This window comes from Aythya fuligula, chromosome 3 (genome assembly GCF_009819795.1).
Source record: "Aythya fuligula isolate bAytFul2 chromosome 3, bAytFul2.pri, whole genome shotgun sequence".
NCBI lineage: Eukaryota > Metazoa > Chordata > Aves > Anseriformes > Anatidae > Aythya > Aythya fuligula.
In genome coordinates, this window is record NC_045561.1 from 22,275,477 (window position 1) to 22,346,458 (window position 70,982).

At 42.9% G+C, this 70,982-nt stretch overlaps 2 protein-coding genes across 2 annotated transcripts in view; one reads left to right on the forward strand and one right to left on the reverse strand.

Annotated features, from left to right (window-relative positions):
• Positions 1–16,302: 16,302 nt before the first annotated feature.
• On the reverse strand, positions 16,303–45,255 carry CAPN8 (calpain 8). Its single transcript, XM_032184896.1, has 21 exons — positions 45,019–45,255; positions 42,897–42,966; positions 34,828–34,946; positions 33,694–33,827; positions 33,363–33,531; positions 32,281–32,364; positions 31,586–31,671; positions 30,113–30,187; positions 28,925–29,085; positions 28,033–28,208; positions 25,921–25,932; positions 24,002–24,213; positions 23,368–23,404; positions 22,624–22,689; positions 21,657–21,714; positions 21,159–21,223; positions 19,975–20,043; positions 18,872–18,950; positions 17,849–17,965; positions 17,188–17,246; positions 16,303–16,326 (listed from the first exon to the last, which is right to left on the reverse strand). The coding sequence occupies exons 1-21, from the start codon at positions 45,253–45,255 to the stop codon at positions 16,303–16,305; spliced, it is 2,109 nt and encodes a 702-aa protein (XP_032040787.1).
• A 4,463-nt stretch (positions 45,256–49,718) lies between these two features.
• Positions 49,719–70,982, forward strand: part of LOC116487638 (calpain-2 catalytic subunit) — a 21,972-nt gene continuing 708 nt past the window's right edge. The window contains exons 1-20 of the mRNA XM_032184706.1: positions 49,719–49,970; positions 50,061–50,130; positions 55,504–55,622; positions 55,964–56,097; positions 56,334–56,502; positions 58,291–58,374; positions 59,958–60,043; positions 60,426–60,500; positions 60,683–60,843; positions 61,330–61,499; positions 62,342–62,353; positions 63,681–63,892; positions 64,520–64,556; positions 65,359–65,424; positions 65,674–65,731; positions 66,365–66,429; positions 67,595–67,663; positions 68,344–68,422; positions 68,562–68,678; positions 69,205–69,263. Coding sequence (XP_032040597.1) covers positions 49,734–49,970; positions 50,061–50,130; positions 55,504–55,622; positions 55,964–56,097; positions 56,334–56,502; positions 58,291–58,374; positions 59,958–60,043; positions 60,426–60,500; positions 60,683–60,843; positions 61,330–61,499; positions 62,342–62,353; positions 63,681–63,892; positions 64,520–64,556; positions 65,359–65,424; positions 65,674–65,731; positions 66,365–66,429; positions 67,595–67,663; positions 68,344–68,422; positions 68,562–68,678; positions 69,205–69,263 — 2,079 coding nt within the window. The 5' untranslated portion in view covers positions 49,719–49,733. The remainder of the gene's footprint in view (positions 49,971–50,060; positions 50,131–55,503; positions 55,623–55,963; positions 56,098–56,333; positions 56,503–58,290; positions 58,375–59,957; positions 60,044–60,425; positions 60,501–60,682; positions 60,844–61,329; positions 61,500–62,341; positions 62,354–63,680; positions 63,893–64,519; positions 64,557–65,358; positions 65,425–65,673; positions 65,732–66,364; positions 66,430–67,594; positions 67,664–68,343; positions 68,423–68,561; positions 68,679–69,204; positions 69,264–70,982) is intronic.

Here is a 70,982-nt window from a genome sequence, read left to right on the forward strand (position 1 = left end):
AATAAAAAAGAAAATGACCTTAAAGGCAAACTTGCCATCATAGATTTTCGTCTGTCTAGTCATGACAGATAAAGAATTTAGCAATCAGAATTCCTTTTCTTGATATTAATGTTATTTACATTTTCTTCTCTGAGATCCCTTCTTTATGCAGGACTTTTCTAAATCTAGCCCCGTGACCTCTGACTACACTATTTATAGAATCATAGAATATCCTGAGCTGGAAGGGACCCATAAGGATCATCACGTCCAACTCCTGGCACCGCACAGGTCTACCCAAAAGTTTAGACCACGTGACTAAGTGCACGGTCCAATTGCTTCTTAAATTCAGACAGGCTTGGTGCAGTGACTAGTTCCCTGGGGAGCCTGTTCCGGTGTGCGACCACCCTCCTCTCGGTGAAGAACCTCTTGCTGACGTCCAGCCTAAACCTTCCCTGCCTCAGCTTAACACCGTTCCCGTGGGTCCTATCACTGGTGATTACGGAGAATAGGTCAGCACCTGCCTCTGCACTCCCCCACGCGAGGAAGCTGTACGCTGCAATGAGGTCCCCCCTCAGCCTCCCCTTCCCCAGGCTGAAGAGGCCCAGTGACCTCAGCCGCTCCTCATCCGGCTTCCCCTCTAGGCCCTTCACCATCTTCGTCGCCCTCCTCTCGACACTCTCCAGCAGTTTAATGTCCTTCTTGTACTGTGCTGCCCAGAACTTCATGCAGTACTCGAAGTGAGGCCGCACCAGCGCAGAGTAGAGCGGGACAATCACTTCCCTCGATCGACCAGCAATGCCGTGCTTGATGCACCCCAGGATATGGTTGGCCCCCCTGGCTGCCAGGGCACACTGCTGGCTCATGTTCAACTTGCTGTCAACCACCGCCCCCGGATCCCTCTCTGCGGGGCTGCTCTCCAGCTTCTCGTCACCCAGTCGGTACGAATAGCCAGGGTTGCCCTGTCCCAGGTGCAGGACCCGGCACTTGCTCTTGTTAATCTTCATGCGGTTGGTGATCACCCAGCTCTCCAATCTGCCCAGATCTCTCTGCAAGGCCTTTCCACCCTCATCTGAGTCTACAACTCCTCCAAGTTTGGTGCCATCAGCAAATTTGCTCAAAACACCTTCTAGTCCTACATCTAATATTGAGGGAAAGGCTGTGGATGTGGTCTACCTTGACTTCAGCAAGGCTTTTGACACCGTTTCCCACAGCATTCTTTTCAAGAAACTGGCTGCTCTTGGCTTGGACTGGTGTATGCTTTGTTGGGTTAAAAACTGGCTGGATAGCCAGGCCCAAAGAGTCGTGGTAAACGGAGTCAAATCCAGCTGGAGGCCGATCACTAGTGGTGTTCCCCAGGGCTTGGTGCTGGGGCTGGTCCTCTTTAATACCTTTATCGATGGTCTGGATGAGGGCATTGAGTGCATCCTCAGTAAGTTTGCAGATGACACCAAGTTAGGTGTGTGTGTCGATCTGCTCGAGGGTAGGACGGCTCTGCAGGAGGATCTGGATAGGCTGGACCAATGGGCTGAGGTCAACTGCATGAAGTTCAACAAGGCCAAGTGCCGGGTCCTGCACCTTGGGCACAATAACCCCAAGCAGAGCTACAGACTGAGAGAGGAATGGTTGGAAAGCTGCCAGGTGGAAAAGGACCTGGGAGTGATGGTGGATAGTCGGCTGAATATGAGCCAGCAGTGTGCTCAGGTGGCCAAGAAGGCCAACAGCATCCTGGCTTGTATAAGAAGCAGTGTGGCCAGCAGGGCTAGGGAAGTGATTGTCCCCCTGTATTTGGCTCTGGTGAGACCGCACCTCGAGTACTGTGTTCAGTTTTGGGCCCCTCGCTACAAGAAGGACATCAAGGTGCTTGAGTGAGTCCAGAGAAGGGCAATGAAGCTGGTGAGGGGTCTGGAGAACAAGTCCCACGAGGAGCGGCCGAGGGAGCTGGGCTTGTTCAGCCTGGAAAAGAGAAGGCTCAGGGGCAACCTTATCGCTCTCTACAGGTACCTTAAAGGAGGCTGTAGCGAGGTGGGGGTTGGTCTATTTTTCCACGTGCCAGGTGACAGCATGAGGAGAAATGGCCTAAAGTTGTGCCAGGGGAGGTTTAGGTTGGATAATATGAAGAACTTCTTTACTGAAAGGGTTGTTAGGCATTGGAATGGGCTGCCCAGGGAAGTGGTGGAGTCACCATCCCTGGAGGTCTTTAAAAGACGTTTAGATGTAGAGCTTAGGGATATGGTTTAGTGGGGACTGTTAGTGTTAGGCCAGAGGTTGGACTCGGTGATCTTGAGGTCTCTTCCAACCTAGAAATTCTGTGATTCTGTGAATTCCACCTTGCTACAACCTACTTTGAGGTAGTTGTAAGAGTGCTAAGGTCTCCCCTGAGCCTCCTTTTATCCAGGCTAAATAACCCCAGTTCCCTCTGCCATTCCTCATAAGACTTGTTCTCTAGACCCTTCACCAGCTTCATGGTTTTTCTTTGGACATGTTTTAGCACCTCAATGTCCTTCTTGTAGTCAAGGACCCAAAACTGAACACAGTATTTGAGATGAGGCCTCACCAGAGCTGAGTACTCCTTTTAAGTATTAAAAAGCTGTGATTAGGTCTTACTGGAGTCTCCTCTTCTCAAGACTGAACAGCGCCAGCTCTCTCAGCTTTTCTTCACAGGAGAGGTGCTCCAGCCCTCCGATCATCTTCGTGGCCCTCCCCAGGACCTGCTCTAACAGTTCCACATCCTTCTTTTACTGGGGACCCCAGACTTGGATGCAGTACTCCAGTGGGACCTCACAAGGGCAGAGCAAAGCTGTACAATCACCTCCCTCAACCTGCTAGCCACTCCTCTTTTAAAGTAGTGGAAAGGATTTACAGATTTGTTTCAACACAGAGGCACTGTTGGCCGAAGGGAGAAAAAATAATAAAAATAATAATAAATAAACAAATAAATAAAACATTTTGAGGAAATGTTTCTCAAGTAGCTATTACAGAGGTAGGCTGAGAGCCTTTTACTCCAACCCTCCTATCTGGAACTTGTCAGTGCCATTTATATCACTGGAAAATTAAAATAAAGGGACTGATTTGTCAACCAGCAGACTCCAGGCTTACTGAAATAGTCAAGGGAACTGCTTCAGAGCATAACTACATAGAGGTGACATAGACTGTGTCATGATATAAACACAGTTGCAGGCACCCTTCTTTTTCTGCCCTAGAAAGACACTCAGCATCAGCTGTTGTACAAGCACACCCAGCTTTCTCTGTAAAATAAATCTATTCAATCCTGACAAAATAATTCAAGAGAAATGAGGAGTCAAACAGAGCTGGTCTTATGAGGATGTAACATAATTAATTTAAAATTACTTATTTAGTGAAACTGTAATAATCTGTGTTACGTCATCTCTCCAGATGACAGGGTTATTAGCTTCAGGATGCCTGAGGGTATGGAATAGGAAAGAACTGTGGTTAAATAGTGGGCATGTACATTCCACATGTAACACATCAATACCCTCTCCCTCTTTCCTCCCCATCACACCCCTTGGCCATACCTCCTTGGTCTTTTACCTGTTTGGCTCATGGTATGTATTAAAAAACTACCAACAATCAAAGTTCAGTACAATCACTTATTACTGTCTGTGAACAATATTAATCAGAACTTAATTTCAGCTGCCACAACACAGTGTAAAATACAAGTACTGTCTTCAAATACTTCCTGATTTTGTCTTCCAACCTCCCAGGTTTTCATTAAAATTACCCAACTGAACTGCATCTTGTGTTGTTTAGGTCAGATACACTCGATGTTTATCAAATAAGCAAAATAAATAAATAAATAAATAAATAAATAAAAACAGACTAAGAAATGAATATGTTAATGATATTAAATGTTGGCCTTGGGGCACAGCAAAGCCATAGGATTCAAAACAGCAATAAAATAAAAAAAAATATTTTGTTTATCCTTCAAAATGTAAACATTTTTCATTGTGACATTTAGCTGCTTATAAAACACAACACTATAATCCTTAGACAGTCTAATAACACTCCTCAGTACCTTGCACCTGAATTTCTAGCAGCTCATCTGCTTTCACATCCCATGCTGCTCTGCCCATAGGACCACAGGTCCTTCTGGGAAGGGGCCTGGATGACATCTCTCCAGCTCAGGTTCCTTGCCATGGAGTGCAGAACTGGAGGACTTGGCTAGGGATGCTTATGTCACCTTATCCTTGCCTGGGATCACTATTATGCTAACAGCTCCATACTGCACTGAAGAGCCTCTGTATAAAGCTCCAGCAAGCAGGCATGGGTAGAAGACACTGGCAGCATGGCTGTACTGAATCCAAAGTCAGGGGCACTCTTAGCCATGGGCAATACTTTATTCTAAACATCTTTTTAGGCATCTTTAATCCCCCTATCATTTTGCATGCTTTTTTTTTTTTTTTTTTTTTTTTTTCCTGAAGAGAAAAATAGATGCATACCTACTGTACTCAAATTCAGTTATCATAAGCTTTATGTTATTATCTGAAAAGGTACCTATAATTTCAGTAAGTTTCAAATTCTATTTTAAAACAAATTCACTGAATTATTTGCAAGAGGCTCAGAAATTAGCTCTAATTTAGCGTTCAACATCAACAAAATCAGTACCTTGTACCTTTAGCAATCTGACCATGTCAGTTTAGAGAGAGGAAGTACTGCATCCAGAATAGAAATAGACATGTATTCCACACGTATGAAAGAAACAGAGATAATTAGAATTTGAACAACAAAAACAAGAATATTTCAGCAAGGATAGATCAGACTGAATCACTCAGACGTATCTCTGGGAAAAGAAATACTTATAATGCCCCTCCATCATTCATATGTCTTTGGCTCTTTCTGGCCACATTCCTCGTATCTCAGCACAGAAACTTTAAACATAGGGGGGACGTTCCTGCAAAGGTCTCTCACATCAATTCTCCTCTGGTACTCACACCTAGTTTGTTCTGAACTCTGAGGCAGCCCATCTCTCTCCAGTGCCACCGTGCAGCTGGGTCGTCGTGCAGGCTCCCAGACAGCAGGAAGCACTCAGCAGCACGTTATAGCAGAGCCCCAGGGGAGCTGGAGCTTTCCTCTGTGAGCAACTCAGCAGGAAAGAAAACTTCCAGAAAAGAACTCTGCTGAGAAATGTCCAGTCCCTGCCAAAAGGAGCTGGCACATTACCATTTTAATAGTCCTGCCATGCACGAGTACTCACTGGATCTCTGCAATTAAACACTTCTAGCCTTGAAATTGCTTTTGAAACAAGTCATACTTACTCCTTCATCTGGGTATGAAATGGTGATATCCCCTTGACTTTATCCCATGCAGTGAGTCATGGTCCTTGTAGTTCAACTCATGTCCAAAGCTGAAATGAATCATTCTTATTGTTTCTAGAGCTACCCATGGGCACTGGCACATATGAGTAAATTCAGCAAGGATGTTTTTAGGATTAAAGCATCCTTCTAATCAGAACTGGGAAGGATGAACTTTTTTATCAGCTGATCTGGCCTTTAGAGTCAAACTTATGACTTCGGTGATAACTCACATTTTATTGCCTTTTATTCCTCTCACTCCTATAAACCCAGAAAAGTATGCTCCAGGTTTTATTGCCCTTCTATAACACCAGGGGAGTCATTTACTGAGTTTCCAAACATTTATACTTTGAAAATTCACTTAAAGCAAAGATGCCACTCATGGTCTAGGCTGAAAAATAAAACCAGTACCTCTTTTGTTTGGTGGAACCCCAATTCATCGTGGTGTCCTGAGATACCTGACCAGTTTGATGGGTGTCAATGAGAAAATTAACAACTCTTGCTTAGAAAATAGGCATATAATTTCATATGGGTATTATGGGCAACAGAAAACATGGGGATCTGCCAGTCTGCATGCACAGGAACTTTTCATTTTTAAGAGGGCTTGCAGGGTTGGCATCAGTTGCATTTCCAGTATGTCAGCCTCTGTTACAACAACAAAGTAGTTGAATGTAGTGCAGTAATGTAGACTGAGCAGCAGTTTAGGCCTAGATCAAGTAGAAGGGAGTGCCAAGCTGTAGAAGAGAGGACAGCAAATATGGAAAATAATGAATTCAGAAGAGATTAAATGACTTTTTCTCAAAATCATGCAAGTCATTTGCAATAGAACAGAGAGACGAGCCCAAGTCTCCCAAGTCCTAATTTAATAGCAACCATCCTTTTCTTTTGCAGCCTGCCTTCCTCCATTTACACTCTCAGAAAGTACAATGGTGGGAAAGCCACTGGCAATGTGATCTGAAGCGCACTGCAGAGAGCAAGACCAATCCTCAGGCTTGGGCAGACCTTGATGCTGTTTTATACTAGTGCTAATCAGGCAATGCTGAAAGGCAATTTTTGGATTTCATTGTTTGTGCAGTGTTCATGGATGCGGCACCTGGTACATGTCATATGCAATTTGAAAGCTGATCCGTCACACAGATCTTGGTTGCTGGAATGGACGACAGAAAAAACTCAGGCTGAAGCTATGTGCTAATGTGATTGTGTTAAAAAGGTTAGATGAAAAGGAAGCATTATAGCTCTTATTATTATTATCACTAAGAAACATGCTTACAGACAGAAATATTTGTCCCTTTGGGCACCCAGATGCTTCCCTTTTGGGACTGATCTCTACCAGGACACCTATTTCAAATTCTACGGGAAGGTTATTCCATCCCACAGGTAATTTTCTAGAGCTGCTGGAAAAGAGGACTTATAAAGGGATTTTTTTTCAGGTAATCTGAGAACTACAGTCACCATTATCATCACTGTAATCAGATCTGGAAATTAGAGCTGTGGCTTGTCCAAGTGCTGCACTTTGTGAGGGAGGTCTTGGGACAGAGTCAGAGACCCAGAGAGGTTTTTCATAACTGACAGAGATTGAGGCTATACAAAATATTTTTAATACATATCTTAGTGCCTTCAAGCCTCTACATTGTAAGTGATTTTAATTTTATAGAAAAGGACAATTACTCTTTTACAGGTTGTCCTCTTAGACTAGTTGTTACTGTTCAAGCATATTTTAGCCAATTCAACATCTGGCCAGAACAGGGCTTTGAAAGTACAATTTATGGTCTCTGTTGCCTTGTAAGTCCATTCATAAGGAATAAACATATTATTTACTACTCAGCTGCTTTTATTTAGCATTGTCGTGGTTTAACCTGGCCGGCAGCTAAACACCACGCAGCCATTCGCTCACCCTCCCCCTCCCTCTCTGGGACGGGGGAGAGAAATGGAAAGTGAAGCCCGTGAGTTGAGATAAAGACAGTTTAATAAGACAGGAAAATAATAATAACAAAAGTAATAATAACAATAATAATAATAATAATACAATGGTGATAATAGGAAAATAATAATAATATGTACAAACAAGCGATGCACAATGCAATTGCTCACCACCCGCTGACCGATGCCCAGCCTAACCCCGAGCAGTCCGGCCCCCTCCCCCTGGCTAGCCACCCCTATATATTGTTTAGCATGACATCAGATTGTATGGAATACCCCTTTGGCTAGTTTGGGTCACCTGTCCTGGGTCTGTCCCCTCCCAGCTCTTACTGCACCCCCAGCATGCCTGTTGGCAGGACAGAGAGAAAGGCTGAGATGTCCTTGGCTTGGTATAAGCACTGCTCTGCAACATTTAAAACATCGGGGTGTTATCAGCACTCTTCTCATCCTAAGCCAAAACAAAGCATTCCACCAGCTACTAGGAAGAAAATTAATTCTGTTCTAACTGAAACCAGGACAATCATGCAGTAAGAGCAGAAAAGGAAGGTGGAGGAGAAGTGAAATCTTTCTGAGAGGGTGCAAGTTTTTCCTGATTTATGACATGTCAACTCCTCTCCGCCCAGCAAAGCAGCAGCTTACACTGGGCTCCTAGCAATGGCAAATGGAGAACAGCAAAGCACCAGTGGTAAGTGCACAACAGGTGAGTATGAGTCCAGTTGATATGTGAAGGAGACGCCAGTCTCCTGGAATTCACCTGTGGTCCATCCAATGGACCATTCTGTCTCAGAGTATCCAAGACCAAGCGTTTCAGAGTAAGCACACTGATAGAGGGATACTTTAAACCTCACAGTAGATCTGCTCTCTATCTCTAATATTAGAAGTCAGCTCAAAGCCTGAAATCATGAGGTTTCATAATTTTCCAAAAGCTGTTTTAGCAATAATTATTAAAACACTGAATATCCTTTTTTTAACCATACATCCATATGTATATATGAGCTCTTTTTGTGTCTTGCCTGATAGTTTAGACGAACAAGATCCAGTGACAATAAGCTCCACTGTTCAGTTAGCATTCTGTAAGATAGATTTCCTTTGATTAGGTTTAAATTTATTACTGCAATATTATATTGAACATCTGCTTCTCCTTGTGTGAAGCAGATGTTTTTAGGAGAGCTCCTAATAAAGCCATTGGCTAAGAAGTCACGTCTTACAACACTTGAAAATAAAGGAGGAAAAGAGTTACAAAACTTACCGAATATTATCATGAAATTTTTAGAAGTTTTCAATAAAATTTGAGGACAGGACAAAAAGGATACAGACTTCAGCTACTTTCCAGTAGTGGTGGAAACCCAGAGGCAGCAAGGCTCTTTTAAAGCACGTTGGTTCCATTAAAAAAACAAGGAATTCATTGTGAGTGTTTAACCTCAGTCTTATGCATAGCCAGGCAAAACAAAGCACACTACTGCCCAGCCAATTTATTTGGCAGTGCTGAGGCATATGTTCCTTCAAAAAACAAAAGCAGACTCTTCACTCTGGGATTTTGGATTGCCTGTCGTTTTACTGCTTGATTGTAATTACCTTTGCATACTTATCTATACTGTTGTGTACATGTATGTCTGTCACAATAGCTGCTTAGTTGTGGAGGTGTCTGGGGACATGGAGCTGCTCGTTTCTGTCAGCACCACATGGAAATGACTAATTTTGGTACTGATTGTGCTCAGTGTTTTAGGAGCACGCCATCTGTTGATAAGAACTTTGTTACTCCCCAAATTAGACGGCACTCAAGAAGCCATAGTCTAGCTCCTGGGTATTGTAGGACCAATAAAACTGTGCTCGTGCACTGTGAATGAACAGCCTCCTCTGGCTGTTCTTTGTATGAGCTCTTCACAAAGCCCTTACATCGTGCGGTAAGTGTTTCCGCAGTAGTCTCACTGATTTCAATGGCACTTACTCAAGTAGTAACACAGTGTGAATAAGGGCATCCATCTGGTCCTTGGAGACGTAGCTGCATCAGCTGAAGGATCTGTCAAGCATTCCCCAAGCAGTTTGCTCGTAGACATAAAGGCTAGCACAAAATTAGGCCAGGGAGTATGCCGATAAAACAACAGACAGAACAATCTGAGCAATAGATAAAGACCCTGTTACAATCCAAGAGTGGTTCCCCAGTGTAATTAGGAAGTGCACTGTTATGCAATTAAGAAAATTAATTAGAAGTAAATGTTTAGGGAGTGCAGGTTGAAGACATGTTGCAGCACAGTCTTGTCTAGCTTTGTAATACTCTTAAGATCTTCTGGTGGTGTAATTGGTGTTACAGTGTCTCTGAATGGACTGTATTCCCAGACTTCTGTATTGACCACTCCAGTGGCAGGTAGCATGATTTACTACATATATCAGAATACTCTTTCTTACCAAAACCAATACTGAAACATTCAGCTCTCTTTTTGCTCAGTGCAGTAAACCCTTGTGGTCTGACAAGGTTCTGAATAGTTCAAGCTGGACACCCTCAACAAGGTCTCTATTCTAATTTATTTGCCTCCATCCATCAATGGTTTTGAGTTTAAGGATGGGAACATTTCCTCTTCAAGCATCCTCAAGCCAATTATCATTACATTGTCATATACTTTTAAATGAAATAAAGATGTCTGGGCAACAATATTCTGTGTACTTCCCCTTCTCCTCTCCCCCCCAAGGAATCCCAAAATTGAAGTGTTCATTCAGAGTAAAATAGAATTGCAACAGAAGAATAATACTCCTGGCATTTGTGAAAATTTTGTCTGTTCCATGTATATGAATTCAGAGAAGCAATGTCCCAGCTTGACACCTATCTCATTTTTCAAGATATGTTCTTGTGTATGCTGTTTACTAAATGAACCTTGTCTTCAAATATGTGCATCCCATTTGACAATAGGGCATCACAATTATGTAGCACCTTTACATCACAGAATGGTGATAGGACATCAGGTAGTGATGAGAGCAAGAGCCTTAAAACTTGAATAATATTGGCAGTCCTATGGACAAAGCTGGCTAAAGGCTTATTATGAGGATGAGCAAAATACATTATATCAGTGACTGTGTTTCTGGCATCCCCTGGGGTGCAAGACCCACAGACCTTTGCCAGTGAGTCATTTGTATTAAGCTCCTGCCCTTGGTTGGCCCTTCTTTTGGGGTCAAACCTCAGGCTACACTGCTGAGCCTCCCAGTGGGGCTCCTTCTTACTCTGGCTTTCTGGTTTTGTGGTATGTGAATATTTGCATTTGCTTAGTGCAGTGGCATTGCTTCCAGGGAAGGAATGGAGAAGAGCCTCTGCTGCAACATCACTGCTGGGCTACATGGTAGACCCCAGCCTGGAGACTGGAGATGCTGACTAGAATCATCTGCAGAGAGAAGGGCTTGAACCAAAGTTTCTCACATCCATCTTAGTCAAATGCTTAAACAACTATACCGCCATGTAGGGGAAGAGAGTGAAAGTGGCAGGGAAATAACTTCTCCATAGACAGGTTTCAGATGAAAGCAGTGCTGTCACTGTATTTTGATAGGAACTGGATTCTCCGTATGTACTTCAGGCATACTCTGATATGTCTCTCGGACTGGGTCTCTCAGGGGACGTCTTTATAGAAAAACACCTCATACTTGGAACCTGGTTGGCCTTGAGTCTGAGCTAGATGCCAGAAACTAAAAACTGTCAAAACTGATAAATTTCTGCACATGTAGAAAAACACAGCCTTCAGGGATGTCAGCAGCTCCAGCACAAAATCTGCAGCACATTCAAGCTGAGACATCTCCACGGGCAAGTGGCAGCTGAGCACAGGCAAGTCTGAACAATGCAGCTGTGGAGATAAGGTCTAAATTCAGGTGATGGGAAATTTAAGTGAGTGGAGCAAAGATACCCCCGAAGCCACTAGCGAAAAGAAGAACAGGACCTCAAACTCCTAATTCAGAAGGCTATACTTAAACTTTCTGCTAACTTGGCAGAACACAAGGAAATCCCTCGTGTGACCCAAACCATTTTTAAAGTCCTGATTTCTTTCTCATTACTGGTATCACCATATGAAGCTTCTTTATTGCTTGTGCACTTGTCAGCTCGGAAACTAAAATTTGATTAGATAATTCCTCTTTCAAGTTCTCATACACCAGACCAGCTTGTCTGAAATTCAAATGTTATCAGTCTGTGTACAAACACACAAAAAACATTCCAACCCCGAACCAAGATGAGTTCAAATTAAATTAACTTGTAGAAGGTTGGCACTCTCTGTTGGAATCAACTGCACATTCATTATTGGCAAGCTCACAACTGCTTCTTCCTATAGCTTGTTCTCTCAGGACACTAAAGGTGTGCTACAGATTGGAGGCCGGATTGGTACTTCATCATTTCCTCATTTTCCTTTAATTTCCTTTCTTCTGTTTCATTAATTCCTTCCTGATTCATTCTGAAACTGGTCATATTTTCCTCTTCTCCTGTATTGACAGTTCCATGTCCCAGACAAGGATTCCCCAGCAGAAGAGGCCACACAACACAGTGTCCTTCAGAGTCTTTGTGTGACAGGATCTGCCCACCAGAAGACCAGAGAAGTGGCCATCACAGCCACAAATGCTGTTGCTCCCTTGCACGGAGCTGCCTGGAGATGCTGCAGTGGCTCACATAGCCTGGCTCCAGCACAGAATGAGAATAACGCTTTGTTATATGAGCACTGTTTTTCTTCATCTCTAACTCACCAAAAATTAATGGACAAACCTGATGAGCTTTTAAAACACAATTTAGCTTAAACTGTGTTGATCATAGAGCCCCTTAGACTCCCAAGAGATCCTACCTGCTTTGGCATGTGTGCTGTGTAAATTTACACAGCAGTCTAAGAGTATGATTACAGCTTGTGAAAATATGCACAGCTTTACAAATACATGCAGTTTTAAGCTAGCTAGCTTAGTGAGTGTGCCAGGTATCTTGCTGATATTGATGATCAAATAAAAGGTTTTCTTTCTTGGTCAAGCCTACATGGATGGCATTAAAGATGGATGATGTTAAAACCCAGGTGTCCAGAGAGCTGTGCACACAAGCTGGCCAAGGAGTGCAGGCTTAATTAGGCAGTTATGTTGTACAGAGCCAATAAGACACAGGAGTGAAAAATCTCAGGAAATCCCAAATTCTGTTCTATCTGTAGCTAGTAGTTTTTTTTCACATTTAGAGGAGGGTAAATAGATGTAGACAGTAACGCTTGCAGAGTTTTCCAAATAAAAGAAGACCATTTGCTTTTCTGAGTCAGAGCTGTGTATAATGAAGACAGTGCATGTGCCTTCTTCCCTGTAAGAAGCAAGAGTCAAAGAACAGTTTTCTCCAGTTCCTGCCATCATTTTGCTCCTGCACTGCTGAACACCTGATTCATTCAGCTTCTTGGCTGTCCTCCCAGCACTTGCTCAGGTGCTTCTTTCATCCATCTCCCAGAACTGTTCCTACGGATTATTTTTTCTGCCACACTCTTTTGCTGGCACACCCATCCCTCCCCAGGAACCATACCAGCAAGCCCTTCTGTTCACAACAGCAGGTGATTTAGTGATATATTTTTTTTTTTGGGGGGGGGGGGGTGGAGGCTGTGTTTCAGGTGAGACCTGCAAAAAATTTTCAAAGACAGAGGAAGGAGTTAATGAGCAGCCAACAGTAACAACTGGAGTAATTTGCTCTATTAAAGAACGAGAGGATTTTTATGCTGTATGTGCCAGTTACACAGAGAGATACAGACACCATGGCAACAAGCTTGTCAGGCAGCAGCAGGGCACTACTTTAAGATTAACTATCACTAGGGACATCATTAGTGGCGGAGAAACTTCAAAAGCTTTGGAATTTTGGTTCCTTTTGCAACCACAATCTCACTTGCTTTTATGAACTTCATTTGAATTTCCAGTCTGTAAACTTAAGATGGGATAACAATATCAGCAGACTGGGATTTGGGATGCATCCTCAATAAGATGGAAAAGAAAATCATGTTCATAATATCTCAGCATTTCCAAGCCTGCCCAGTTGTTTGAACTATACAGAAAAGAAGAACCAAAACATACAGTTGAGTCAGATTCAGCAGGATTGTCTGAAGTAAAGGAATGAAAAGGAGTTTGAAGAGGACTGTACCTTCTATGTGTATTCATTAGCCATGAATCTGACCATTACCCTGTAGTGATGTGAAAGGAGAGATCCCTCTGCAGATCTCCCATTCTGGGAGTATGAGCAGATAACAAATAGCTGCCTATACAAGGTGGATTCCTTTTATACTTCTAGCTCACAGGCAGAATCCCAAATCCCAGTGAGTGTCTTGCACCTTGTACAAATATTTACAGTGGTGCAAAGCTGGTGTCAGTTGCTGATGTGGTAAGAGTTACACCAATGGAAAGTTCTTCTGTCAGGAACCACAAGATGATTAATATCGGTCTAATATAAATTATGTTTTAGAGGAGCGACGTAGAGACTTCGAGTTTTCAGTTTAGTAGGCTGCAGTGCACATGAAAACATTTCTACAGGGAAGTGGAGAGTGAAAGAAAAGCTTTGAAAAACCATCAAAGAATTTCTGTGGGGGTCTCTTTTGCCCCCACCTCATTTATAAGGTGTTGATCATGCCACTGAGCAAGGTTTTCATTGTGACAGAGAACGTGTCACAAATAGGTGAGCCTTTGTGTTTTACCTGCATTATAATTTCCCATAACTGAGCTACTCAAATCTAACAGGAGCAACCAGCGCTTCTCAGATGTGATAACGAAATATGGCCAAGCACCAAGGTACAAAAGTGCAGGGAGTCCAGACACCCACACCCTGGCTCAGCCCACCAAAACCCACTGCTTCCACAGAAGCTGCTAGAGGCACTTCAGTCAATAGGCATTACAGCCCCATCAGGACTAACTGGGAGATTTAATGAGCACAGACATTTGTTCCTCTTGCTGCACAAGCAAGGAAAATAGGGGGACTTTAATCATCTTTTTGCAGATGCATCAAGAGAAAAAGAGAAGTGCATTCAATCCCTTGAAAGGGCTTATTTTTGAGCAATTGTTGTCTGAAACCTGATACTCAAATGCTGTCCTCAAAGAATAAATGAAAGAGGAGGTGGCTCCTCTGGAGCTGCCTGCTTCCCAAAGATAAAGGAAGATGGAGTGCAGCACTCTGCCCATGCTGTACAGGAGGGTGAGAGTCATTGAGATAACTGTGAGAATTACTGTGGTGGGGGCATCTTGTTTGATGTAAGGGGAGAACTGGGATCATGCAGTGGGTTTCTGTGTATATGAGAGTTTTCCCAGTCCTGTTTAGAGAGGCTTCTCTGTGATCATAATTGGAATGAACTCATGAATAGTGCATGTGAGCAGAAAGCAAATCCGAAGCTGCAAGCTGTTAGCTCACCCTGCTGCATGGTAAGTAAGGAGACGTGTTGCATACTCAAGATATAGGGCAGAGAAGGACAAGTTCATCTTACCAAACAGGCAGAGCACTCACTAGAAAATTCTCAAGGTTTTTGAGACCTCAGCTTGCCCCAGGCTTCTCTGTTTTCCAGGCAGGTGGAGGTATGTAGTTGTCTATTGTTGCTCAGGAGGCAAATATCTACCCCAAGAAACTGGTGGCAACCCAAGACAGCTGTGTGCATGTCATGGCTGGTGATAAATGGACAGCAACAGCAGGGTAAAACCTACAGTTCCCCACTGGCTGATTTTATCCTGCATCCTGAACTAAAAGGTATTTATTTCTCTTTTACTGGGAGAGGACTTCCAAATGACAGAAGTGAATACCGTCGATTAGGAAGGTAGAGGGACACACTGCTACAGGCTGTGCTCCCCTTTTTGTCAGACAACTGTAGCCAGTACTAACAAGAAATGCTCAGAGATGCCAAACTGAGGCTTGGGGGCTGTCACAAGGCATTTCTTCCTGCTTGAAGAAAGAACTCAGGAACAAGTGGGTGTGGAGAAAGGCAACTCTTAAGCACACTCTTGGAGGAGAGGTAGACAGAGCCTTAGCCCCATGTCTGCCCTGGGGACACAACCCTTTGCCTGCATTCCTCAACTCCCAGGGAGAAGTGTCAAAGATATGTCACCTTGTCAGATCATTACTCGAAGTTACAGAAATACTTTTCTGATTGCTAAAAAGACTCCTAGATTATCTTGATTGCATTGCTGTGCTATTATCTGCTCTTCATAATACCATGAAATTAAACACAGAGAATTTTATACTTTTAAAGGTTTTACAAGATTTTCGGAAAGCATAGCACTGTTATCCAGTGACTATTAACTTCTTCTCTGAATCATGACCCACATCAGTACATCCTTCATACACTCAAACTCGACAGCTCTCTACATGCACCTGTCAGATTCCTCCCCCTATGCTTGCCTTTATGAGCTTCTGGGCTTCCATCCTCTTCTCCTAAAACTCCAGACCCCACCTCTGGACACCAAAATACAACTATGGGCAAGAATTCAAAGGAGAAAATGTCAGTTGAAGTAACTTTGGTAACTTGTGGAGGAATTGCAATATGTTTACTTAATTCCCTGCTCGGGTTTGGGGCTGTGTCCACACTCAATTTCCCTGGGCTCTCAGCAGCTCATCTGAGGCTGAGCTCTTAGCCCCTAGCTTCTGCGGGCACTTGGCATAGCCAAAGAGGACAACTGGCTAGTAAGGGAGTTAGTCAGAGCAGCAACACAAATTTTGGCCACACTCTGAGTGTGGGCTTCTCTCTGTGAAGCACATGCTAGATATTGCTGTCAGCAGAGATCCCTTCCTGGATTTTGAACTCTGCTGAATTTCTATGCATAGTTAGAAGTCAAATCGAAGCCATCTGGGTCAATCTGTGGTATCTGTGGTAAGTCAGAATTTGCGACAGTTCAGCATAAAAAAAAAAAAAAAAAAAAAAAAAAAAAAAAAAAGGAGGTTAGGATTAGGTTTGTTTTATTTATTGGTTTGGGTTTTCTTTCAAGAGTGTATTTACTTTCTAACTGACAGGAGATCACTTCATTTTTAATGGTCTTAGAAATAACTTGCCAGCAATAAAAAACAAGTTTCTGTCTCTGCTTTCCATAACAAGAAGAAGTCAAAGTAGCGATGTTGCATTCAGAGGTCTCTGCTGAATTCATTGATCGTAGTTCAAACCAAAGTGCAGCACAGCCACTGCGGGAGAAGCAGAACAAGAAGTCAGACCATCTGGAATGTCCATAGGGTGCCACCAGGGCACTCCACGATGGCTCTGGGAGAAAAAGCTTGGAAAGACCGTCACCGTGTTGTAATCTGCTTTATGTTAAGGGTCCATCTGCTCTCAAACTTCATGGAAATTCTTTGCCAGGTTTGGCTTCAGACAATGCAAGTGGGGCCTCTTTCAAGGCAGGACCTGTTCTGCAGGGCAAGCTGCATGGTCTTTGAAAAATTTGAAATTATGCAACATACACTTTCAGCTAGATTTAACTAACTGTGACTGAAGGTCATGGGGCTTCCTAGCCATCTTCTTCCCTTTCAGTCAGTCCTCATCTGGAAGGATTAATTGGATAGACCTCTTGGGGTCTCTTCCAGCTGTTTCCTGAGATATATTTGTATTCTGCAAAGGGAAGACTCAAGCTGATTGCTTTTATAAAAGCTTCAACAGGAGAAATTTGCATGAAAAATAATAGGAAAAAAAGAGACCTGGCATTTTAAAAGGCCTCTTCTAGTTCTGGCAGATTGTTCAGTTCATTCTCTGCCAGACAAGAATATTTTCTTGCTGTGTGTTTTCTGATGAGGTGACCACTGCCTTCCAAAGCAGACAGTGAAACACACTGTGTAAACACCTTCTCAAGAAACCTTAGGTATTTTGAGTATATAAGGTAAACATTCATTCTACTACTTCAGACAAGTCTTCTGAGCTGAAGAGCCTTGCAATATAAGAGATGTTTCCCTTTGAATCATTGTCATGTTTACTACTTTATGTTAAAGAAATATTCTACTCCAGTCCATTACTGTATCTTAAAAAACATGGTATTTTAATCCAACCAACCTCACCTCTGCTAAAGAGAGCTGGACAACACCATTCTTTTCTTTATCTAGGAGATGGAACAGTTCTGAAAAGGAGAAGAGAGTAAAAAAAAAAAATAAATAGATGTAAACCACAGAGTTTGGCATGTCTTACAAAATGTAGAGGACTGGCCTTTTGCCACAATCTAGACTGGTTCTGTGAGAGAATACTACAGCTGTTCTTTCCCCTTATAAGTAATTTGTATACCACTTCATAGGGTAGAACAGTTAGATTTACAGCGGCAAACTGAGAGTTTGGCAGCAGGACAAGGACAGCATCCGACGCAGTAGCATCTGATATGATACAGTAACAAACCTGTAAATCAGATCTGAATGAGGACTGTAAGTGATAAATGGTACCATCTGTAGGAGATGGGACAACTTGGTGGGCAGAGCACTGAACATAAAGTGGAGATAACTGTAAGGCAGAAGATCATGGTAGGTTATGAAAACATATCCTCACGCTCCATGATCATTCAGCCAGTAAAGCTTTTGCTACTTCTCTTCTGATTTCTCAGACAAATGCATTTTTGCTGACACTCTCCCATTTCTGTGCAATCTGTTACATTCACAGTTAAAAAAATCAAAAATTTAATGAAAACCCAAAATTGTCAGGAATCCCCCTTGACTGACAAACAGATGCACTTACTGAACAGGGTCTCTAAGCGGATCATACAGGCCACAAAACCATCAAAGTCAATGGTCAGCTTGCTGCAGGCATAGCGGATGGCAATGCTGTGCTGCACCTGACTGTTGAGCGTGAAACCTGAAGACATGAGAAGAACAAAAATCACTGCCACAGCAGATTAATATGTTGTCTTTGATGCGACTTATCCATGAACTACTGCAGCTGCGGGCAGAGCTGGGTTGAGGACTGTTCCTCCCAGAAGGTCTGCTGGACTCCATCACTCACCTCTGCTGTGGGTCCTTTCCAAAGCCCATTGTGCTGGGTGAAGAGAGTCATGAATTTCTTCCACAGCATTTTGTCAGACTGCATATTTCACGTTGTTTCACAGCATAAGCAGTCCTATGTTCCCCAGATAAACCCCTAATTAGTCAGTCTTGGTGCAGCATCTGAATAGCAGTGATTGCAGTAGAGCCAATTGCTCATATAGCACACTGGGTTGTATTCAGGCCCATGGTAGTGATATTTCTGTCTCTGGATCTTTCACATAGACTCCACTGAGCATGAAAGATCAAAAAATAGTGGTTCTGTAGATACCACTGAGTTGGCTAGCACTGCTCCAAAAAAAGAGGATCTGGCTTGGTCATGACTTTATCACACTTGCACCTTCTCTACTGTAGAGAAAGATGGTGGGAGGAAATAAAGGAAAAGGAAGGCTTGGACATAGTTCTGAAAAGGAACAATTATGTTAGGAAATAATGAGGCCAAAAATAGAACAAGCAATAATCAGATGCATAAGAAATGATCACAGCATGGACAAAAATATCAATGGTTCCAAATGCAGAACAGAGGGTGGGTTTTGATGTCTATAACAGCAAAAGGACATGGCAGTGTGTGACTGTCTGGACAAGAGAATGGCAGTTGCAGTGCTGTGATCTAGGAGATGGGAGAGAAGTAAAGCCGTGAAAAGTCTCTACTGTTCTGCTGGTGCTTGTTTTTAGTGGGGGATAGCATCAATCTGATGGTGTCCCTAAGCAGTGCACTCACCTGCCTCTCTGAGGGCATTTTGCATCTCGTGGGCATTGATGGCACCGGAGTAGTCACTGTCCACTTTCTTATAGATTGCCTGCAGCAGAGGAATGAGGGAATTTGGAAATAGGTCTTCAATTACTCGCAGATACAACCTCAGGTTCCTGATGTCTGGGGCCAGGGGCTGCCCCTACCAGTCAAAGCTCTTTGAAATGTTAATGAGCAAAGGAAACATTTTAAGTAGCTACTGGCAAGTAACGCAGACTGGGAAACACATTCCCATGGGCTGGCAGTCTGCCTGCCTCCATGTTACATGGTGGCAGGCTGTTGAGGAAAATATCCTATCATTTGGCAAACACTGCAACAGACAAAGTCCATTTTGCTTAATATTTCAGACAAGATGACAGATGCTTCCCACTGCCAGCAGGTTTATTATCCAGAATTAGAAACCACCCAGACCTACAGCTCAGATTGGAATTGGCTCTCAGGGCTCACTCTGCAAACACCAGCCCCAGGACAAAGGAGAAATGAATGTCTCTTTGTGAGCCTCCAGGACAGATGCTCTCTGCTGACCACCATCAAGCATGATAGCAGCAGACTTTTCTGAAAAGGATGTTATTAAACAAAGCAGGTCCAAATTTGATGTTCGTTTAGACTGCTTGATTCTGGGTGAACTTCTTGGGATATTATATATTTAGTCAGAAAAAAAAAAATAATTCTGCATTTGTGCAAGGTTTTAAAAATACAAAGACAAGTTTTGATAGGTCCTAAAAATATGTTTCTTGTGCATGCTAGGGCTCAGCTGGCAATGTAACATACCTCAGCAGCAGAGACATGTTCATATGAGCTTTAATACAGCAGGCAGCAGAGAGCTGTCTTTGCCAACAACAAAAGAGCATTAATCTGGTTTTCCAGAAGGTACTGTGGATTACGGAGAACCGTGAGGAAGTGAAAGAAGATCTGCTGGTGCCCTCTTAAATCAGAGATGCTTCTGAGCCCTGGAACAAACTTCAGCTATGAGAAGGAAAACTTCCATATACATATCTTAACCCTTCTCATTGTTCTGCATCTGCACTTCAGAGTTGCAAGAGAAGAGAGAAAAGTCAGAAATGTTATATTACCAAATACTTTTGAATCTTCATCCAAAGAGTCTTGAATTCTATAAGTCCCAAGGAGCCAGTCCCATTAGTCTGGGTATGTTAAGGAATGGTTCAAAAGTCAGAATTTGTCTATCCTTAGCAAAACATGAGAGCAACCAGTTCAGATAAAAGTAGATCACCCATGCCCACAGCTTTATATTTCCTTAACTACAGGTATGCCAAGAATTTCAAGGCTATATGCAGTCTCAATTAATGACATATGGATTGATAAATATACAAGCACAATTTTATATAGTTAACAGTAGGTTTAGGTCTTCTGGAAAACAAAGGACTTTGGAAAAAAAAAAAAAAAAAAAAAAAAAAAAAGGATTGGCTTTGTAGTGGACAAGTGTTAGAAACCAGAGAGAAGAAGGAACCGCAGAGAGTCAACAGTAGGCTACACAGTGCTTACCCATGTCTCTGAACTTCCCTTCCTACGGGAAACTATGCAGAAACAATGAGTTGGCCCCCATGACACTGTACTTTTTGAGCTGCTCTTTTGGTTTGGGAAACTGTGGAGTGCAGGGCAGAGGCATCAGTTCTCCTAATAGCCAGTGCTCCACAGCTGATCCCTTCTGACCTCAGCACAAACACATCACGAAAACAACACTAGTACAATCCTGGCAGCACAGCTCTTGACCCTCCTACTGCACTAACTGCCTTCCCCATGCATCAAAGTAGCACTGTTCAGACAGGCTGACCTCCCCTTTCCCTCTGGCTACTCATAGATCATTAGCTCCCATATGTCCCACAAACTTTACAGAAGGGGAAGAGCTCTCCAGCCTGTCTCTGTTGCTTTGAGCTCTGTGGTCTGTAAGCAGTACCTGATTTAGAGATGGAAGCTGGGGGTGTGCTTGAAACCTATCTCCAGCCAAGCAAGCTGTGTACATATCTGAAACTGTACCAGTGGTGCATCCAGGCAGAAGGTTCCTGCTTCTCTTCCTCTATTTTTCGGAAAAAGTTTAAGCAATGCGAGACACAGATTAGGTGAGAGAAACAGCTGAGGATTAAATGGTTCAGGTTTCTGACACCCTAAGCATACAGATGCTTGGCTCAATTTTATGTTCCCAGACAATAGAAGTATAAACTTAGCCTTATCTTGTTAAGAAGTTCTGCTAAGGAATTCCAGAAACTTTAAAGAAGATGAAATGACGTTCAAAGGATACATCTAAAAGGCTGATCATCTCCCTGCAAGTATTAATGTTGAATCCATCACTTTTAATATCCTTTCCTGTACAAAACAGAAGTCAAAGTCAGAAATACTTTTAGACAAATACTTTTCTGCAGGCCATCCAGGTGCCAGCTGCCTTAAAATCTTGATAGTAAAGCAAGTGCTCTGCCATTTCTTCAACTATTTCCTTCCAACTGATTTACATGGATTTTTAAACAAAGAAGCAGGAGATGTTCTTGGTTTTGGGAGTGGTAAAAGTCTATCACCCATATTAGAAGTTCAACAAGCCAGGAAAAGCCCAGCCGGGATGAAAACCTCATTTTTTTTTCATTGTCCTTAGCTGACAAAGCTGGGTTTTGTAAGCATAGATCCCATTTGTGTGCTAAAATACTGACATGAAGATGTTCACTCTGGAGAAAAGAACAACTTTGTCTCATCACTTCAGCCCCTGCCTTTGAGCTCCATTCAATGCAAAGTACATAACAATACTCACTCTTCGCCAAAACCTTATTTAGAATAGTTTGAAGTTCAATTGCAGTCACTTCGCAGTCCTGGACAGAAAACAAGTTTTAGGTGTTAGCATGAAAAGCATTTGAAGCAAACTAAACTCATTCACTGTCAGACATCAGCATTATTTTACTTCCATCCCTACCCGAGGGCAAAACCTTCTATTCTTTTTTTAACACCACCATTGCCAGCTGACATCACATAGATGTTCCTCAGAAGCCATGAATATTTCCTACCCTTTCAAGTGGGAAATACAAGGTTTTTTAGGTGCCATAGGGACATGACTGAGTAAATGTTAACTTTTTAGCAGGTTTGACTGAGTTGAGGATTTTTTCAGCTATAAAAGTTCAGAAGAGTATTTGAGATTTTACAGGCTTAAGGAAACTACAGTCAAAAAATAAAATTCCCCTCTCAAAACTCACAAAAGCCTTTCTAACTAATAAGGTGTTTTCCCTCTTCATTGACACTGGCCACTTGTTCATTAAGAGCAAAGTAGTAGCCACAGGTTAGCATAGCAGCCAGTGGATACTGAGGTTTATAAAACACAGTAAGGGAGCGAACATTCAGCCAACAGCTTTCTGATTCCTGGACTTCTAAGCCAAAAGGAAGAAATTGGCCAAATAGCCAATTGTCAGAATTATATGCTAGCTCCAAGAGCAATTTATTTCACTATGCAATAATATTTTCACAGTCCTCACTCCCATCACCCATATTTTCAGTCATTGCATGCCAGAATTACTATGGGAACAAATCACATTTTGCACCAATAAGAGGGAAAATGTAATAGAACTGTTCTATTGTAAAATAAATTGAACTGAAGCTGTGAGTTAATAAAAGGGGAGAATGGCCTGGTTTTTGAAGACCAGACAGTAGGAGGAATTGGCAGGCCAAATATTTGCATAATCATAACAGTGAGAGATCCCATTTTTTTAATTCCATTTTAATCCACTTACCTCTCCAGAGAGTTTTTGAAATAGAGTCTTGAACTCATCATCTATATCTTTGTTATCAACATGAGGCTACAGGAAGAAGATGACCAAGAGTCTAATTTACAACATGGTTCTAAAAAGCAAGACGGGCATGTGGTAAAGTACCTTTACAGGGAACAATCTATGACAAGGGAAAATGAGCACTTGCTTTACAGAAATAACAAGACAGAAGCAAAATCAAGAAGAGTCATGGACTGGCTTTATTTGGGAGTAAATACTTTCTAAAGTTGATGAAAATTTTTTCTTCTGTTACCAAGATAGTCTTATAAAATAGCTGCAGATAAAATGTTCCTGCACATGGCCAGGGCAATAATGTGACTGTCTTAATTCAGTACTTTCTTGGAAGTCTGCATTTGCAGTTTCTCTCAGGCTTTGGGAATACTATTTGTTTCTATGAAAAGGATCACTCAATGCCCTCCTCACCTTATTCTACCTGTACGGGATGAAAGGACAGTTTAATGTATTTCAACCAAGTCTACAAGGGTGCAGTTTCTGTGCCACGTGATCCTAGGTACATGAAAATACATGTGAAACTAAGCCATAGAGATAAGTAAAGAATCAATGGAACCAAAATATATTTTTCCTGAGCACAAACACCTACTGTGATCTCAGCTCAGGAGATAAATAAAAATCCTGAATTAATTTTTCTTTCAGATAGTGGAGCAAAGTCCATTACAAAAAAACAGTCTGCCCAGTTAAGTTGTTTACCTCATATGGTTTTGCAGCCACCATATCACCAATCATCCTAAGAAAAAAAGAATAAAAAAAAAAAAAAAACAGGAATGATGACTGTACCTTTTGCACTTAAAATCATCATTAAAACAAGCTGTTTTAATAGAAGGTGTTACCAAACGCACAAAGCAAGCCTCCAGGTTCCCTGTTCCCTGCATTCCCCATCCTTCCTCTGTCTCCGACTTTTTTGACAATATTTTCCTTGACAAATCCAGTCTTGTTGCTCTTATCTTGGATCCTGGCTCCTGTTTTTTTTCACTCAGTGGCTGCTGTTGAAACAACCCTTCTTAAAACCATTATCCTACTCCCAGGTCTTTCCTCTGCACTCTTTAGCTGTGGGAACTTCTATTACATAGACCTGAGGTATCTAGTTACCACATCAGTATATGCTGTAGGCCACTTGAAGGGCCATGACTTTGCAACATGGATGTGTGTGTCACATATGGTAGGCCACAGAAGAAAACAGGTCCTAGAAATGGGCCTATTTTGCTGCTTACTGGCTGGTAGATAGAGCACAGGACGTGGGTCTCTCACACAGAGTGCAACATCTGACCTTTGCATTCATGTGTCTAACCAGCAGAAGAGGAGGTTTTACAAAGAAGATACTCACTGAGTTTTAGCCTGTTTCTCAGAAAAAACTCGAAGGCAGAACTCTCCATTTTTGTAAGGTTCAAATGTGGATGGCACAATGAGGTACTCCCCCTTGGGCAATTTAATACGGCTGGAGACCTCACGTAGGTTGACATAAGTCCCAGACTGGGCTATTGGTTGGTTCCTTGCGAAGAAAGCACGGTTCAGATGAATATCTGTGCTATTTTCCAGCTGTGGGAAATGCGTTTATGTTAGAAACCATTTGACAATTCACTTGCAAGCCAGACACCCTATTTAAATTTCAATGCTTAAAAGCTATCTCAGGTTTTTCTTAGCATAAAATAATAAACCCTCAAGTGACGGTATAAAAGATAACCACCAGGGTTCGGTCATGGGAAACAGTCAGGCAGATAATTAGAAGAGATATGTATCTTTCTCTATAAAGATTATCTTTTCATGTGTCTTTGTAATGTGTGATATAGAATAACTAAAAAAATCATAATGTGCACTCAAACGTGGTCAAACCAATACCTGTTCTTACTGATGTTGTTCATCTATTGAGCATTTTTTGCTTCCAAAGGCTTCATGTAAAAAAGTTTAAATTGTTGAATGTCTTTAAACCATTTATGGTAAGGGGTAAATGTTCTAATTGCATAGGAGTTGTAGTCTCTAATTTCTTTAAACAGACAGAAAAGAACAGTAAACAGGACAAAGTAGAAGTCGTAAGGGTGAGACTTTTGTAGCTAAATTAGATGATTTACCCTACTTCTGTTAGCAATACTAAAGTTATTGCTTTGGATTATGTGGAAAATAGTACTTAACTTCTCCTTGATATCAATATATTATTAAATGTGAAACACTAATAGCTCACAAAACAGAAAACTGATATAGCAAGAAACAGTAGTGTATGAATAACATCTTTGCTTTAAATCTTCTATTCATTACTTTAGCTCCACGGGGATGTCTTTCAAAAAGTGTGATTCAGTGATCCACAATAACTGCTACATTGTTGACACAGAACATAAAACATTACACACAGATAAGATTTCTGGCTGTGTAAGATCAGAGCATAGAAAGATGTTATCAAACATTTTAAAATAAATCAGTATTTCTGTTGTAAACTGTAGAGTAATATGCCCTTTTCCCCTCTTTTGTTCCATAGATAAGATTGGATTTGGTATTTATTCAACTTTCCACTCTACCATAAGTGGGAACTGCAAAGATTAAGAAGTCAGATCCCATATCTTTTTCAACATTTAAAGCTCATTTTCTCTTTGCATCTGCAAGGCTGTTAAAAGAACATACTTAATTGCTACAAAACCACATATTCATTAACTGAGAGGGAAGAATAGGGTTGAAAAGCCTAGGAGAAATTGGCAGTACAGAGTGCTGGACCTCAGTAATGAGTACAGACTATTCCTACTGCCAGACATCCCTGGGGTCTCTTTCTTCAGGAATGAAAAATCTCTTTAACTTGGTATTGACATTTGGGAGGATTAGGGAAGGTTGAGCTGGTTTGGTTTTTGTTTTTTCATTACTAGGAGCCCCAGCTCAGAACTATAAAAGGAATGAGTCCACAGAGTCTGGCAGTTCTTCTAAACAACATCAGCTACATTTTCTCAGTTTTGGAGTGCAAAGACTGTGCCTTCACTTCTCCTAAACAGGCAAATTCTGATCTCTGTTGTACACAATTAGTGGAAGCCAAATTTCAACAAGTATAAATGAGATCAGGATTAGGACTTGGATGTGTGTAATAAAGCCTCATGCCCCACAGTCCCCTGGAAAAGGTTATTCAGAACATGAAATAGTTATCCTGTGATAAAAGAACAAAGCTCTCCAGAAGAACTGTCATTAGTAAGGAAGAAATCCTCCTGGTAGCTAAATTGACACAGGAGGTGCTCATCCGTAGGCTAGAAGTCTTCCACAGCGATTACATACCTCCTGAGGAATCTGAAAGGAAGAGAATGAGTTGATGTTAAAGGGCTGGTACACAGGCACTTCTGTCATTAGAAATAAAATATCACATAAAGTCTCCTTCAGACACTTATTTTTCATTTCCACTTACAAACAGGTTGTATAGTATCAGTTATACGTGAAGTTCTGGCTTGCACTAACTAGAACTGTTCCAAAAGAAAATGTGATTTTCATCCAGAGGATTCTACACAATTGCTTTTCTCCAGATACGGTATTGTGAATGATACTATCCATTGGATACATTTTGGTAAGCCTTGAAATATTCAGTCAGGAGTGTCAACAGGTTAGCCCTACTTTGCTAAATGAAGACAAACGGAATTTATTACAGCAGACTCTGCTAGCCTGCTGTTACTGGAATGCTGATGAAAATATAAGGTTACTGTCACCAGCAGTTAGCCTGAGGATGACTAGATTGTTGTAAGGCAAATAAAACAAGCGACAAATTTCAAGATTTGTCCCTTCCTATATTAACTAAATATGTACAAATTTGTACCTTCAAATATGTTAGCTTTTTCAAAATCAGCTGGTGGTCTTGGAAGCAGAGATTCCATTGAAAGCCAAAGAGAGTGTGCTCCTAAGTCCCAGAAGAATTTTTGGAAATATCACTCACACAATGCTTCCGAACTGCCTGAGATGGCCTCTGGGGACCATGGATCTTGTTCCTTTTATCCAACACATTGGAAGGCCAGAAGCTCATGGATGGGAACATTTACAGTAATTGTCACTACATAGTTTGAGCTACATAACTTACAAAATCTTTGCAGGGCAGGTAGGTTTAAACACACGCATTTTCACCTTCTCTTATACAGATATCTGCTTTAGATCACCATCCAAGTTGTTCTAACTGGACCTTCTCAGACACAGCATCAACTGCAATGATATAAATCTGCAGCAGCACATGGCCTGAGGAACTTGGATCATAGCTGCATGTCTACATGAGATGATCTAGCAGCTATTTCTTTCAAAAGAAATCCTTCATCTTGTTAAGAGTCACTTAGGTCTATCCTACTATGGAAAAGGTCCCAGAGGAGGCAGATGGGATGAAATAGATGTAAATAGAAAGAAATAGATGCTCTGCTATCTTCTCCAAGGTTGTACTCAGTGGTATGAGCAGGCAAACATCCTTAATGTGAAAATCCTAGGATGCCAATAGCCTGAGGTGCTTGATGTCATGCAGATAGCAACTCAAAAATGTACACAGTGAGAACCATTTACTTCAGAAACTAGGAAAAACCCTTCAGAGTTTAGAACAATCCTTCACAAGATTTATTACTAAAAGACAGCCATTCCCATCTGCGCCCACCTGTGATGTTTAATAATCTTTATCCAGAGGAATCTATACAACATTTAATTGCTTTTCTCCAGATATGATGTTGGGAATGATAATACTGTTTGGAAATTATTCCGTTTATTTCTCTGCCCTCACATCACAGAAGTTAGAGGTGGCACTGTAGATTTTTTCCCTACATTATATTTATGGAGACAGAAGAAACACTGTGAAAATCAAAATAGGAAAAAAAAAAAAAAAAGAAAGAAAGAAAGAAAGAAAGAAAGAAAGAAAGAAAGAAAGAAAGAAAGAAAGAAAGAAAGAAAGAAAGAAAGAAAGAAAGAAAACCAAAAACCCACTGAAACAGAACAATAGCATCATAGACAATGAATCAAAACAATTTTCAAATAAAAGGAGAAAGAAATAAAGAAAGCAACTACTGAGCACTAATGATAAGCTGTAATCAGAACCACTTATCTGGAATTGCCAGGCACCCTGAGCCTGTTCCCATTCAGATGCTGAAAAGAGAAGTCTCTCAATGAGACTGTTGCTAAATTAATTGCCTCCAATTTTACACCTCTCTCCTGTTAAAATGGAACAAAAATTGAACCAATTTTTTTCTGAATCTTCCCATATTATGTGGGTCAGGAAGAAATGAGAGGTTTTCAACCATCTTGTAAAACCCAGTTCTTATTGCATTGTAGTGCTGAATGTCAAGATGTAGCACATGGCTAATTTTTTCCAGGGTAACAGAACAGAGAATAAAACCTTAAATGAGGAGAAAAAAATATATATATATGTATATATACCTGATAGAGTGAATAACCAATACTAAGTAGACCTTCTCCCATTTTCTTCTGCCTCCTGCGGTTCTTCTGCATCAAGCCCACCAGTATAGTACAGCATGGCTCATTCAAACTCCCATCATGGTCATCATCTGGTTCATCCAGACGGATTTTAAACTGGGGATTGATCCAGTATGTTGCTAAAAATCCCCAAGACAAGACAAAAAGGGTAAGATTTTGTTATTGTAGCCAAAGTGGTTGTCAATAGAATTGCAGATACTGTTTGGAAAGACTTTTGCCTGGATTATATCCAAACCTTTCCAGTACATATGTAACATATGGTTTCATGCTTCTACAGCTATGCTGAGTATCAGTTGGAGCCATGGCAAATCAAAGCACCAAGGTATTTCCTGGGGTGTAATGACAAAGAAGGAGGAACTGATACCATTAATTCTAGCCAGCCATGTATCTACAGGAAACATCCTTGGCTAAGGCTGATATTGCAAGAGGACCAAATGCCAGGCAGCCTCTCTAGAGGTCTAACCCAAAAGTGAATGTGAAACAACACTACAACACTGCCACAAATCTGTGCCACTTTCCTGGCCTTCCTTTCTCTTTGGAGGATTGCTCCAGTCAGTAGCAAAAGCTATGTAAGCAAAGAAAGCACACAAAGAAAAAAAAAAAAAAAAAGAATTCTGCCATGAACTAAACGCTCAGTGAGCTGACAACCCCTGATGAGGAAATAAGTGTGACTTAGATCTTGGTTTAGATTGCCAAACTTCTGCTTGCTATCTAAACCCCACAGAAAGCACTGAACCTCCAAACCTTTCCCACCTATGGCAACCCCCTGGTTCACAAGCAGTAATTTTCATGGGTTCGTTGGTTGTTTCACCAAACTACTAAGCTGGGTCTCCACCTGGGTAGTTCTGGCAACCCCCAGCAGTTGAACCCCGTCTCCACTGTCCATTGAACATGGTCAGGTCCCATTTGTTGACTTGGTTGCCTGTCAGTGTGTCGGGAGTCAAATTACAGATCTCCAGTCGCGTGAACTGCCTTTGAAAATCAGAAAACGCCATCCTGGTGCACGAAAAGATCAGGGTTAGTTCATCAGCCTGTTACAGTCAAAACAACTGCAGATGGATGTCTCTCCCAGTGGAACAGCAAGCATTGGCCCTACAGAGCTGCCCAAATCCCCATTTAATTGAACTGTTAAACTTATAATAGGCTTTTGGGAAGCAAAATTTCCCACTCCCTGAATTAACTGTATCTTGTGAAGACAACCGTTCTCAACAGCTGTTACACATTATGGGCTCAGTTGTACCATTTTCTGTCATCCCTGGTCATGGGCAATACCTTGTGGATTTGTAAGTAAACTTAAACTCACTAAAACTGATAGATCAAAACATGCAGTAAGATGCTACTTAATGTGAGCAAGATTTGGTCCTTAAGAGTTACTCTGCAGAAAAATTAGCTCAGTTTGGTATTTTGTTTTAATTCACTTGTTGATGTTTGTTTTTACCATTCCTAGTAGGTCTGCATGAGTGATAGACATTGATCACCCCATGCTGCAGGGAGAGGTCTGTTCTTTGCTTTTGCTACCTTGTGTCTCACACTGCTGATTGCACTGAAAGATGATGAGCAATTATCTTTCTGGTCTAGGACAGAGTGACGTGGGCTCAGTACTGACCCACAATAATCAACTAGCTTGGATGGGCTTTCCATTAGGTCTGGGTAAACAGACTCTTCCCCTGCTGCCAATCTAAACCTTTTCATTAGTGTGTAGCATTTAGGAAAAAAAAAAAAAAAAAAAAAAAAAAAAAAAGCCTCAAAATATAGAGCATCTGAGGTTCATTCTTGCCACATCATTAATTTTATTACCATCTGGTCTCTATATTTTGGGTAAGCACTGAGTTATGCAAGCTCTAACAAAAGGTAATGTTTGAATGGGAAGGGAGATAAACAAGAGGCTAACAAACAACTCAAGCATGACACTATTAACTCTTCTGGTGCTGGCAGTTTCCCTCCATACAACTGAAAGGACTGCTTAAAAACTATACACGCATATAAAATGTCCAAAAGAATAAGCTAACTGAATGATTCTCACCAAAACTCTCCATCATCTATTTGCTTATCCAGAGCCTGCTTTTGTTTGGGATCAATATAGTTCCATTCAGGAGCACTGCAGACAAAAGACAAAAGCAGTATTGCTCAGCTGTATTTCATTTTGCAACAAGATCAGACAGTTTCTGCTTTCAGTCACACCTGACAAAGGACTATGTATTTCTGCAACAACTAGACCTTCTGCCCCTTCCAGGGGAGGTACACACTGCAACATACCAAACAGGGCTGGAATCAGACTGCAACCATATTTTCAACAAATAAGCCTTGAATTGAATCATCACTGTCAGGTGCCAAAATGTACGAATCACAGACTGTCTGGATTAAGTAACATGCAGCCTGAAAGTTGGGCAGAGCTTCTCAATTGTAAGAGCTATTGGGTTGCCTCATATTCTCCCTAGGGAAATGATAAAAATCTTCACTGCTGGGGTCACCAATGAACAAGAACACAAAAAGACGGAATTAGAAAATATGATTAAAAAAAAAAAAAAACAGTATTGCCTCTTTCCCACTTCAATACTGTGCAACAAGCCAGATTCTGCTTCAATCTGCTCCCACGTGGCTGTGCAGTTTGGTACCTGTCTCAGCAGGGTTGTCCCATGGTTAAACAGGTGCAGCAAAATCAGGGTATGGCATGTGTGTGCTGGAGGCACATTATCTTGGAACCGTGGAATGGTTCAGGTTGGAAGAGACCTTAAAGATCTTCTAATTCCAACCCCTCCTTGCCATGGGCAGGGGCTGAGCGAAGCAGCTCTGATAAAGATATGAATAATTCTGATGTTTATCTGTATTTTCTACATCAGCACCTGCACTGTGGTTAGGAAGGGAATATGAGATCTCAGAATAAGTGCTTGCAAAAAATACATCTTGGCCCAAATAGTAGTAAAACCCATGCCATTCTAAAAATAAAAATAAATGAGGGGTTGTCACTGCCACTCCCATGAGATTCCAAGCCCTGACAGCTTTTGATAGCTATTCAAACTTCTTGTCCTTAGCTGAGTCAACATCCCCATTTCTTTCGTGATTCTCCTGTAGAATTCAAATATTTGCCAGATTTAGAGCCCAGCAAACTCAGAGCTGAAGCAGAGGCCTGCTTCAATGTTGTAGCCCTGCTGTATTTTTCAGCAATGGAATTAGTTTGCCTGTCCTGTTAAGGTCTTGGCAGTATCAATCGGATCAGTCTGAGAAAAGTCATCTTGCAAAATGACATGGGTATGGCTTGCATTAGACTGCTTGCAGTTAAAACTTGGACTGTTCTCTCTTATTAGAAAGCTCTGCCTGAGGCAGAATGGATCAATACCTAACTTTCCTAACAAATTAATAGCGTTTTATTCCAACTGATTTACTATCTTTCCTAAACATGCTTTGTGATTTGATTAAACTGCATACTCCTAATTTAATTTTTAAAAGATACCAAAATATACTGAAGAGGGAGAGGCATGAGCATATAAACACCTACTTATCGCTCCAGGCTCCAGTCCATTCCACTTCACCCCAGGGATTTCTAAGCCTCACAAGTTTCTCTGGCCGTCCTCGGTAATGTACCTAAAAGATCCACAACAAACAGAACCTGAGCACTCCCATTATTCCAATCATCGTGGAGCAATTGCTTTTCAGAAAGGATAAAACATGATTTGTCCTCGAGTGATGCAGTCCATTACAGTTTGCAATAGTTAGATGTCTTCCACCCTAATTTTTACATTATCCTGTGCCACCAAGTGAGCCATTAACTGCAGCACTCACCATTTCATATAATGACAGCAACCTGCAAGGAAAAATATCAGCTACAAAACAGTGGAATATCTACATCCTTAAAAGATACTGTACAACACAGCAAGGTTAGAAAGAGATTACTTGGCACGGACATCTCTGTAATGACTCCAGTTTCAGAGAAATGTGAATATCTGTGGCAGGCTGGGCAGGTGAGACTGTTGGAGTTGTTCACTAGAGGCTTTGACTCCTTTCCCATTAGAGTTGATTGGCAAAGTACATGCTCCCACCTTATGCAGCATGAATACATGAAGCATTTTTAATTGGTCAGTCACAGAAAGACATCAGAAAGTTGAAGTCACCGCACCGTTGCAAGCTGTTTTGTATAATGGCTGGTACAAACACTTCAGCCAGTCTGGATGAGCTGCAGAAAAGCTGGCTTACCTCCTCTGCTCCAGTGACAGAATAAGCGTGTCCCTTTACCAGCTTCAGACTTGTGATTGCTTCTGTTTCAGACGCACGAGTTACCTTGGGCATTAAAAATATTCACACTTACGGCCATATATTGTGTACTAACACAGCTTTCATTAGCAGGTTAATATGGGGGAAGATATACAAAGTGGTATGCACAACAAGTATAAATATTCCTGATGCAATGTATATTAAATAGAAGTGAGATTCACAGCAAGAGTTCACCTCCGGAGTTTCATGCCCTCAAATATGCAGTCAGAGAGTCTGAACAGCAGAGACTTAATTAAATTTAAATCTAGAACCAATTCCCCTTTCAGGTAACAGATCCAGTCACCTGCAGAGATATGCACATGTGAACTCAGCTCAAACCCACCTTGGTTAGGATCCAGCATATCAAAATCAGAGCTCTGGCAATCCTACATGCCATAAGCCAGGATTCAAAACAAGATTATGAAACAGCATATGAAAGGCATGGAGTTTCCAAAACACATACAGACATCGTCTGTAACTTGAGAGAGTTTGTAGGTATCAATTATTTTTTTGATTGAAAATCAAAGCCAGAGTCAGAGTACAAACTATAGCAAAGTACCCAAGTCAGGTACAAACCAAGGAGTGTATGGAGCTGACGTTACACATGATTTGAATGGGAAAAGATACTCAGAGAATGAGAACAGAGTTCAGGAAGACCAGTCCCTTGCTCATTATTCTAAGCATTATAACAGACTGTCTTATAAAAAGGGAGGCATGATGGGAGTTCTTTTTTTGGACCTTGTCCAAAGATTTTATAACTGAAATCAATTAAGTCTGCCACTGATTTCTGTTTGCTTTTAATTCAGACCTTCCTTCTTATGCCTAACATTGGTACAAGCCTTCAGAGAAGAGAAGAGAAGAGAAGAGAAGAGAAGAGAAGAGAAGAGAAGAGAAGAGAAGAGAAGAGAAGAGAAGAGAAGAGAAGAGAAGAGAAGAGAAGAGAAGAGAAGAGAAGAGAAGAGAAGAGAAGAGAAGAGAAGAGAAGAGAAGAGAAGAGAAGAGAAGAGAAGAGAAGGCAGTCTCACATCAATGGAACAGCCGAGAAGTGACCCAGCTCTCAGAGCCTTCTGGATGATTTGGTACAAGTTTGAAGGAGCCCTCCGCAGATTATAGGACTCAGAGATGCCTCCAGTAAAATCCTCAAACCCTTCTACAGTGGACCCTCCAGTGAGAGCTTCGTAAGAGCCGTTTAGCCTGTGTGGGGAAATGACAGAGATATGTATGGGGCCATCTCCACTTGTAAGCATGTGCACTGCAGAAAGAAATAATTGATTATCTGTAGGTCTGTCTGATCATCAGTGTGATCAGACAACTTTTGAACACCCAGGAGTGCTACCTCCCAGCCAGCCACCATACTTGGCATAGGCCTTCTCCAGCAGTGCACTCCAGAACTCGTTGCCTTCCTCCGAGTGCACAAAGAGCAGCTTCCCATTCTTGGTAGGCAGCCGGTCATCCACCACGACATCCACCCACTCCCCATACTGCCAGAACTAACAAAAAGAAGAGATGAAGAGATGATTAGGGCTGATGTATAAATAATGACTCTGCACTACCACCTTCCTCTTCCTTGCAATTGAGGCAAATCCCTGTGAAATGCTGAGCAGGCTCCTTAAACACTATTAAAGAGTTGCTGATAGGTACCATTAACAGTAACTTCTACATAACATCTAGAATAGCCCATTCTCCATGCAGAGATTACATAGTGAAGGGTCCAGAAAGCTAGTGAGTTGACAGGAGTCTCAAAAGTCCTGTTTTCTTGTCTAGTCTTCTAAGGTCCAATCCACGGGGGGAGGGAATCATGCCTCTAAAAATGCTGCAAGATGTCACCCAAAAGGGGAAGCACTCAATAGTGCCAGTGCCTCCTGAAAATATTGGGAAATGTGTGAAACACTGCTAAGACTAATTTTTTGCATGAGCACTTGAACCATTTACAGTTCATTTACAGAATCTGACACAGTCCTGGAGGTAAAGGAAAGAGGATAATAAACACAATAACCCCTCTATTGAGATGAGCAGGAGGAAGGTATAGGTATGTGCTCTATAACATCTGTCCTCACCCAAACACCTCCTTTAGTTTTGCAGGGTGAATCCACACTGCTCATGCTTGAGTCTAACTTCTATGGTCTGCAAGCAAGGAAATGTAGACAAAGCAGTGGAGAGGGAAGGGAGGAAGTAACCTCATCAGCCTAGATTCCCTCTCAACAGTCAGCAAGACAGATGTTGGCATGGCTCTCATGGTATGATAGTTTGGCTCAGTTTACAAAAACTGTGTAACTTGCTACAGCCCTATCAGCTGTAAGACAGCAGAGCCTACCCAGTGAGTAAATGTCGATTAACATTATACAGCATTTAACTCTGTTCTTTTCTTCACCCTATCAATTTCACTTACACACTAATTCTTGAATATTCAGCCTGTGTCAAAGATTTAAAAAAAAAAAAAAAAAACCTGCTTTTCCTCTTTTATTCTCAGTACACTAATGAGAGAGATACCTGGAAATGAAAGATGCCAGCATAGTCCTCCTGGAAACTTTGAGCTTTGGGAACAACACGGTACAGAACATCTGGATTCAAAGTCAGAGATGCAATGGCAGCCAGGAGCCAGCAATCACCTAAAAACATACACAATCCAAGGTGGAAAAGCTCATTAAAAAATAACATTTCGCTGAGCTGGTCCTTTCACCACTATATCACACTCCTACATAGACTAAAATGCCAGCATTATGTGTTTTGCAAGATCCTGTCAGATTCTATATTGGTTCAGCAAATAATTCTTGTTTTGTTGTGTATTGTAGGTTCTCTAAGGATGAACACAGTGGTAATTTTAATGGTCTAGTTCGGCTTTTGTTATTTTGATTTTTTGATGAAGCTGTGAAAGCAGGCAGTTTTAGCTAAGCTTTCTAATATCTTCAGGAAACAAAGAGCATAGCCAGAGAGAGCAAGCATTTGGGTTTGTGGGTTGCAAAGCCCAGCTGGGTGGTGCAGAGTAGATAACCTGTGCTACCTTAACTAGTCCCAAACCAGTGCAGCTGGGAGAGGTAGGGGCTTAGAAGGTGAGCAGAGGGCAAATGCTCAGTGTTGCTTGAAGGAGGGTGCTGGGTTCTTCATTCCTTTTTTTTTTTTTTGAGAAGATTTAATTGATAGAATGAAGTTTTACCTAGCTATTTCATTTTAGTTCTTTCTTTGAAGGTCTGACTTGAAGTAGCACCAAGGACTATTACAGCTCTGCTTATGAGTCTAATGGAAACTGAAATCTAGTGGGAACTCTGAAATCAGGTGAGTTTTTCTCTGGCTCACTGGCTGTCCTGAGAAGGGTAGGCATGCCTAGCCTGTACTGGAGACTAGGTGTTTTATAGCTTAAGCTGTTTTCTGGGTTGCTAGCTTGTTGTGGATCAAAGGTTGGGTAGGTGGAAGCCTTTGCTTGCTACTGGGAAATTCAGAGACTCATGGATTTCTTGGTGTATTTGCATATTGCAAAAAGTAGGAAGCATTTCTGTGGTTCTGTGTTACTTTCTGAGGTGTGCACAAAGTCTAGGAAAAAAATTTGCTCTAAAAGTGCTAAATTATCCTGGTTCCCTGTGGATTATTTGTGCCCAGACATAGTTTCTTTGTGTAGGTGCATATACTGCAGAATGAAGTGGCACAACTCTTGCTTCATTGGAAATAAGATAATGGAGAAATCAAGGAAAGAGTTCAATACGTAGCATGATTTAATATCTTAGAGCAGCAGATAGCAATTTATATTGACTTAGGCTTTATGTTTCAGTACCATGATTATTATGATTGTAAAGATAAGATACTGGGACTTTTATAGTGCTTTCTGTTACCTGTACTCCCTGGGAGGTACCTGGATGCCTCCTATGAGCTGACCCAGAAACAGCTGATCCCAGACAGGCATGCAAAAACTTGTGAAACATCTGAAAAAAGTGCCCCTGGTGTGATGGCTGATCTGATTGGTAGAGGTCACCCACCCAATGTTCATAGCATAGGCATTTCCAATGGGGAGAGAAAATGTACATGTATCACCAGCCTTCCCCAGCACTTCTCTCTGCCATCCTGGCTGCTACATTCAGGGAATAGCATTCAAACTGGAAGGGCATAGAAGATGTCAAGGTTACCTTTTTATCCCCATCTATCTGCATCTCTTATTAAAATAATAATAATAATAATAATAATAATAAATTAAAAAAAAAAAAAATCTTGCTCCTCCTATTCAAGTTTAAAGAGGAAGTGTGAGACAGGACCTTGCAAAAAAGCTGTTTCAGCCAAGAGCTCTTACTTGAAAGGTAAAGTTCCCCTTGCAGAAAAGAGGATAAATCACAATAAAAGCGTCATGAAATATTTAAACTAGAAATAGGAAAAAAGTTGCTGCTGTACATATAGAAGAGAGGATCAAAAAGCTTCAGCCTGTAGAGCAGCTATGACCAAAAACCTTCTCAAGCTCACCTTCAACCTAATTATTTTTGAAATTACTATGCATTCAGTGGGACAGGACCTAAGTCACTGGCTTAGAAGGTTCCTCTTAGCCCTAGACATCTGTGTGTGAAGTAAGTAAAACTGGAGAATTTAAGGTGGTGTGAAAAAAATATAAAAATAAAAGAACCTTCTCTCCCAAGAAAACATAGATGCAGGGAAAAAATGAGAGTGAGAATGCTCAGACTTGTTTTGTAACTATTTCTTTGAGTCTTTTCTTGGTACAGGTGTATGCCTTATGCTGTTATAACCTCTGCCTTTTCCTTGTAGATGTAGAAATAATGGTGGTAAGTCTGGGAAGTGGCCCTTTAGAGGAAGAAGGAAAGTTTTATAGGGTTAGACCAGAAGACCTAATTTTTCCAGCTTCTCCAGGCATTCTTGTTGTTCCTGAGTGAAGCACAGAAAGCTGTTTCTGGGGATATGGCAGAGCGGGACTCCTGGTGTCCCTGCCATGTCCTCCATACCATGGTGAAGCCAGAGGTCTGTAGCAGCGAGGAGTTGGTGCTTTCCCAACAAGCAACATCTGTAAGGGGTTCCTCTTTACTGGTTCAGGCCCAGTTTTTACAACTGGTGAAAGGGAAATTGCTCTGGGCTTTGCAGAGGATGGTACATGTTTGATGCACAATTAGGCAGAAGAGTCAGTGAAATGAGAGGGGTATACTTAGATGTGCTATTTACTTCTCTGACTCAGGACTAAGCAATTTCAGAATCTCATCCTTGCAAGATGCCAAATGCAGCATGAAATCCTTTACAGCTCTTTTATGGTATGAATTAACATCTTAGCATCTGGGAGAGTGAATGACATTGGCACTTCAGTCTCCTAAAAACTCATTGTGCAATCCAACTTCCTGCGGAAACACTAGGGGCAAATCTGTTTAACATGTGCTTGGGAAGAATCGTATTGGAAGAGTTGCAGCAGTGAGCTTGTCCTTAAAAATATCATTGCCTGCCTTGAGCAATGCAGAGCACTGTCTCTAAACCTTACTTGGGGGTGTAATATCTTTGGCTAAGCTTGTGTTTGAGCAGCAATTAACCTTCCCTCTGACAGGAATCAGCTGAGAATTGGCTGCTCTGCAGTAACTTGGTAAAATAAGATGGTTCACATGGGGTGCCTAGATGCGAATGGATTGGGACCACCTTTATATACAAGTAATGCATTATGTTCAGGTTCCTGTGATGCCAGCATTAACACAAATCGAAGAAGATACAGTAAGCTGTCCATATCAAGGTGCTCCCAGGGTGGAGCCTGAATTGTGCAGGTTGCCTCTTCTCATAAATCACAATGGGATCCTGGCTTAATAATAAGGCTTCTCAGCCTGTGATAATGATAAATACTTATGGCTTTTTGGTTCCTTTTTTTTTTTTTTTTTAAAAAAAAAAAAGGGGGGGGGGGAATATCTACTGACATATCATAGTGTTTATTTTGTTTTGTTTTCTCAAAGTTCACCATTGCTTTGCTGGCAGCAGCTATTACTGTTTTGTTTAGCACTAATGGTGCTGTGCCTGGAGTATAGTGTGGCAACATAAGCTCTCTGGAAAGGCAGCTGATGTAGGACCCCTAAAACTTGTCACAGTACAGCTAAAGGTTATAAGTCAATTTCCAAATTGTGAGGAAATGATTTGATTTCCTTCCTAAATGAGTGAATTTTGGAAGGAGAGGAAATGAGGCCAACTGGCCAATGAATTATATGTATAATTAGACTATATTTCCCACACAATTATAGTCAGAAAAATGACAAATTTCTGCTCACAACATACATTTTAAGTTGTACCCTTTTAGCTTTTAGAAATGAAAAAAGTCTTCTCAGCATTAGACCTGTGAGGCTAAATCACCTACAGGCACATATGCTGCTTCCTGCTCAATCTCATATTTCATGAAGTATTAGACAAGTGCTAATTACAATGTTTACTGCTGTTACTGCTGAATGTGCTAAAAAGAAGCCAGACCGATTCCTGGATCCAAAGTAATTTGTAATGTTGGTGATACTCTTTATTATTATTATTTTGAAATGGACAGTTATGACCTTGAGTTTGAGCTAGAGAAGGTAAATGTGAAACCTAGCTGTGGATACACATAGATACACGTACCTATATACACATACTATTTTGAAGCACTGCTTTGACTATTAGCCTGCTTGAAATACTCTCTCTGCCTGCACACAGACGCAGTGAAATGACCTTCATTCTCAACATTACGTAGGTGCTTCCTGGTTCAGTGACAATCAAGTTGCTGTAATGGATACACAGTCTTTGGTGATGTTGGAGCTGTGTGGCTCATCTGTGTTGATGATGTTTACCCAAGTGCACTGCTTGCACAGGAGCCATAAATTTAATGAGAAATTTGATTAGTTTCAGTTGCTATAAAGCAGCACTTGGTTTCTGTTTAGCTGCTATCAAAGTGTCTATGCTCAGAACATCTGCACTTTTCAATGAAATAGTAATGGAGGAGTTTAAACCAGACATCCAAGTGTTGAGTTCCACAATCTAAACAGACAGCATAGGAACACTTCTGTACTGCATCCTCGCTTGTTGCTGGGTGCAGCAACAATGCTAGGTGTTTGGAAGGGATCAGAATGCAATACTATTGCTCTTGCTTCCTGCTTTGTCAAGCAGATTTAACTCTTGACTTTACTTTCTGCTGGGAGGGCTTGTTGAGAGCCCCTAGTACCTGTAGCATGCTACCAGACATGACCCTCTTTGCAATTTCTGGCAGTGGAGGCTTTATCTGATTTGAGGTTTCAAAGAAAGGCTTCCTGTTGTTTTATGGAAATTAAGATCTGCAGCTGTGTACTGAACAGCAAAGGACCACCCAGCGAAGGAACAGGTTTTATTCTCTTTGGGACCTGTAGTTAGCTGTGAGTGTATTTTGTAGATCCAGGCAATCAACCCAGTAGAACAAGGATATGAAATACCCCTGAACTTGTGGAGCTGAACTTCAGGAGGTACATATGCAAATGTTTATAGCAAAATTAGTGAACAAGTCCAGTACTATAAAGCACTTTGCTGCCTACAGGAGCTCCAAAGGCTCCATTAACAAGTATCAGATCTATTGTAGAGCTGCTAAGCTTTGGATTGGTCTCCAGTCTACCTGGAATCTCTTCAAATCTGCTTTTGAGATAAGAGTAAGACAAAGCATATGGGTTGGGGTCCTCAGCTGAGGTGCACTGGCTGCAGCTGCATTGGCTTCAGAGGACTTGTGGTGGCAGCCTAGGTCAAGGAAGCTGCTTCCTGAGCCTTCAAAACAAAGGTGCTCCATGAATATAACTTGTGTGGATCTGAAAAGCTATATTAATCCGAGAGGCTTTTGAGTATGTTTTCTATTCTTTAAATTAAATTTATACCACTTCCTTCCTGAGACCCCCTGCAAACAATTCTGCAGCTAACTTATTCAGATAGCTGCAAGGAAACTTTCTAAGTCACCTTTAATAATGAAGACTGTGACTGCATTTCAAGTTGTTACTAGGCTATCAAAAAGATATGGTTCAAAGCACTTTTAAAATATTTCAAGTCTTTCAAGTTCCCATGAAACTTCCCAAGCTGATACTCATCTAGCCTATACTGTTGTCAAAGAACTAAGTTTAATGGAGTGAGACTGACTATGGGGTTTTTTGTTCCTTTTGTTCATATAAACCCTGACCTGCAGTGTTATTTTAAAAAGAAATGAAATATGTCACAGAAGATTATTAAAAATAGGTTCTGTTTCCCTAAAGGACTTGTTAACAGGTCACACACATGGCTTATGTACATATGTAATAAGGGTCTGTTTCAACAGAAGTGTTTCGCATGACAGCTTTAATAACAAGTCCTTTGATATTTGAGGTATTGGATCAAATAACAGAAAAGCATAGTATACACCTCTGAGATGTAAAGCAAACACCTAAACACTAAAAGGTAAGTCCCATGCCTCTATTCTGAAGTTTATTTTGTAAAGGATCAGTTTCTGTAAAAGCAATTGTAAACTGCCCTTCAGAAACAAAAGTAGATTATATTTGTCCCCTCTTTTTTGATCTTTCTGCCTGTGTGAACATATATATAATATTCTTTTTCCACTTTTAGTGACAAAGGGAAGCTTGTAATAGAAGCAGAAGCAAATTATTGGGCTTTTCCTCCAGACCTGGGGGTATTTTTCAGGACCAGCGTTTGGGTTGCAGCCCACCAAAGGCTGGTTGGAGAAATCCCAGGAGCAGGCACCCTCCCCAGCTGCATAGGAGCCATTTGGGCCCAGATCTGTTGCCACCACTATTTGGTGCCTTTGGGCACTGCCCTGTGAAATGAAAGCCTGTTTAGCACAAAGGTCTGGGACTCCAAAGAGATGTTCAGGAAGTGACAGAATTGAAAAGGGGCTGAGGGTATTTGCATTCAGCTTCTAGGCTTAACACAAATAGTGTATTAACCTCTTCTAGTTGGAGAGCAGGTAGCATTCTTCAGTCCTTTAGCTTGTAAGCTGTCAAAGAAAATTAGGTTGGTTGTTTTTTGTTTTTTTTTTTTTAATATTGTTATAGAAAAATTGTGAATTGGAGATGACAAGAAATGTTGCTTTTATTACTTATCTGAACAATTCTCCTAGAATACAGTAAGTGATTCCCTGTATTCTGCTCCAGCATCCACCAAATAAATATCCTGGAGTTAGCAGATTGGGCGTCTTATTTTTAGCAGCTAGCATACAGGCCCACACACCAGGGAATTTCTTGGTGATTGCTTTAATGGTGCTGTGTTTACAGGAACAGCACTGGTATTATTTATCGTCAATAACTTGCTGAAATTGTTTGAATCTCATTTTCACAACAGATGGGATGGAGAAGCAGTAAGGTCAGGAGTACTGTGGTAAGCAATGCAGAAGGGAGAAAGGCTGATTTTTCCCTGTCTCATCTATTGAATTCTCATTACAAGAGTTTCAGCCTTTTCGGCTCTGTATGCAGTCAGGAGAGGGTGCTGCCGCTGTCTTCTGCAGCTGGATTTTATCAATGAGGCAGGCAGGAAAGAGGCCAATGCATCAGCTCTTGGGAGGCAGTGGGAGGAGGTGGATAAAAACTGTTTGCATAGGAGCTTTGTTCAGGTGATAGCAAGCACTAGAGAAAAACGGGTAAGAAAGATGGTTTTGCTATAGTGGGTCCAGGAGAGGGTGACTGCTGTCTGAGAGACATCTTGTCAGCATCAGGCCCCAATTCATAGAGCTGGGCAGCATTGCTTTTTTTTGTTGTTGTTGTATTTTTGCACAGCGTGCATGGTTGTTCCTTCCTTGTTATTTGATCCTTCCTGTGTTTGCTCACAGCTCTACCCAAAACACTGTACAAACAGTAGGAGCATTCAACATGAAGGGCTTGGAAAAATTTGCTTGTTATGGATGACATTACAAACCTGATGTGTTCCATTCTTTTTTTATTATTATTATTTATTTTTTTTATGATGTGGTCCATGTTCCTAACTCATGGGCCATCCTGCTTGGCTTGAAATGGCACATCATAGCTCCAGCCCCTGTACTAAACCAGTTCCTACTCTGTTTCCTGGTGATTGTGTATTTTTTCCTTGTGTGAAACTGTGGTTGGATCTTGTTCTGCCTCCCATATAAAAATCCTCAATGACCTGGATAAAGGGTGAAATTTCATTGGTGTCCTTTGGGTTTCTGGAGACTGTCTTCCTGGGACAGGCATGAAACCAAGTCTCTTGCTTCAGGGCAAGTGTTATAAGGTTAGTGTCCAGCTCTGTCTTAAAAGGTTAAAAAAGCAAGGAAATCTTGCAGTCCACCAGGGATAATCTGCTTACTACCTGCAGGAGACAGTTTGGTGAGTGCCAGATTTGACACAGCTCTTAAAAATCTATGTGCACCCTGTCCTAGGCAGCAGTGCTGTTTGTTTAAGCGCCTTGATGGGAAATGAGCACCCTCGTTGGATGTCTGCCTTCTTTTATACTACAGCCAGGGTGCCTGACTCAGGGCTGTGAACTAGATGCTGGGATGCTCAGCCTTAACCTGTCTATAAGTAGACAAGAAAATCATCTGTCTATGAGAAATTTTTAAAATAAGCTTCATGTTTTGGAAGAAGAAAGGGGGGGGGGGGGGGGGGGTGGGGGGGGGGAAGTGCTGTACGTACCCAGCTCTCCTTGGCAGACATCTGTTCGAGTAGCTCCTCCAACTATAAACTGAGGGTTTGAGCATAACTCCTGAAAAGACACATTTTCAAAGTATGCATTACCCCTTCTGGTCTGAAAAGTTCCTACTTCTTGTTCATTGTTTCTGTGTAAAGGTTCAATAAATATTAATCAGTTTTATCATTCCTGAAAGTATTTATATAACTTTTGTCCTCAGGAAACAAAAGCCTCCCCTTCCTCCTAGGCATTCCCCATGAGTCTCTTTCTAGATGGCAGAACTGGTCAGTCCCCAGGAAGCTTAACTTGGTGCTTCACATTGAGAGCAGCTCAGGCAGCCACCTGAACTTGCGGAAAGCAAGAGTTGTCAGCTATGAGCACAGCTGTCTCATATGTGTCCCATGTGTCTGGGCTGTGGAGGCAGGAACAACCCACGGCTTCCTTTTGCACGTGTGTCAGATCATGAATCTCTCTTCATGGTAGGTGTGATCTCAGCAACATCCTGCTTGCTTCTGAGGTTATCCAGCTGGTCAGCTGCCTCACAGATGTCTTGGCTAGGAGGCAGCAGTAGGTTACCTACCACACGGAAAAGATTCTTTTTTTTTTTTTTTTTCTTCCTCCTTCTTTCCTCCCTCCAGACTGGTGATCTGTCACAGCTCCTGGAGACAGTCAGCTGTATATATGACATATGATATGACATATCACTCACTTAGACACCTGTTCCTTCTGAGCCACTGCCAAGTGCCACATACACCTTTCTCACAACTGTATCACCAGCTCTTCCTCTTGTATTACCCAATAAGTCTACAACAGTGGAGTGTTTGGCATTTGCTGTCTGCAAACCAGCAGGCACAACCCACTGGGAGATGACTTTGGCAGTAGATGTTTATTTTGCAGGGGGCCATTTCTTCAGCAGGTCTCCTCCAGGCCCCCCACAACTGAACAGTGATCCCACCAGCCTGCAGGCACACGCACTGTTTGCAGAGGGAGGGCTGGGATTTGTAATCCTACCAGAGTTCAGCCCTCAGTCATTGCTAGCCATGCTACATTTGTAATGGCCTCCACCTGCAGCAGACACAGTTTTCTTGCATGGGGAGCAAAATAGAATTTAGTGAGTTATCTGAGGTTTCCTTTTGCCCAAGACAGGCAAAATCAAGGGGTACATTCACACTGCTTGTTGCTGAATCACCTGGTGATGTGTTGAAGTGGGTTTGCAAGGGCAGAAACTCAGCTACTGAATCTGCAAATTTCTTTTTCTAATTTTTAGGTAGGGAAAAAATTAGGCCATGAACTTTTCCTGCATACTCTTACCTCCTACCCCCCATCAGAGGAAGGTAAATTAATTTTGTTGTTATTTTTTCCTTCTTCCTTCTCTTCTTACTTTTTCTTGAGGTTGCCGGGAGGGGAAAAATGATGGAGGAGTAGCAAAGTATGTACAGAAACAAATGATTGAAAAATGAAAGCGCATAAAAATCTTTGAAGTCCAGATTTTGTGGCTTAAAAATAAATAAATAAAAACACAGTGTCTTAAAAATTCAATGCCTTTTTTTTTTCCTGATGAAAATGACTATTTTAAATGAAAAGCCATTTAGGGGATGTGTCTGGGCAATAACAGTTTCAGTCAGCTGCCTTTCATCTGTTATAGGTAGACTGAAGTGGGGCAGATAGCTTTTTGGAAGTATTAACTTAATTTCCTGGGGTGCCAGCAGAAGGACCATGGTGTCGGTACTGTTGCAACTGATGGTCAGTGGCTCTTGGGCTGCCCTGCTCTGCCTAGATATGCAGAGGGAGTTTGTGTCCTTCCTGGATTACACTCTGAACATGTGGCTCTGAGGAGCTGGGATCAAAAGGGAGAAATCAGATTCCCAAGAGGCAGTTATAGGATTACTTGGTTTATGAAGGGCTTAGAAAATGCTGATTTTGGTGTTTTGTTTGTTTGCTTTCCCCCTTTTCAACCCTGCTTCTGTTTAAAACCACGAAGATAAGGCAGGATAGAATAGAACATAGAAACAAAACATAAAGGAGCAGCAGGCATTCAGCATCAGCACTGTTCTAGCATGGATGCGTCCAGGTGAGTGTTGATTAGACCTGGCCCCAACCAAACATGCCATGATAAAGCACTCTTACCGTGGGGCGCTTCCAGATTATCCCCTGGGTCTTGAAGGAGTAGGGTCCCAGGTCACAGTAGCCCAGCGCAGATGGACAGGCTGGGAACTCCTCATCCTTGAAGAGAGCACCAGCCTGAAGGCACCGCTGCTTCAGGACCTCGTAGTCCTGGTTCAAATACCTGACTGCCTTCCCGTAGGAGCCCAGCCCTTCTGGGGCTGCTCTGTCTTGGCACAGCCTTGCTGCCACCCTGGCCATGTCTGCCTGGCAGGGCTCCCTCCTCAGCCTCTGCTGGGCAGGAGGAGGAGGATGGAAGCAGGTCGCAGGCTGGGGTGGAGCTGGGGCTGCCCCAGGGGAGGAGGCTTAAGAAGTGTAAATATGTACCTGAGGCAAGCAGGCAGCCAGCCTGTGCTGCTGGGGGAGCGGGCACTGATTTGTGTGACTGCTCAATGGTTTGCTTAAAAGCTTGTGAACTCCCATCTCGTTTCTAAAGCATGCTTTTAACAAGGAGCAAGGGAAAATGGTGTTCTTGCAGGCACGCCTGTTTGCACACTGAGATAATTGTACACTGAATGTCAGGCTCCAGGACCAGGTCTTTAAGTGCCCAGGTGAGGATGCTTCAGACCTCCTTTCCTTCCTTCCAACATCTGTCTCTATGCTGTTGGAGGGCAGAACAACCACAAAACCTAGGGCTGGATGTCATCTGCATGGCTACGGAGATGACAGTTTTAAAAAACTGAGTAGCAGCAGCACTAGGAACTAGTTTCTGGCTTAGGTGATCTTATTCTAGACAACAGTCTTCGGCACTCTGAAAGGAAAGCATTGGTATGAATGAATTTATTGGCAGCAAAAGGTACAGAAGGCTTTTTGGACCTTAAAGAGAAGTGATTCCCGTTTGTGTCATTCATATCGCACTGGTACACGGGTGCACACCTCCTTGCTAAGTTGGCTTGAAACGTTTGTAGGCTTGAGAACTGAAGCAGGAGCAACTTTCTGCAGGGCAGAGCACACCTGCACTCTGCTTTCCTATTCCATGGTCAGTTTTCCCTAGGAAAGCCCACTGCTTGTACAGCTGGGAGCTGGGTAAACTGTTGCTTTGTTTGCAGGAGGACATGGCTGATGACTACACCTTGGTACATTTAAACAGAAGGTGTGGGAAAGGGAAGAGCAAATTTTTAAGGCAAGAAACTTGTTGAGATAAGAAGTCCAAACATAGGCTAGCCAAGTTTCTTGTCTGCAAATATTTGAAGAGCATGAATGCAAGAGAGGAAATGAAATGACTCGGTCAGTCCCAAGTGGGCACCGGTAGGAAAGACTGGGATGAGGGAATTATGCTGGATATCTAAAAACTAAACGAGATGCTGTTGAAATTGAGTAAAGAAGAGTGGTCAGGATTTCATTTCTATTACATTTCAGTATTTCTACATCTGTTTGTGTATTGAATCGGAATGAAAAGTCGATTAAGAAAGGGCTGAAAAGGGTGTTGTTTTTTTTCCACTATGGATTTTTTTTTCCTGAAAAATAGACTCATTTGGAGTTACCCCCTTTCTCTGATCATGGGGCAGAATACTTGTCTCACTCGCTCCCTGCACCAAATTCTTACTCTATTTCCTATGTTTTTGTGGCCCAGAGAAAAGCTTCCATTTTGCTGTGATTGCTGCAAGCCTTGGCAATGTTGTACATGGAAAAGCAAGGTGCTCTGGTATTTTAAAATTGCCATTTTGGTCAAGAATTCTTTATTTCCCATGTATGGTTTTGGTCATACAGAGCATGCAGCGTATCAAATGTAACTCCAGTTGCCACTGGATGTGAGTGGCACAGAAGGGGTGAAACCTACAGCATCACTAGCACGCTGAAGTGTGATATGATGCAAATATAATCAAATTTTAATCTTCAGAAATGGCAGGAAAATATGCCATAGGATTTTTCCCATTCTGTATCTCACATTTGGGAAGAGGCTGAGGACAATTATTTTCTCTGATGGAGGCTTGAACCGGGTAGCCACCCAGTATGTCCACCACAAACCACTGCTCCCAGTAATCTGTAGGAGTGCATTTTAAATCCATTTCCAAGCTTGATTAGCAGCAGCATGACCTGCATATGATACACAAGCACCATCTAGAGGATATAAAGAAGAAGAAAAGGTGATGACACTACAGTTGACTTCTCTTAGCAACTAACATATGTGCTATGGCGGGGGAAAGGTTTTAGGTTTTCCATGACTCAAAATTGCTGCTAGAGTGGTATTAACCCCTACGGGAAATAGGAACCGGGGGGGGGAAGATTAAAAAAATTATTCTAATGTGTTACCTCTGGAATTTACATATTTTTGTCCGGCTCTTCATGCTTTTCTTCACCTTTCTCCCTTTTTTGATAATAGCAAGAGGGTGAGATAATAGAGAAGAACAGAATGAACCAGGAAAAGGCATCATCTTGGTTTCAAAGAAGAATCTGCAAATTATATTAAATCAAAACTGTTCCATATCTGTGGAAATCCTTAGAAGAAAATAACTGCCACTTATCTAATGGTTCTAGACATTTTTGCTGTAGTGCATTAGAGGGAAATGTCATAGCCCTCCTGCACTGCAGCACTCTGCTAATGAGAATTAAAGCAGCTTAGCAGTATTGTAGACCTTCCACTGTGAAAAGGGATTAGCTTGACTTAGAGAGCTCACATCCTCGTGTTCTGGATATATGGGCTCCTATGCATCATTTTACTCTGGAAATAGAGTGGCTATTAATAGGCAGACCAGTGTCAGCTATGAAACAGCCTAAACATGTATCTATAAGGTTATTCTTTTACAGTCATTGCCCAAGATATGAAGTTCCACAACAGAGAGGGGCTGATCCAAGGGTGGAGTTACAGCCCTGTAGAGAGCTGGGAAGTGCATTACACAAGACCATGACCCAGGCCATGCCACCACCTCTCGCTCTCTTGGCTGGTGCTGCAGTCTTGCACTGATGAAGAAACCTCTAGCTCCAGTGGAGAAAGCAATTCTTTGTTGTGAAACATCACTGCTGCAAGCCTCCTCCTTTGGGACACCACCCTCATCCTACTGTGCTCCTGGGGGAGGAGAGCAGGAGCCCAGCAGGTGCGTAGCCCCATTTTCCCCTTCCCTGGACCATTGGCCATATTTTCTCCTCTATCCTCACAATACTGTACTGACTCAAGTAGTACTCAAAATCACTTCTCTCTCCCGAATTGTGGACTCACATATCCACACCTGCTGCCAGGCTGGAAACAGCTGACTTGTCAACATAGCTGGTTGCGGAGGGCTTGGTGGGTAGGCTGTTCAGTTGGCTATTTACACAGTCAGCTTCCCACAGAGTGAGTGAAATTCTGCATTACACCAACATGTCCTTGTCTGTCATCAAACCACCTGAGATAGTACAGTCCCTGAATGTTTGGGGCCACCCTAACAAGCCTTGGTGGCTAATGTCCTTCTCTGCACCATCTCAGGGACCTCTCCTACTGCCTCCTGGTTGCGTTCTTGCTGGCTCAGTTTCCTTCTGCCTTTGCTTCTTTCTGTTCTCCTCTCTTTGGCTCTGTCTTAGCCCCTGTCCCACTGCAGAGATTCTAAGAAAACTCTGGTAACTGACTGCACAGAGAGACCATGTAAGTTTCTTGTACACACTTGATCTTTTTGATCATTGTCCAAGCAAAGGCATTGGGCATGCTGTAGCAGACCCCAGAATGGTCTGTGAATGTCACCTATGGGGTACAGAGTAGATGAGTAAGAAAAAGAGCTATTACGTGACAAATCTTAACCTCACTGAAACTTCTGCATCTACTGGAAACTGGCCAGAGGAGTTCACAAAACAAAACTGGTTTTGTAGGCCAGTGAAAACCACTGCTTTAAACTGACCCTCGTTTGCTTTTACTGCAGCTCTGGAAAAAGAGGTCTGATTTGTGGCAGCTGTACAGATTTGAGCCACTGTGTGGAGCCAAACAAATGCCTTTTGAGCAGCACTACGGTTACTGGATCCCTCACAGCAGGATGCAACTGGCTCATTGGTTAAATTATAAAGCGGTGAGTTGCTATTGTCTCTTTTTTTTTTTTTCCTGATTAAGTGGCCTTCTTGCTTATGAAATCCGAAAAGTCCAAAGCCACCAAGCAAGTGGACAGAAAGTGGCCCTTGGTGCATCAACGAAGAAAAACAACCAATTTGCAGTTTTCAAGGAACAATTCCCACCACATCTCAGCACGTGGTATTTTATGATTCTTTACACATTTCTTCAATCAATAGCATTAATTTTAGTCCACTAGAATGGCTCTGAACAGTTCTTCGGTGCGTAGAGGCCTCGGGACACACCACACCAAATGCCGTGCCTGTCCTTTGGAGGCAGGCAGCCGCCGAGTGCAGGTGGTGGGTGCAGCTACCAAGTGCTCTTAGCCTCCCCACCACCGCCTGGGGAGCGCTCTGAAGGCGTGAGTCAGACCTGAAACATGCAACAAACACTCTGAACCCTCCCTGCGAGGAATGCAGCGCTGTGCTGGTGCCAGCGGCAGCAGCGCACCCCGAGCTGAAGCCCCCCCCTCGCCGAGCACCAGCTGTGGACGGACGAGCACTGACAGAAAACCGGGACAGCACGGCAGGCCGTAACCGCTCAGTGTGATAGCAGCGGTTATCATTTCAGCACCGGTTTGGTTTGGTGTGGTTTGGTTTGGTGTGGTGTGGTGTGGTTTGGTTTCCCCCTCCCCGTGACGCGGGGCAGGGCGGGGCAGGCCGCGGCCATGGCGGGCATGGCGGAGGCGCTGGCGAAGGAGCGGGCGGCGGCGCTGGGCGCGGGGCGGCACGGCCACGCCGTCCCCTACCTGGGCCAGCGCTTCGGGGCGCTGCGGCAGGAGTGCCTGCAGGCGGGGCGCCTCTTCCACGACCCCTCCTTCCCCGCCGGCCCCGCCGCGCTGGGATACAACGAGCTGGGACCCAGCTCCTTCAAGACGCGGGGCGTCGAGTGGCGCAGACCCACGGTAGGTGCCGGCCCCGGGTGGGTGCCCGCCGGGTGGGTGCCCCCCACGGTGCTGCGGGTGCAGTGATGCCGGGCTTGCTGTCGTCCCCAGGAGCTGTGTGCCAGCCCGCAGTTCATAGCCGGCGGAGCCACGCGAACGGACATCTGCCAAGGGGCCCTAGGTAAGGGAGGACATGCAGAAATCTGACTTTTCCGCAACAGTGCTTCCTACATCTTTGTGCATCCTACCGGATTTCTTCCTGTCTGATTGAGCAGAGATGATGCAGACTGGTTTTCTGATGTGTCTCTGAATGCTGCCAGCTCTTGGCTTGTGCTCCTCAGCTCAGCATCTTGGTTTTGCTGTTGAAACAGCATTTCTGCTGGGAGCAGCTGTGCCTGTAGCATGGTGCTTCTTCCCCCAGCAAGAGGGAGAGCGTGCTGCAGGGCAGGCAGCAGCCCTGCAAACCTGGCAAGTCGCAGAATGCAGACAAGAAGGGATTCCCTGCTGCTTGCCGGCTCTCCGGGACAGCAGACCTGCGCTATCTGGAGAGAAACAGGTGTACATGCCCAGCCCCACCTGCAAGCTCTCTGCTTTTGCCATGCATGCTACTGAGTTTGTACGGCAGCGCTTTATTTCTATAAAAGCAGCATTTATTACAGGGAGAGCTTTCAGGATTCTGGATTCGACTGATAGTGCAGTTGAGGAAAACTCTTGGTCTCAGTGTGAGGAAACGTGAGTAATATGCTCCATTCATTGTGCTTTCTCAGTGAGAGTGGCAAAAGAATGAAGCTGACAGGTCTGCCTGTTTGCTTTTCGTCAGCGTAAAGTTAGGGATGTCGTGGCTAGTTAGTTTCTAGTCCTAGTTCCAGTTCCTGATGCAGCTATTTGTGTTTTATTGTAAAAAACTAGGATAGGGAAGCTTATTTCTAACGCTTTGTGCTCATGTTTTCTTTCAGAAGTTATTCAGGTTGGTACTTCAACAGTAAGATACAATTTGCATAAAAAGCACCGAGACTTAAATAAACCCTTACGTTGTCAATTCATTTCTCCTTATACCTCAGTATCACCAGTTGCATGGATGAGGCTCCGTTGTGTGTCTCAGGTCCTTAGCATGTCACTGGCATTGCTATGTCAGAAGAGCAAGCTGTGAGCTTTCTGTCAGCCTCCTTCATGTGTTCTCCTTCTGCTTGGTAACATGATGACTGCTTTGGCATAACACATGTTCAAGTGTGTAGCACACATGCCAGATACTTGTCCTCTATTTTTGATGTGCAACTTTACAGCTAAGTTACTGTTCGACTTGAAATTGCAGTCTATTGTCATTTCATTTCAGCAGCTAGCATTTTGCAGAGATGAGTGTTTCCAAAGGCACTTAGTTGCTTTCTGCGTTCTGCAGGCTTCCAGCTTTTCTATTCCAATGCTGTCAAGCAGCAGTACTGCGGGGGGGAAAGGGGGAAAGTAATTTAGTTTGCAAATGTTGGAGGTGCTGTTGCTAATGCTGAGCCTTGCTGAAAGTTGAAGAAAGCATTTGTTGCTGTAGTTGATCAGTCAGATGTTTTCATGTGGTTGTATTGTACCACCGAAGATCATGAACTGAGTCACAGCTTGTATTTCTTTATGTCCTGAAATAATATTTGAATAGGAGAGTATTAGTGTTCATGTGTGTGTTCCTGTTTTCAATGTGACTAACTATTGCTGTGACTCACCTCACTATCTTCGTATAGATCTAGGCAGAGGAGTTGTCTTCTGTGTCAGCTGTTGATTAAAAATCAGATGCTATTGATCTTTCCTCTGCATAGCCACCGAGTTACTAAGACCTTTGTTGGGTCTGCGCTTTTTGACATGGTGAGACTAACAACTGTCTCATGCAAATGTGTTTTTTTTGCCACTGCTTCACTCGACAATCACATTTGTACTGAGACACTTGCTTAAGTGTCTTTTTGCTAGATTTGGTAAATTTGCTAGTCATTTGCTAGAACTTTCTGTGTTGACACTGATGTCCCATCGCGTTTTGGGATATTCTGGAGGGCATTGTACTGGAAAACTTCAGGTGCTCTTAGAACACCATACTTGGTGTTATTATGCTGCTTTTTTCATAGAAAACTTTTGTAGTCTATTTATCACCCAGAAGGCTTGACCACAGAGTAACAGACCTGTGCTCACAGGGAGCTGTGTAGCTGTTGCTAAGCCATTCAGAGCATCTGAGAGTATTGAAGGGTCAGATCAGGTGTCCAAAGCACATGTGCCCATCCCTGCTGTGACAGGCTTCTTGGCACAGGCCATATAACCAAACAGTTTTATCAGTGAGCAGAAGTTTTTTTTACCCAAGAGCCTTTGGTCTGTGGGCCAGGTATAGCTGACAGATTTGTTTCATCGGTTTTGATGGGTGCTGGATGATGCTCTGACACACAAAAGGCATCCTGGATTGCTAACACAGAACAATAAGATCATTAGTTTCACTAGACACCAAAGTTCTTCCCCTTCAGCTTTGGGTTATCCTTTGTTCTGTTCCTGTTTGTTCGTTTTTATAAGAAGCTCTTTAAGGCAGTTTTGGAATCAGTTTTGCAGTATCAGGTCTGAAGTCAATTATGCTATTTGGCCAAGAACGGCAGCAAATGGAATTGGTGACTCACTACAGCAGAGGGAAGAAACCAAAGTCACTGCAGAGAGGAAGCTTATTCACCCTTTACCCTGTTCTTTGGAGGGGATGTCACCATGGTATCACAACACTGGGGCATACAGAGCACGGTATCTCTTAGTTGCTGTTAGACACAGATGTCTCCTCCTTCAATACAGATGTGGAAAAGATAGTAAATTCAGTAGGTTGAATTTAGAAAATTATATGCATGTTTTTCCAAAACTGGGAACCACTGTACTGTTGGTGTGTTGCCACAGCCTATTGTTTCTAGCCAGACAGCTTCCTGGAGTCCCAGGGTGTTAATATAAATACATTCAGCCATTGATGTAGTTGCTAAGCTATAGCTATGAGTGTTTTATTTTTTTTTTTTTTTGAGGTTCGGTGAATGTACATTTTTTCCTTTGACGCCTTGCATGGGGTCCATGGCACCCCTTTGACTCTTGCGTGGGCTGCCCTCCCAGTGCTCCACTCCAGATGCTTCACTGGGAAGCTTTGCCTCTCGTAGCTCTCCAGAATGGCCTGTTTCAAACCAAACACCTTGTGGCTATGTACATGTATGCTTGCCTTGCAGTAGCATTTTTTTGTTAATGTTGTTTATAGAAATAAGAAAAAATATTGACGGCAACACACAGGAAGCAACCAAGAAAAAAAAAAAAAAGGAAAAAGAAAAAAATAAAATTACTCCTAAATTGTGCTTAAGGGCTTAGAGATCCTCTGTGACTTTTCTGAGATTAGTAACACCAATGTCAGATGCTCTGGAAGCCTCTTGTAGTGGCCAAGTTGAGCAAAGCTCTGCAGTATGTAAAATTCAGGTTTATGCTACAGGTTGAGCAACTGGGAGGAAAGACACCCCCAACAGGAGGAGCAGCAGCATCTTTGTTCTGCTGTGTATGTGTACTCTGGATGTTGCTTATAAAGTTTAGAACTGTCAGCTCAGATAAAGACATGTCTAGCTCCTATATACAGTCCTGCTGATAAACTTTAATCCAGGGACCTGTAACTCTGAGGCTGGTAGGTTATTTGGCATCTGTGCTGAGGTGAGACCAGTTAATCTATCGGTTTATGGTTTTTGTGTGTGTTTTTTTTTTTGTTGTTGTTGTTTTTGTTGTTGTTGTTTTTTTGAGGTGTTTCATGAATGTTCCTAGTGTTCAGGGTGCTTTGAGATTGCCTGTTTGTTATAAATTAAATGTTGCACTGAGGCTTGCTAACTTTCCCCAGGTATGAATGTGTGTCCCTGCTTGAGGGGCAGTGGCACAAATGAGAGGATGAAGATCCCAGCTCTCTTTCTTCTCTTAGGATTATGTTAGTCTTAAAAACACCCTAATTTGTAGTTGTTCCTGCAGCATTTTGCTGTGCTTAGGCAGCTGATCTGGTGTACATGTATATGTGTACATCCAACCCCTTCTCCCACTGCCCACAGTGTCTCTGGTATATAACAATTCTACTGTAAGTCCATAATAACCCGCTGTTCTCTTGTGGTAACCTCCTTTAACTCAGTAAGCCAACAGAAGGACTTTTTTGTCTGGATTAATGAATTGACTTGTTGTGCAGTGAGTGCCAGTGGGAGGAAAAAAATGTTAAGGAGGAAGGGGAGGAGGCAATAAGGTATTAATTCAGAGGTGGTAAGGTGTTCATTCAGTTCAGCCACACAAGAGCCCCAAAGCGCCAGGGCTGTTCTCTGGCAGGGAGCTGTCTCTAGGACTCTGTAAAAGTACTGAAGTTCGCAATCTGTTTCGGAGATCTAAAATCAGGGATCCTTGGTACCAAACAGGTCTCCGGGCATCATCTCCCAAGTGCTTACTGTGTTGCCAGGTTTGTTTGAAAACACCTTTGTTGAAACAAACAAACAAAACCCAGCAATCCTTCACTCTGTGTGGGCAGGCTGTGCATGGGAGAGCACAGGTCTGGGCTGCAGTTGAAGTCCTGTTACCTTTTGATCCAAGAGTTTGCTTACAGAGACCTGTAGGGTCCTGCTCTGTAAGAAGAACTGCCACGAAGGGTCACTACTAAGGCCCTCATGCAGCTGCAGGAAAGAGGGTCATGCCCATGGTAAATGAAAGGTAGCCACTTTGTTAAAATAACATCTGTTTCTGAAAATAATTACAGAAAAACAGAGGTAATGTTTATACAGTTGCAGCCTCCTGCTCTGTAAGAGATGGTGTGGAAAAATACTGTCCAGACAACCGGGACCCCGGGGTTCTGGCCTACGGGCTTGGTGTATGTTGGCTCCATCCCAAGAAGGATGAAGAGGTGTGTAAGACTGGCAAACAGTGCCTGCCTTCAGACCTCTCCTGATTCTCTGGTGGCCAGCGCCAGAGTTGGATGTTGGACTAGACAAAGAGGTCTCTGGCAAGAGCCTCCAGAGGTGTATAAAATCAAAGGAGCTCCTGTTTGGTAGGAGGCTGGCAAGCTCATCCCTAGGGTAGACCTCTAGATGGCAAGTGAATAAGCATTTATGAAGCATGGAGAAGGGAAAGGAAAGCAGCCTATCCTTGAGAAAACACTGGTCTTTTGAGGAAAATAATGCACCTCAGAGTACCTGTGTGTGCCCACAGGCCCTGCACTTTGCCTTTTCACCATGCTGCTTCCTAACCTGCAGGTACTCTATTGAATATTAAATCTTCTTTTGTATAGTCCCAGCATGGGTGCCTGTTTGTTTTGGTCTTGAGGAAATACCACATTTGCCTGGAAATGGCATGTATTTGTGTACATACACTTGATCTGTTTCAGAGGTAAACTGATGGAAGGGATCATCTCATCACAGCTGCAGTGATTCATCTTCTGAGTGGCGATCAATTGCCTCAGCAGTCATGGTGATCCTCATGCTAGTTAAAATGATCAATCCCTAGGGAGTACGTAAGTTAGAGAATAATTTTGAATAATGAGTTGTCAATTCTGTTTGTTTTTTTCTTACAGGGGACTGCTGGCTCTTAGCAGCTATCGCCTCTCTCACCCTGAATGAAGAAATTCTGGCCCGTGTTGTTCCCAACGACCAAAGTTTCCAGGATGAGTATGCAGGAATCTTCCACTTCCAGGTATGAGGAAAACTGGGTCTTGCCTTCCCCCAGGTGCTGTTGGCTAGGAACCTGCATGGTTGGCCAGGTCTATGTGTGGGACACCTCTTGCAACATCTTAAGGAATGTTGAAAAGACAGGCTGAAAACACAGAGAAACTCTAGGAGAGTGACAGTGATGGAAGGAAAAAGGCCACTGATCACAGAGCCACAGGAGCAGAGGCTCTGTCTGGGGTCTTTCCTCTATTTGCAGATCCAGCTGTACAGCATTGGTGAAGTTACTGCCAGGAGGCTTGCTTTTCCTCCAGGAAATTGGTGTTGGTGGACATGGGACAGTGACAAAGAGTTTGTGCTCTCTTCCAGTTCTGGCAGTATGGGGAGTGGGTGGATGTCGTGGTGGATGACCGGCTGCCCACCAAGAACGGGGAGCTGCTCTTCGTGCACTCAGCAGAGGGCAGTGAGTTCTGGAGCGCGCTGCTGGAGAAGGCCTATGCCAAGTGAGTAAGGGCCAGGGTGGGTATCTTTGGGCAAAGGGGGCTGCTGTGCTCTGCTCAAGAACTCCTCATGCCTCTGTTTCACCATAGCATCTGCCACTGTGCAGATACTACACATTTGTAGCTGCCATGGTGCAGCTGGAAGCAGAAATGCTGTGACAGTTCACACAGCAGAATGCCTGTCTCCAAAAGAAAAGGAGAATAGAGAACCTGATGTGTGTGCATGTGTTTTCATGCAGGCTGAACGGATCATATGAGGCTCTCTCTGGCGGCACCACCACTGAAGGCTTTGAGGACTTCACTGGTGGAATTGCAGAATGGTATGAGCTGCAGAAGGCACCACCCAACCTCTTCAAAATCATTCAGAAAGCACTGGAGAAAGGCTCTCTCCTGGGCTGCTCCATCGATGTGAGTTAGTGGGCTTATTGCTGGACACTTGGCTGCTATATGGGTGGTTGGCTGGAAGGTGGACCTGTGCTCCACCTGCAGGAGGTCCACAGAGGATGTTCTTCTCCTCTGCATCTTGAAGACCAGTTCTCTGCTCACCCTTATGCCTGGAGAATTTGACCCATTTTGCATGACACATGTCAAAGGTTGAACAGAGAATAGGTTGAATCATAGATTTCATTAGTTTGTATGTAAAAGCTCATTGCCTCACTTGTTGTTCTTCCTTGAGACCTAAAGTTTCTGCTGTTTCATAGGTTCATGGTGAAAAATTGTATGAGTAACTCATTAGGGATCCTGATCTAAGTCTTTGTTCTCAAGAAAGACTGTTGGCAGCAGGCTATCGCAGGCTAAGTGGCTTTGGACGGAAAGCTGCTGCTAATGGTTCCTCCTGTTGTGCTCAGATGTGGCAACCTCAGTCCATCTCACAGCCTGCTTGTCGTACAAATTGCACCAGAAGGTTCCAAAAAAACAACCTGGGGTATGTTCTCCAAGGGAGGCTAGGGCTGTTGCCAGTCATTTAAAAGGTTTTGTCAGAAAACATGTTGCCAAAATCTGAATCTGCAGTGTAAGACGAGCTTTGGCTATGCTTACAGCAATTGAGCATCACTTTTAGCTCCAGTGAGATGAATTTGAGTATTGTTATGGTAACCAACATACTCAAAGGAGATTAGATCTTAGTTATGGCTAAAGGGAAGGTAAACTGTTGACAAGAACTCAATTCATAATGCAGACTCAAGTGTTTTTTCCTATTTTTTTTTATGTTAAATCCAAGTCATAAGAGAGGAAAACTTCACAGTAGGACAAGTACTTTGTTAATGTCAACATGTGACTTTACAGGAGCTTCCAGACCTGTTTTACTAGTCTGCATTTATACAAGAATGTGACATCTGGGTTTTTGTCCCAGAATAATACAAATCTCTTGTTGGGGGTGGCAGGAAGTAAACATATTCCTTTGTTGGTGAGTGCTGATGCTTTACATGTTGTAAACTGATTGTTGGTGACTTTAGTCTCTGAAAAATCCTCTAAAATCTTTTCTTGTCTGTCAGAGAAACAGGAAAACACAAATTAAGCTCCGTGGATCAGTAATAGAGCAGGAATTGGCAGCAGGAATCCTGTCTGCTAGATCCCACCCTCTTTTTTATTTTTTTAAGCATCAAGCTTGTTTAAGCATTAAGCTGTGCTTGTTTAAAGATCATATGCTTTCTGAAAAGGTAGAAGGAGAATTGCAAACATGTTTAATAGAGGCTGAAGTGGCTTTAGAGCAGGATATCAAGCAGTCACTTTCTAGCAAGAAGCGATTTTTTTCTGCAGTGTTCATAGGCCAGACTGCACAATTATTGCAATAGTCACAAAAAGAAGAGACAGTGGTGTACCTTCAGGTATGAGTGGCATTCAAAGTGCAGCCTTCTCCCTTGTTGCTGTGTGTGGCAGGCCCTAGGATGCTGGGGAAGGGAAGGGGAGCCTCCCACTCCACTGTGGAGCCGAAGGAGGTGTTTTGGTCTAGAAGCAGAGCACTGGGGCTTACTGGATCTGTGTGTGATCCCTGGTGACACCTTGGCAGACTCAGACTGGTTATCCACTGTGTTCCTGCTGGTCCCTTGACAACACTCCGGATTGCTCTCATTGCTCCTGTGCAGCAGCCGAACCACCCCTGCCACCTCCCAGTGAGCTGAAAGCTCCTGTAGAGGCTGGAGTTTCACCTCTGAGTCCCCCTTGCACCAGGCATGCTGAGTTTCTTTGCTCTTCCAGATCACCAGTGCGGCCGAAACGGAGGCAGTCACATCCCAGAAGCTGGTGAAGGGACACGCATACTCTGTCACCGGGGCAGAAGAGGTAGGTGCTCTGCCCTGACAGGGTCAAACGCGGCAAGCCCTGAGCATAGTCCTCCCTGGGCTGTAGCAGCAACAGATTTGCCTTCAAAGACACAAATTCTTCAGTCTAACCTTTTTTGCAGAAACAGTTTTTTGAGTCTCTTTCTGAAGAAATACTGAGTTAATCCATGTGTTTTGGAAAAACACAAACTTGACTTCTTGGAGTTTTTGACCAAAAAAAAATATATACATTTATTATATTAAATCTTATATACATGCACACACATATATGTATATATATTCTCTGCTGATCCCTAGTAAGCAGGGAGGTGAGAAGCTGTCTGCAGAGGGCACACTACGCTCTGATGACAATGTGGCCCTCAACACGTCTGCAGTGGGCGGCCTTAAATATACAGCAACGTGTGTGAGACAGGTGCCAAGCAAAAAATAATAATAATAATTGAATTATTGTTGTCCCTTAAATAATAGCAAGCAGTGCCTTTCAGTAGAGCACAGTGTTTGAAAGGCAGGTACTTATCAAAGAATAGGTGACTGGTGAAGTTAAGGTGAGCAAAACCAGAAGAAAGCAGACAGGCCGTGGCATCCTTCATATGTGTAAAGGACTTCTGGCCACCTCAGTCATTATTTGTGAAGTCCCTGAAACAGAGTGAGATGCGGTGAGTCAGCAGCCACAATGCTGCATGGGGGTGACCAGCATTAACAGGCAGGTTGGTGTGCTTGTACTTGGTCCTCCTCTCACAGCAGCAGCAGTGAAGAGGGAATTTGGCCTTAATTCACAAATGGACATGACTTATGCAAGCTTTTCCTTTGGAGATATTTGCAGGCTTTGTAAGGAGACTTCATCTTGGACACTGGAACCCCATCCCTGGACTTCTGTGCTCTGCCTATTCTCTGCTGTTTGCTTTGCTTCAAGCTCTAGCGGTGCCCCAGCTCCTGCCGCCAGTTGGTGCTGTGTGTTCCCAAAAATAATGGCTGTTCCTATTGAAACTCATAACGCTTTGTTTGGCCCGGGCTCTGTGTGCACAGCGATCAGCAGATAACACGCCAGGGCCTCTTCAAAGAGCAAGAAGGTACTGCTGCACTGCGGGGCGCATGAGTGGTCAGAGGGCTTGTGGCTGACAGCACCAGGGCCACGCTGAGTACCCCATCCCTTGTAATTGATTAGTTCAGGTCGGGGGGGAACATTTCAATGTGAGCGGGCAGTTTATACTATAAAGATGATGATTATTAAGAAATATCCCCTTGCACATGCTTTTTGCCGGTCTTGGAGTAGCTTTACATTATTTCTGCTTGAAATCCTCTAAGAGGTATTTCCTTAGCAGCACAAAATGGATATTTTGGTTGACTTGAGCTTTGATTTGTGCATGCTGTAAACTTTCTCTGGACATGCTTGGGTGCTCATTCAAAATCAGTTTAACTCAGGACTTATGTCTGTGGACTAGCTGAGTGTGTGCTTGTGCATATACGTTATCGTGTGTAGCACTGAAATATTTACTCTGCCATGTCCTTTAACTCCTGTTAAAAAGATGAAGGGGAGCACAGTGCTGAGTCCCTGGGTAACTCTACATACATTTCTACCCTCAGGTGAACTTCAGAGGAAGTGTTCAAAAGCTGATCAGAATCCGAAATCCCTGGGGGGAAGTGGAATGGACCGGAAAATGGAATGACAAGTGAGTCAGAGGTTTGCGTGTTGCCTACTAGTGTTGGCTGCAGGGATGTGGCTCTATTTCTGCTGTCCTCTGTTTTCTCCCTACCTAAAACTCCTCTGAAAGTCACATCTGGTTGTGGTGATCACTTTGAGCTATTTAAAAGAAGCATCCCACCACTGTATCTCCCACCAGTCCAGCACCCTCTGTGCAAACACCTGCTTTTGTCCTAGCTACAGTGATTTGGTTGGTGATTCCTGCAAGCATTTGTGTAGTTTCTGCTTCTTTAACAGCCCAAACAAATTCAGTGGTGAACTTCTGAAAACTTGAGAATATGTTGAGCCAGATCAGCTACATTAGGATTTATCCTTTACTAATCTGTAGCTAATGTGGGTTTGTCTCTCAGCTGCCCAAACTGGAGTGGTGTTGACCCAGAGGTGCGGGAGCGGCTGACAAGGAGACACGAAGATGGGGAGTTCTGGTAAGTAAGCCTTTTTTCCACACATAGTACCTTCTCCCACCACACTCTCAAAAATGAGTGAGCAAATTCATCCAAAATCTTAGTGCTAAGTTGCAGCAGGAGAGGGGGGAGATGGACAAGGTAGCTAGCCGGAAAAACTGTCCATGCTGAGGAGATGCTCTCTGTGGCATTGCCTCCCACAGGATGGCGTTCAACGACTTCTTGAGGCATTACTCCCGCCTGGAGATCTGCAATTTGACTCCAGATACCCTGGCAAGTGACAGGTACAAGAAGTGGAGCCTGCTGAAGCTGGATGGGAACTGGAGGCGAGGAGCTACTGCAGGGGGCTGCAGGAATTACCCGAGTAAGAGTGTGGAGACACTGCTCTCCTGGAGAAACGCTTGCTCTCCTGCTTGTTCTTGCTCTGGGAGCTTCAGTGTCCGGGTGGTTGTTCTCCCAGTGCAAGGGGCTGGGTTAAAGCCATGGTCCTGGTGAAGCAGTGAGACCTTTCTGCATCTGACCTGGTGCTGGCTTTGTGGCATGGTCAGCCCTGCATGCCTGACATATCCCTCCTGCCCTGTTGCTGCAAATTCCTGTCCTTCGTATTCACTGGTTTGGGGTGTACTGTGGATGTGACTGTGAGGTAGTGGGGACTGATGTCCAAAAAGTGTACATTCATGGAAGACATAGCTCCCTGATAAGGGTCTAGTTGTGGTTGCAAGGCTGGGAGGAGAGTGTTAGTCAGAGCTTGATTTGGAAGCCAGAGCTGCATCTGTCCTAGCTGACATCTTTGAAAGCAGCCGTGTTGATAAACAAAACTCTGAGCAGTTTGTATAAATCCACTTCCCAGACACTTTCTGGACAAATCCACAGTATTTAATCAAGCTGGAGGAAGAAGATGAGGATCCTGACGATCCTGAGAGGGGCTGCACTTTCCTCATTGGCCTGATTCAGAAGCATCGGAGGAAACAGAGGAAGATGGGAGAGGACATGCACACTATCGGCTTTGCAATTTATGAGGCAAGTAAGGTACACGGGGAGGAAAAGGAAAAAAAACCTGGGCATTTGGCCCAAACTCAGCAGGGCTGAGTCAGACACCAGCAGATGCGAGGAAAATTCCACTTATATGTTTATAAAATTAACTTCCACCAAAATACTGGTCAAGCACAGGGGTTTGTAGGGGTTTGAACCAGATGACACACAGAGACCCCTTCCCACCTATTGTTCTGTGCTTCCACATGGAGGAGCAGAAAATTAATTTAAAAATGAAAAAAACACCTGTAAAGTACAGAAATACAGTTTGAGCTTTGTTTGTCAGGCTGTGGTAAAGAGAGGCTGAAGAAGAGCAGTTGTAACAGGGATGTGACGCTAACTGGGACACCTGCACAGCTTGGGAAGTGTGAACCCAACAGCAGAACCAGCCAAAACACCTGCAAAACCCTTTCTGCTGAATAAAGGTTCAGGGGTGTGTCTGTGGTAGCTCCTTACCCAGGACATTTTGTTCAGAAATACAAAGCAGCACTTACCTGCCACTGGAAGTAGGAATAATAGTCTTGTCTGGGGTTTGCTCTGTAGCTGTAGGTGATATAAGTAATTGCTTGCTTTCTCAGTATCCCAGATTAGGAAAAGGTTTGCCAAAGAATCTGGTACCCAGAGGCAAATAAGGTTTAATGCAGAAATAGGTTCCCTGGTCCTGTAAGGAAGCAGAAAACTGCAAAGAAACACAGGGGCTCAGTACTCACCTTCACTCTCAAGCTCTTATTTTTTTTCTTGTGTGGATGTAGCTGGTAACCAGCAATGAAAAGCAGTAGCCCTGGAGCCCTGTTCAATACACAACTAACACCATTCCTTTCTCCCTGCAGGTGCCCCCAGAGGTATGTAGAGTGCATTGGTATTCAAGGTGCAGAGATGGGGCTGAATGACTTGTGGGAAGAAACAGTTAAGAGGATCCTCCTTCACTGAAGGACCATATTGGCTATGCAGAGCCTAAAGTTAGTGGCCTTTCATTGTGGTAGTGGGCTTGAGCACATGTTGCATTTTCAAAATGTCCTGGGTTGAGGTAAGCGCTCTCTGTACAGCAGAAACTCACAAAAGCTTCTCTTTCATGGTTTTTCTCCCAACTAAGACCCACACTTGTTCCTGGTTTGCACAGAGTTCATGCCTGACACAAAATTAATGTTCCACAGAGGTGTTTATTCCCATTTCCCTAAGCACTGTCCTTCTTTTCTCTCAGGTTGTACCTTCAGGTGGTTAATAGCATGCCCCAGAGATCAAAGAGGGGTTGTATAGCTGTGCAATATGAGGCAGGGCTGTAGACACCTGAGTCATTGCTCCTCAAAAGAATGAATGAGGTTGAGCAAAATGGCAGGGTGACCTTAGGACATGGCTTCCTGCACCTGTGTGGGTGCACACAAATCCCTCTTGAGGCACAGGAACGGCATGTGGCGTAAGTGGCTGCTATGTCAAACATGGTTTCACCATAAAGGAAATGCTGTGCTTTTGAATCCTTTAGCAATATTCTGTCAGCCCCTCAATTCTTGACATAGTGGTCCAAAAACCCGATTTGCATTTAAAAAAAAGACTTGAACTACAGTCCCTTAACTGTCTTCTCCCAACATCACCACAAACAGGTTTGAGGGGTTTTGCATTCTTAAAAATCTGGGCAAAGGGGAAGGGGATGTTTCTGAGCTGTGCACATTGCTAGTGATTACTTCTAGATCTGAGACAGCCAGACATTAAAACCCTGCGTATTCTGCATGTCACACTCCAAATACACTTTTAAAATATGCAACATTTATTTGATTCCCAGAGCCCTGCATAACTGGGCTCTCTGTCAGAAGGCAGCCTGACTTTGCAGGCGGAGCAGAGCTGTGGTACCCTGGTGGCACCAGCTCTGGGGCTCAGAGAGACATCAGCTGTAAGACATCCAGCCTTCAAGATGTGCTGTGGAAGAGTTTGCCAAATGTCTTCACAATCTGCAAAATAAAAGCATGGCCTGAATATCTTAGTGAGATGAGATAGTTTGCACCTACAGCTCAGGAGTGTTGTGGTGTGAGACACCCACCCTCTTCCTCTTTCCTCTTTCATTTTGCAGGAATGGATATCTTTTTTTTCAGACCTAGCTGTCATCTTTATTTTGTCATTTATAAATGCAAATACATGCAAACAGTGGGTTTTCTCTGTTTCTTTGCTTTTTGTAAGTTTTCTGGCCAGACGAATATTCATCTGAGCAAAAACTTCTTCCTGACAAACAAAGCAAGAGAAAAATCTAATACCTTTATCAACCTCCGAGAAGTGCTGAACCGGTTCAAGCTCCCTGCAGGAGAATATATTATTGTACCATCTACCTTCGAACCCAACAAAAACGGAGATTTCTGCCTCCGAGTCTTCTCTGAGAAAAATGCAGACTCAAAGTATGTAGCTTTTTACTTTGGATTATTTACTAGGAATGGGATGATTTTTTTTTTTTTTTTTTTTTGTGGTAATTCTTGTCTGGGCAGATGCTTTTAGTTGTTGGACTGTAGCCAGCTGGGTCCCAGAGCACAGGTTAAAACAAAAAAGCCCCAGGGAGAGGGAGCAACACGTGTGCTTTCTGTTGTTTGTGAGCACACTGACCACAAGAAACAGCTCACGCATTTGAAATCATGCTGGAAAAAAATTCAAATGAATTGCTCAGTCAGATGCTATCTTTGATAACGCTAAGCTGGGTTTCAGTAGGGCTGGTTCAGAGCACGCCATTAGCTGTAGATGTGTCTTGTCCTAGAGAGCATGTGGGCTGAGGCCTTGGGAAGGAGTATGGAATAGCATATCCCCATAGCAACTTCCCAGCAAGCACAAATCTTTCTACTATTCTGTAACCTCTCCTTGCATATTTTCCGTAGCAGTGAAAAAAATGGGATGCCAGCTGTGTGTCTGTGGTTCAACACTCCAGCTTTGAACATGCATTGTTATTATGATAATTAAAAGAGTTTAAATATTGAAGCAAAAGTACCAGAAAAGTGACTTTTCTGTTTTTAATATCAATTTCTTTATCTTTCTAGGGTTATAGATGATGAAATTGAGGCCAATTTTGACGAGGTATATCTTAAATATTTTAAATTGAGATATCTTTGCCATAAATAAATGGGTTTGGACTGTCTTGTTCCCTGCATGGCCTAGTCAGGTGACATTTTTTTGCAGGCATGTTCAAGAACTGTTTTCCCACTTTGGAAACAAATCTTTGGATATGCATAGTTCTATGTCTAAAAAAGAGAGTTGTAAGCAATAATGGAAACAACTGTTGTCCCTTTTCTGTGGTGGTGAACTTGGACCTTCCAGGTGCCCAGGATCAGGTGCTGTCTGCAGATGTAACTGAAGCCATGGGAAATTCCCTTTGCTCTCAGGGAATCTGGAAGCACAGGCCTTTAGCCATAGGTGTGATTTTGCATGGGATTTTGTTTTCATAAATAAGAATTGGATCACCGTTTTTTCAGTCATGCCAAGGCTGAGAATGTCTTCCTTCCAGTACTGTGTCTCTGTATGTCTATAGGATTTCTTTTTTTTTAATGAGAGCTTAATTTTTGCAATCTTTTCTTAAAACGAGGACAGCTAGTCCAACAGTAGTAGCAGCAACAGTAAACTTCTGTAGTTGGTTGTGTCTTTTAACTTTTTTTTTTTTTTAATGAAAGCTATTGCAAAAGTTCTTAGTTCCTGCAGTGTTTGCAACACCAACATTTTGAAGAAACCCTAAAAAAAATGATTAAAATCAAAGTAAATGCACTCCATACCTTCAACTTTGCCATTTAAGTTGTGTTTTACTGGGGGCAAGGAAATGTGTCAAGTCCTTCTCAGGCAGAAAAGTTCCTCCTTTCCATATTCCGTGTTTGTCTCTCTCTTCTAGACTGAGATCAGTGAAGATGACATTGAACCTAGCTTCAAAAAGCTTTTTGGACAGCTAGCAGGAAGTGTGAGTATTTTGTTATGTCTTACTGGGGGCACAGCTGAGTGGGTAAGAGGAACAACTCTCAGCCACTTCAGGGCCATTGGGGTCCAAACTATACAATGCACATGGTGCAGGTGGGTTTCATGGGAGGTAAAGGTAGACCCACATTACTGACAAACTCCAAGAGATGCTAATTGCAACTAGCAAATGTAGGATGCTTGTGAGATGGTGTCCACAGCTCTTAGTGAAGGCTTCTTTTCTTCTGTTCCACAGGATGCAGAGATCTCTGCCTTCGAGCTGCGCAGTATCTTGAATAAAATCATGGCTAAACGTAAGTACCTTGCTCCAACAGTGACTTCAGATGGATACCAGTGGATACCATGGCCCTCCTGTGGCCATGAGAGCACCACATGAGCAGAGATTGTCCGTATGGCCAAGACCACATGTTCTACTCCTTCAGGGGGTTGCAGAGAAATATGGACTGTGCCTGAGCTGTTTTGCAGGTTGTGTGTGCACTTCAGTGAGGTGTGTTTGGGTACCTGGTGCATATGGGTGCCTTTTATCCCAGTGCCTGCTACAGGGAATTGACTGCCAGCAAGAGGGACTGATTAAGTGATGGGACTTGGTAGGCCAAGCTGATGGTGGGACTTCAGGATCTTGGAGGTCTTTTCCTACCTAGATGATTCTATGATTAGAGCTTGATAGTAATCAAGGGATGCTGTTGTTGGTACTCGGCATTGAATCACGCAGGATCTTTACATCCTTGCAGAATCCTGCTGTGAGAGCACTGTGGAGTGATGGCCATAAGGGCGCCTCCTGCTGCTAGTGCCTCAGTGACTGTAGTTAGCATCCCAATTTGTGTAATTGCAGAGTCCATCTGTGCCTCTGCATATGGGGGGGGGGAGGTGGAGAGAAGAAACAGTATTAAGAAACATTAATCCTGTCTCTCGCTCTTTCTTTACAGGCCAAGATATTAAATCTGATGGCTTTAGTATCGAGACGTGCAAAATAATGGTTGACATGCTAGATGTATCCTTTCAGGCTGTTCCTAGATGCTGTTTTTCTGCCTGAAGTAGGTGAGCTGCTGCCTTTGCAGCGAGAGGTCCATACTATCATATCAGTGCCTCCTGAGGCAACAAAGCATGTTTCCTCTGATTCCCCCAAATAAAAATGGTAGCACTTGTTTTAGCTGCTGACCATGACAAGTGAATCCTTTCGGGTGATGGGGAAAAAAGTCCATTTCCAGACAGGGCCACTTGCTTTGAAGTCTTCCTAGCTGTTGCGTGTTACAGTTTATCCGGTGACAGAGTTTGTGCTGGGAAAAGGCACTGGCTTTCAGCGTGGTGTGAATAGCCTTGGCTGGTAGAGTTTGAACATGCACTTAACTGCTTTTTTATCTGGCTGGGGTTGGTAAGGGCATTATAAAATCAAAAGGACCTAGCAACTAGAAAACAAGGCAAACAAATACCAGGAGCCAGAGAGTGTGCTGGCTTTTAGGAGCTTCTGCATCTAAGAATAAGTGCGAAAGTGTAGGATGAAGGTCTCAAGCCTAAGAATAGTTGTGTCCAGCTTCTCTGCGCAGTGGGAGTTGAACTGTGTACTCAGGAAAGAAAGGAAAATTACCAAAACAAAGTGATGCCCTGCTATAATCTGGTGTAAAATACAGCAGTTAGCAAGGGACTCTTTAGTGGTTTTAGGGAGAGAATCAATGAGTGCCTAAGTTCTTTTGTTAGCTGTTTGTGCAAGAAATCTCAAAATAGAAGGCTTGATTGTGGCTTTTCCTGTTTATAATCCAGACTTGTAAGTCGTGCACCTACAACTGCAGATGTTGACCAACTATGCAGAGCAAAATGGCATCATCTTTGCTTCTTTTATATGTATATTGAAAAGATAGAAAATTGCTAGAGGAGAAGCAGGAAGGGCTTTTGAACTGATTGTAGTTTAAATGAATCAGTCACTTTATTGGTTTAGAAAGACTAGAAGCCTTGGAGAACAGCTGTGTAGTTACAGGATGAGTTTGTTCAAACAAAGCAAACAAACAAAAAACTGCACACTTCAGAGAGGACTTGCATCCTTTTCTTAATTGCAGGTTGTTTTTTTTTTAAATTAAGTCACGTGTGTCCCTGTAAAACTCAGCACAGAGAAGGAAAATCCTTTTCCTTCCTTCCAAAGATATTACCTTGACTCAAACAAGAATGATGGGAGTGGAAAACTGGGACTGAAGGAGTTCCACACACTCTGGACAAAGATTCAGAAATATCAGGTAAGACACAACTTCTTGTAAACTTCTTGTAAATAAAATGTATAGGTGGTTGTAGATTGCTTTGTCTCATACGATATATAGGTATTAGAGAGTTTAACTGTGAGTTTCTGTATGCTGCACCTTTGTGTATGGTCAGTGCAAGCTGTGTTTTACTCTATCAAAGAGTCAGTAAATGTCTTTCAGTCTGAGAGAGACAAAGCCTCTCTCCCCTGCCAGTGATGTTAGTTTCAGAGGATCAGGGCAGAATGGACAAGGAAACAAGAACAGCAGTTAAATGGATATAGTAAACCCAGAGTTATTTAATCCCCACATCTGTCCTACTAATTGACCAAGTCAATTACCTAGCAAAACCAAAAGTGCAACCAAAAACTCCCCCCAAACAGAGTCTACCAGAACATAAGGCAGTAGGAAATAAAAATTGAGTTTTCTTGGGGCATTTTGCTTGGCAGCCTGCTGTCTGCTTGAGGCCAGAAGTTGGGTGGCAGTCACAGTTCTCAAGGCAGGGACACTGCTGGGCAGGTTCATAACTCACCTCCCACCATTCACCCACCATGCATCGTGTGTCCTCAGCCCCCAAGGTTTTAGCCCTCAGTGCCCATGGCTATGTCAGCCTTGCCTTCAGACTTCTGACTAAAGCCAAAACACACTCTGAATTTTTGACAACGTTTTGTGTCCTGCAGAAAATTTACAGGGAAATTGATGTGGATAAATCCGGTACCATGAATTCGTATGAGATGAGGAGAGCACTGGAAGCAGCAGGTATTTGTATTCGTAGTATCATAGAATGGATCGGGTTGGAGGGTAACCCAGAGCAGCTCACTGAATTTCTGGCAGCATTTTTTTTTTCCTGTGGTTGTTTTTGTTTGTTTTGTTTTAAATCCTTGTCATCGCATTTCAGGGTTCAAGCTGAACTGCCAGTTACATCAAATAATCGTGGCTCGTTTTGCTGACGAAGATCTCATCATTGACTTTGATAACTTTGTCCGGTGTTTGATTCGTCTGGAAACCTTGTTCAGTGAGTACAGGTTTAATAACTAAACAGACTCTGTTGCTCTGCATTTTCAAGCCCAGGTTATTTTATGCAGAAAGCTTTGTACTGGAACCAAGGCAGCTTTAAGCCGAGATACAAATCCTGCAGCCCATCCCACATACTACTTCTAGAACCAGGCATCAGTATTTTAGGCCAGGCTGCAGAATCAGGGTCAGTCTTCTGTGCACACAACTAAATGCTGATTTTAAAAATATAAATATGCTTCTTAACAGCTTTATGTTGACAAAGAGTGTTAATATTACAGACTGAACCATGAAAAACGTTCAGTCTCCTTTTCTGCCTGTTTTGCAGGTAGCTCACATACGCTGTCTGCAGTTCTAATATTTCTGTCTGAAGTGAGATGACTTCACAGTGGCCCTTTGTGGCTTGGGTTATAGGCTGTTGTCATAAACTTGTAATCTGGGAAAACTTTCCTCACAGGGAAGAGAAAATCTTTCCAGTCATTGTTCCTGTATTCATTCTTGTCTGTCATCTCTCTCTACTACCACAGAAATGTTTAGAAAATTGGATACTGAGAAAACTGGAACAATAGAACTGAACCTCGTGACTGTAAGTTCATTTAGCTCTAAATTGTTCTTATTTTGGGGGTGGGTGGTAGGGATTAACAGTAGAGACTGTTTTACTCTATTCTGACTGGTTATGGTTGGTTATGTGTTCACATGTATGATGGATTTATATAGCTTGTGTATTTATGAACATCCTGAAGAAAGATTAGCCTTATTTAAACCGTACCTACATCACGTCATGTTCAGGATGGGTTATTTTAACCAGAAGTCACTCGTGATTTACTGGAAGTAATTTTGACTGAAACTTATGCATGTCTCTTCCCTGCTTTTTCTGCCAGTAACACAGTAAAAATGTAGGCATAGTAGTGACTCATGGTATTGACCACATAGGCTTTCTTCACCATGTGTGACCTGCAGAGGACTGTGCTAGAAGAAAGCTACCCTCCTGCTGCATGTGTTTGACTTGCTTATTACCTGAACCTAATTTAGTTCTGGACCTAAGTGAGGAATGTGCACATCATTCCAAAATCCCTCTGCCTTAACTGAGATATATAATCAAATCATTCAGGCAATATCATAAAATTACTCCTGTGATAATATTTATTATTAGGTCAGCTTGGCTGAACAGGGTTCTTCTAGTGCTTAGTCAGGAAAAAAAAGCGTGAGGCCCCCCGTGGAACTGAGGTTGCACAACGTGGGAGGACTACAGAGATTGTTTGCTATTGTAAGGAGAAAATTTGTGTGGCCAAAGTTCAATTAGCTGAAGCTGGCCAGTACTAAGGGGTCAATAAAAAGGGTGGGTTTTAAATATGTTAACAGCAAAAAGTAGGATCAGAGATAACATTAGTATGTTACTTTGTGGGGATGGTCACCTCACAAGTAGGACATAGACAAAGCAGAGAAGTTTAGTACCATTTTTGCCTCTGTTGTCTTCAACACTGACGATAGACTGTTGGACCCCTGAGCTAGAGGACTGTGACTGTGGTAACGATAAAACTCCCAACCAACCCCAAAGCTGTGCAGGATTCTGCTGCTCCAGCTGGATGGGTTTGTGTCACTGGTCACAGCCAAGATGGGTTCACTAGGGGAAACTCCTATTTAATTTATTTTCCTTTTATGACAAGGTCACCCATCTTGGTTGATCGAGAAGCCAGTTGTGATCTGGATTTCAGCAAAGCTTTCGATACCATTTCTCACTGTCTCCTCCTGGACAACATGTGTAGCATACAGCTAGATAAGCACATACATAATACAATAGGTGAACAAGTGGCTGATGTGATGGGTTGGGCTCAAAACATTATAGTAAATGCGGTTACACTGGGCTGTTAGCCCATCACTAGTAGGGTTCTGCGGGACTAGAGAAGAGGGCCAACAAGAGGGCATCGTGGCCAAAAGCTTCCTCTGGAGGGCAAGCAGAAGGGCACGCACTCTTCTCAATGACAGCATAAAGCTATGGCAGGGAAGGCTCAGACTGGATGTTATGAATAGGTTCTTCACTGAAAGGGTGGTTGGGCACTGGACCAGGCTCTTCAGAGAGCCTGCCGGAGTTCAAAAAGTGTTTGGACAACGTTTTCAGACACATGGTTTGCTTTTTGGGTGATCCTTTGTAGAGCCAGGAGTTGGACTTGATGAGCCCTGTGGGTCCCATCCAATTCAGGCTATTCTATGATTCTCTGACTTAAGACTTTCCTCATTATTCTAGAGGTGGAAACATGCATACTTAGTACAGTTTTTTGTGTTTGTTTGTTTTTTTTAACTCCAT

Coding starts and splice junctions, on each gene's coding strand:
- CAPN8 (XM_032184896.1), bottom strand. CDS start 45,255: ATGGCCAGGGTGGCAGCAAGGCTGTGCCAAGACAGAGCAGCCCCAGAA. Junction 22,690..23,367: donor TGGCTGCAAAACCATATGAG/GTAAACAACTTA, acceptor TTCTTCCTGTAG/CCTCATGTTGATAACAAAGA. Junction 16,327..17,187: donor TCCAGCTCTCTTTAGCAGAG/GTGAGGTTGGTT, acceptor CTTCTCCCGCAG/TGGCTGTGCTGCACTTTGGT.